The sequence below is a fragment of the Lygodium microphyllum genome, chromosome 11 (genome assembly GCF_053477565.2).
Source record: "Lygodium microphyllum isolate KBCC chromosome 11, Lygodium_microphyllum_v1.1.10, whole genome shotgun sequence".
In the NCBI taxonomy this organism is placed as follows: domain Eukaryota; kingdom Viridiplantae; phylum Streptophyta; class Polypodiopsida; order Schizaeales; family Lygodiaceae; genus Lygodium; species Lygodium microphyllum.
Window position 1 is genome coordinate 82,991,416 of NC_141145.1, and position 72,089 is coordinate 83,063,504.

The 72,089-nt window shown below is 39.3% G+C and overlaps 1 protein-coding gene and 2 pseudogenes across 1 annotated transcript; 2 read left to right on the forward strand and 1 right to left on the reverse strand.

Annotated features, from left to right (window-relative positions):
• Positions 1 to 6,163: 6,163 nt before the first annotated feature.
• LOC148029026 (heme oxygenase 3, chloroplastic pseudogene) lies at positions 6,164 to 48,007 on the reverse strand (annotated as a pseudogene).
• Positions 48,008 to 52,830: 4,823 nt separating this feature from the next.
• LOC148029027 (phospho-2-dehydro-3-deoxyheptonate aldolase 1, chloroplastic pseudogene) lies at positions 52,831 to 53,573 on the forward strand (annotated as a pseudogene).
• Positions 53,574 to 60,806: 7,233 nt separating this feature from the next.
• On the forward strand, positions 60,807 to 61,304 carry LOC148029028 (pentatricopeptide repeat-containing protein CRR2, chloroplastic-like). Its single transcript, XM_087688521.1, has one exon. The coding sequence runs from the start codon at positions 60,807 to 60,809 to the stop codon at positions 61,302 to 61,304; it is 498 nt and encodes a 165-aa protein (XP_087544647.1).
• The last annotated feature ends 10,785 nt before the right edge of the window (positions 61,305 to 72,089 follow it).

Below are 72,089 nucleotides of genomic sequence, written 5' to 3' on the forward strand. Positions count from 1 at the left end.
CCAAGAGACTAGTAGTAGGCAATGTAGAATCTTGCCAAGTTCCTAAGGTGCCATGCCTTGAGGTATCAACCACTTTGGTATTGTTGGTAGTGCACAACACCAAACAGAGGAGTATGATGAGCTAGTTAAAGAGCTCTAGAGTCAGTGTGAAAGAATGAACGATGAGAGAAAGGCTATGCTTGCTAAGCTAGAAGAAAAAAAGGATGCTTTTGTAGCCTTCTGACTAGAAAAGACAAGGAAAATGATGATTTCACAAGGGAAGTGATGGCACTGAGAGAGGCCTTGAAGGCAAGACAGAGTGATGAGAATTTGTGGGACCTATATGAGGAAGAAAGGGAAAGCCACATGGCTTTAGAGCAATTGTGTGACTTTAACTCTAAATAAAACAAATTCTTGGAGTTAGAAAAATAAGGAGTTGAAATGGCAGTAGAGGGATGATTTGAGACAAGAGCTGCAAGCCACAAAGACGCAATGAGATGAAGAGGCTGTGAAAAAGATGGCTAAGTTGTAGAACCAACTCCAGGAAGCACTCCATGAGCATGTCATTCTAAAGGAGTAGGTGGAATGCCAAGGCCAAGACAAAGGGAAGGTGCTTGTGATACGGAAAGAGCAAGAGCAAAGCTGGTAGCCATCCTCTCATGAGAGCAAAACCAAAGTCTTGAATAGATGAAAGAGAAAGATGAAGGATGGGCGAAAAGGAATGATGTTTGAATCAAGGATTTAGCAGAGCACTTGGCGTGATGTCAATGGCATTTATCAACACGATAAAAAATGAAGAACTATATAAGGCTTTGGCTAACAAATCAAGTTTGCAATGAGATGTTTTGGTTAATGTTTTTCATGAAGCCATTAGGGTGGACGATGTGCTAAAGGAAAGAAGTAGCAAAACTATACAATCGACAGGAATTATCTCTATCCATAGTGAAAGGTCCACCATTTGTAGCAAGGAAGCAACATCTGAAGCACAGGAAAAGGCAAGAGTGTGGATTTCTCTCAGGAGATACCTAACCTCAAGATAGAGATCATCAAGCTTTACGATGCTTTGCAAGGACCTATTAGAACAAACATTTAGTTTGTGCACTACAGTGGCAATCATTTGCTAGCAAAGTGTCCTGAACCAAGACCTAGGATTCGTACTAATTGTGGTAGGTATGGGCATAAATCTATCCATTGCAGGTTGCCTCGATGCTTGCCATACTAGCAACCTTATCATCCACAATATCCAACAAATCGCCCATTCCAATTCGGTCAAGGAGCTTCATTACTCTCTTAGCACCCAATGAGCAAAGTCCAATTTCACCAAGGACAAAACATTAATCCAACCAAAATACTTGTAGAAAATGTCAGATCCAAAGCATGGCTATGGAGGTTGAAAGAGGAAGAGTGAGCTCATGAGGTAATAGACATCAAGACCAAATGTCACACAAGTGAATCAGATTCCAAGATGGAAGCTTGGAATCATAAACACAATCTTGTGTTGTGGACTGACAATGGCATAGACACTTTGCTAGAAGTACAAAAGTACTATGACATTGCATTCCAAAAGAGAGAAAGTACAATGCTTTATAGGAATAGACTAGGCTGCACTTTCCACCACTGTGCATATGGGATTTTGCATCCTGAGCCCACACTACTCCATTCAAAGAGGCTAAGATAGGTGTGATTGCCAATATCTCAACACTCCTCCTCAGAGAAGTACAAAGTGTGTAGAGGCTTTAGTGAGCAACCACCTGCAAAGTTTGGGCACACCACAAACATGGTAAACACCAGATACTGTCGTAGAAAAAGCTAAGTGTGGGTACCAAAGACATGGTGGACATCCACAAGCTATAACAGGGACCTCACAAAGTAAGAAAGGCTGTAGTACAAGGTTACATGAGGAGTTTACAAGCTTATGTCAGAAGCATTAGGGCTAGGCAATACAATAAAAAAGTCTAGTAACAATTCGGGTCAAGGACCAACAAGCCCTTGTGGTTTTTAGCATTTTTAGATATGTCATTAAAAATCTTCTTGTCCTTCTTCATGTAGTCCACTTTGCTCTTTTTGATATTGTACTTGTCCTTCACTCTGCTTGCAGCTTTAGGGTCCTCATAGTTGATCTTGATCTTCTTCTTCTCCGCTTTGCTTAGAGCTTTTTAAAAGCCTCACAAATTGAGGTCTCTTCATCATTAAATTCAAGAGCTAATCCAATGTAGAGGAAAACGGAGAAGATTAAAGAAATCAAGTAAAAGTTTCCTCTCCTCGACATGTGCCTAAGATACGCTTCTATGAGACTAGAGTTCCTATAACCACAAAATGGGAAATATAGATATTGGACTTGGAGACATGGCAAAAATGCAGCCTATGTTCTTCATGTTCAACGTTCTAGAGAAGCCTTGAATAGTGCTTTCACTAGATGTTATTCAACAAATCATAAAAGCAGACACAATATTAGGGAAGAAGTGGCTTGATTATCAAGAGATACTAGTAAAAGCTTAATGTTGTTTGCTTGAGCTTTGAGTTCTCAAGATCTTCGAATTTTCATGAATCATCTCAACTTCAAAATGTCTTTACTTGCTTGAGGTTGATTAGTAAACCAAGTTGACTTGCAATGTGCTGAAAAACACAAGCATTGGTAGCATAAAATTTCGCTATGCGTGATGCTTGTCCTTCAGTGAAAGCTTCAAATCTTCAAAGACTTTCCAAGGCTTGCTTATTGGATACTGAAATATTGCTGGAGTTTTAGTAACTCAGTGGATCTAAAGGTCAGAACCTTTCTTGAGTTCAGTTTGTTGAAGAAAAAAAGCAAAAATATGAGCTAGATGAAACTTGGCTATGGCTGCTAGTTACGATTTCAAGACATCAGCCTGATATTTTGGTTGTAGCAACTCACCAAGTGGACTACTTGAGTTGAAATTTTTTCAAGAGGTAGCCCGTATGATAAAATTAAAAAACCGCTATGGCCTTGACATTGTGAGGTGTGATGATGGTGCCATCAGTTGAACAGTAGCAGGCTCTAGCTATGGCTTTCTACAGTACCACCTCTGAGTAATTTTCTAATATCTCTCTGTTGGAGTGGAATTTTCTCAAGACCTCTTAGCTAAAGTAAGTAACCTACATGACTAACAAATTACCTATGATAACTCGTGGAATAATGCTCATAGTAGTAGAGGGAGAGAGAACATGTCCAATTTACAAAAGCAAAATTTGTGCATATTTGTGTTTTTTAGTAATGTCGATATTTATGTTGCACAATGTTAGGAAATTTTGAGCTGGAAAGATGCATCTTGACCTAAGGAACAACTCTTGAGGAGAAATCTTGAAGAGATATGGCCTGGTTGAAGAGATATGATTGCTCCAACAGAGGTAGGTAGGTGCTATCCATGGCAGCCAAGAGAGATAGAGTGAAGATGGAGGTGGTAGATGAAGGGTTTATGTCAAGTTGAGCTAAACAAAGGAGTGATTTTTAGAGCTAAGCCATGCCCGATTGGGCTATTATACCATGTAGAAAATGTTGGATGATCTAGAGCATGGCTATGGAGGTTGAAAGAGGAAGAGTGAGCTCATGAGGTAATAGACATCAAGACCAAATGTCACACAAGTGAATTAGGTTCCAACATGGAAGCTTGGAATCATAAACACAATCTTGTGTAGTGGATTGACAATGACATAGATACTTTGCTAGAAGTACAAAAGTACTATGACATTGCATTTCAAAAGAGAGCAAGTACAATGCTTTATAGGAATAGACTAGGCTACACTTTCTACCACTGTGCATATGCATCCTGAGCCCACACTACTCCATACAAAGAGGCTAAGCTAGGTGTGATTGCCAATATCTCAACAATACCTAGATCCCTAGCATGAATCATCACTTTGCCACATAGCGATGCTTTGGTGCATTATATAATAGAAGAACTACTCAAGGAGGAGTCTTATGTGAGCCCCAACATCTCATACAATGAGGTACTACATGCCCATCCTAGTGATAACATTGGGTAGAGAAAGAAGACTAGGGGATGTAGGAATGTAGTCACAAAAACGTGTGACATGCTAGAATTGTAGTCATCCTATACACATTTCCTTCAAATGGTCTATGACAAACAAAGACAAGCCAAGTTTTGATGCCCTAAGTGTGGCATAACACACTTGTATATATTTTATCCTAGAAGAAAAGCATGAAAAAGTGATTCAAACATGCCATTAGTTCCCTTAATACTATTTGGAATAGAGACTCTTGATGAGGATGAAACATCCATATCACTTAATGTGATGACTAGGGCACAAGCTAAGCATGCATAGGTGTTAGCACTTGGGCCTAGCAATATGGATATTTTGTCTATTGGAAAAAAGAATAAAAAGAAAAAGAAGAAGAGATAAGAAGGGAATATTAATTTGAAGAGCGATAGCACTACAATGTTAACATTAGGGAGGCAAGTACATGATGCAATACTCGATACATCTGCACGAAAAACAGAAAAGAAATGGAGTATCCCAATGCGAGACATCAAATGGAGATCATGGAGAAGGTGAGGGGATGGGTCGAAGAGGCTTATTTGACAATCTTTACCAAATCATCAAGACCATGAGATATCTAATACAGAGCCACCCTTCTCACCAACCTACATACAATTGGTGATTAGCTAAGGGCAAGAACCTCATTTCCAATTAGATGAAACCACCTTGCCACCATAGCCCCGACCTAGGGATGAAAACCCAACCACCTAGATGATATGTGACCAACGAGGTTGATGCGAGATTACTAGTGGCTCTTGTGTCAGCATAACTATCATTGCCGTTAGGGAAATTGATGAGGTAGAATCATAGGTTGTGGAAAAATTTAAAGGCATGGGTTGAGTTGAAAAAGTGAACTGAGCCACCAAAAAAAGTAGATAATGATACTCACATATTGAGTGTGATGCCATCTCCAATGGAAAGGGATCAAGATGCATGCCATCCTACTTGTGATAGCATTTGGAGACACGACACGAAAGGGCATTGTAGACACTCGGGCAGGAGTGAGTGTCCATACAGTGCTACAAGTATGGGGAAGTCCACTTGTTGAAACTGCTAGTGTGACCTTGGCCAACAGTATGAAGGTTTTCCCATTTGGAGTACTAAAGAATTGGCCAATCAAGATATCTCGAGTACAGTTTTCAATAAATTTCATTGTGATGATAGGAGTGGACTATAACATCTTATTAGAAAGACCATGGGTGTGAAGTGCTCGTGTATTAGAGTAGGGTAATGGAATAATATTATTTGGAAATAGAAAAAAAGTAATTAGATGGACACTTGAAAGACCTCACAGGTCAACCTAGATGCCGTCTTAGACATGCTCAAGGAAGAATCATAGAGTAGTCCCAACTATGGTCCATTAACCAAATATATTCCCTATCTAGAGGATGAGCGAGATTGGATGCATATGGTTGCAATTGTTGACTTGCTATTCTTGGTCAATGAGGATGATTACAAGAGGGTTGTGGAAAAGGCAAGCACCTTCAATGAGGGGGCTAAAGTCCATGCACCAAGGGATTGTTGAGAAACACAAATCTAGAGCTATGCTAGCTATGGACAGAGGTTATAAATATAAAATATGATTGATATAAAGAATTTTAACTCAAGTGAATTAGGTTCCAGGATAGATTAACTTGGAATCATAAACACAATCTTGAGTGACACAAAATGATAGTACTATATCATTGAAATGAGTGTCAAGTACATGTATATATAGCTTTTGGATAGTACCACTCTTCCTCTCTGTGCTTATGGGATTTTGGACATCTCTTCCTAGAGCTTCTAGAGCATACATCTTTGTCATATCTCCCATACAAATCCACTTATGGGCAAGCATCATTTGCTATTCTCAACACCCCCCTCAAATGATGAGTCTCTACCCTTGCTGGCTTTTGCCCCCCCTACATGATGACATGGCCTTGGAGACTAGCTCTTTGGCACCTTAGTCAAGTTAAGGCTTGAAACTTTAAATTTTAGTAAATGTTTTTTTTAAAAACATCCACTATGGGAAACAAGAACCAGTATGGGAAATTGGGACCCACAATGGGAAAAACATGATCCACTAAGGAAAATTCTTTGTTGTTAGCAACAGAAATTTCTTTATCTTCTTCATTTTTCTTTTGCTTCTTTGGCATCCTTTGGTGATGTCCTTGATCTTCTTGGTCTTTTATTCATGCTCTTCATCTTTGACTTTTTTTTCATTATCTTGTGCTCTAGTATTCTTTGTGAGGTTCTTTTTCTCAGTGAGTTTGAGATGGTTACAAATAGGTACATTGTTGCTGTGACTTGACATGACTTGTTGAACCATTACATAGATCTTGGGATACATAGATTTTGGAGTTCCATTTGGCCTTATGAGGTCCTTACATTTCTTTGGGCATACAAGATGGATACATTTTTCTTCTGATGGCTTTGGGACTTGCTGGAATACATGGCTTGATATCACATTCTTTAATCGTAGGAGTTTGCTTGAATTCTTGAAAGACTTTTCTGTCTCTTCAAGATAATGGTTTTTCTGTTCTCTTCTTCAGCCCCCCTCAGCTACTTTGTTTAGTTTCTCCTTTACAGTAGCCAAGATTTCCTTGAGATCACCATCATACTTATAGAGTTTCAGTTCATCACCTCCAAGTATCTTATCAGAAACCTACCTTCCTATCTTCCGTCCCCCTGATCTGCTGAATGTGCAAAGTACACATTGTAGAAGTGACAAATAAAAGCAAGAGGATCCTTTTTAGTAAGTTCATCCAGATAAGTTGAATAAGATAGTCTAGCTTCACCAGGTTTAGGAATATCATAGCCTTGACTTTTAAACCATTCCAGGTCTTTCGAGCAGACCTTTCCAAACCAAAGTTTCTGAATTCTACATAGATTTTATACGGAGCTTTATTCACGACACTTTCCATCGTATCATATATAGCCTTACTATTAACAAGAAATTTGATGTAGCCTTCAACAAATGGTTCCCATTTGGCCAGGGGCTTGTCGTCCTTTTTTGCTTCTTTCTCTAATTTTCTCTTATGGCCTTGTGCCTGCTGGTGAACCATAGCCATAGCCACTATGATGAGAAACTGGCCCACTAGCCTTGAGGATTTTTTCAATGCAATAGAACACACTTTCAGATCATAAATTATATCTTTGAGGTCTTCCTTGACTATCTACGAATCACCATTGGGCATTTCGCAGGTTTCATAATTTGCAGGATGATGGCATACCCCATTATGACCTACATGAGAGGATAAAAAGATTAAAGTGAGACACAACCCCATTATTGCAATGGGGTTCAACCATGCACAAGTCGAATTAGTGATGTTGATTTTGGTTGCATACGCGCACAATAGCTCCAAAAATTCGGCTTGTGAATGCTCACTAGTGTTTTCCATGAGATCTTGGATATCCCTTTCTTCGGAAGCCCAACTAGCAATGCTTTTAAGGACTTGATGCTGAACAGAGCCGTTATTCTATTGATTTTCTGATGCTTTGTTCAAATCAGAAATGAGCTTTGAAATGGAAGTGGACTTATACAAGGAGAAAATGAAAAAGGGACAAATTGTAGAGCTTGCAAAGACGAAGAAATCACACCAGTAGCTACCTAGCTCAGCCATGGCTCTAATACAATGTTGAGAAACATGGATCTAGAGCTATGCTAGCTATGGCAGGTAGAGGTTATAAATATTAAACATGATTTATATAAAGAATTGTAACTCAAATGAATTAGGTTCCAAGATAGATTAACTTGGACTCATAAACACAATCTTGAGTGACACAGAATGATAGTACTAAATCTTTGAAATGAGTGTCAAGTACATGTATATATAGCATTTGGATAGTACAAGTCTTCCTCTCTATGCTTATGGGATTGTGGGCATCTCTTCCCAGAAAGTCTAGAGCATATATATTTGTCATATCTCTCATACAAAGCCACTTATGGGCAAGCATCATTTGCTATTCTCAAACAATAGGGATGCCTTGCCTATAGTACATTTGTGCATAATGACACAAAACTCAAACACAAAACTATTCCAATAAATAAATTAGAGCTACAAAGGGTCCTTGAGAATCTAATGAGAAAACTAGCCTACAATGATGCAACCAACCTAAAACCTCTCAAAGATCGCATGGAAGAGACGAGGTGGAAATGGACTAGAGTGTACGATCTGAACCTACTATATAACTGGGATCTACTAAGAGACAATGGGAACTTGTAGGACAATGAAGTAGTAGAAGATGAGTCTTCTAAATGAGAGAATTCTGATGATGAATACATGGATTGTGAGGGAATGAGAATAGTTTGAGGAAAAATGGAAACCATAGACTATGACATTGATGGGTAGACAATCAAGCAAATAATGGACTCCAAGCCCAAAGGCACTAATGATTTCAAGATAAAAAAGGGGGTTATGAAAGTCGATTGTGATTGCACTTGTCTAGAGCATCTAGATGTGGTGATTATGAGCAAGTAGGGTTAACTCCATTGCAACCATATATGAAATAGGATCACCATCTAAGATTTGACCACTTTTGGTGAGACTCCTTCTAGCGAAGTCTATGAAAGGTGCACAGATCGGATGCTGTAAGCGCGTGTAGTGAATGTTGGAAGGTCCCCAAGAACAAAAGAACTCTACTTTTTGCACAAAACTCAAGGTAGAAAGCATGCACGACATGAACAAGAGACCAATTGGGTGCAATCTCCCCCCATGCCTTGTGTGAGCGCTCCACGAAGCATGTATTTTATGTATTAATCATCTTCAAGCTCAAATAATAGCCCAATTTACAAAATAGCACGCTTTTGGCTTTTGAGTTTGCTTTAGTGTTAAATAGAAATAAAGCTAATGGGCGGGCGCCCAAGGAGCCAGGCATACAAAATACAATGTCCAAATACAAATATCATAATCGTGCGTCCATGCGCATACAGAATAATAAATAAATATCCAACGCCTTAATAAATAGACACGAAAAAATATAGGCGCCATGCCTAAGGTATACGCCCATCAAAATATAGGTGATAACTCGAATACACGCTATCCTCCAATGCTTTCCTCCACCACTGCTGCTATCTCTACACATCAACTGAAGCATTCACAATCATTAGTAAAATAATACAATTAAATCGACAAAAGTGAATACCTAGCAGTCTTCAGCTACATAAATAATCAACTGGTTAGAAATCAATCCTAACATTAATTTATCACGAGTGCGCACTCTAAACTCATAAACGTTTATTGATTTAATATGTATTTTGCGGAATCACCTGCTATGGAATCACCCACGTACACACTAAATTAACGAAACGCCCGAAAAGGATAGGCGTCCCCATCGACTTCTTGCACAAAGAATCCACTTTGTGTATGAGCCCCGATAAACAAAGTTTACGGAATCCACGGTAAAACCTCACCGAATCCACCATGGCACAGAATCCACCGTGAAATATGCCTCCTGGCATCATACCTCCGGGGTGGGATAGCAATTGTTCTCAATTTCTATTAGCTCAATGTGGAGCTAACAGAGTGGGAAAAGCATTTAAGTCTCTAGCGTGCATCCATTGGGCCTCTTCAATAGGATGGTTCTTAAACTTGACCAAATATCTAGAATATCTACGGCCAATTCTAGTGGTCATAAAGTTAGTATCTATAATAGCTTCAAGCTCAAGGATTTCAGTCTCTTCATCTAACAAAGGTGGGTTTTCATAGACAGGGTGTACATGTAATTGGCCTCTAAAGGGTCGTAATAAACTAATATGAAAGGTGTTGTGAAATTTCCAATGTGGTGGTAGTTCTAACTTAAATGCGTTATCATTGATTTTGTAAATGATCTTAAATGGTCCATAGAATCTAGGTGCTAATTTCACAACTGAGTGTTTATCTACACTTTGTAATCTACATTTCTCTATTCTTAACCAAACATAGTCATCAACTTTGAAATTCATGGCCTGTCTTTTCTTATTTTCTTGCTTCGTATATGACTGCTAGGCTTTGGCAATCATATCTTTAACTTCATAAAAAATAGTAGCGTGCATGTTAGCAATATCATCAGCACTTTGAATCTTATTTGATAAAGATGCAACAGCTGTAGACAATCTATAACCATAAATCACTTCAAAGGGTGCTTTCTTTGTAGCTGTGTGTGGAGTATTATTATATGCAAACTGAAGTAAATGTAGTTGTGTATCCGATGTATATGGTTTAGAAATAGTGTAAGCACGTAAAATATCTAAAATAGTATTGTTAACAGCTTGTGTTTGTCCATTTGTTTCAGGATGAAATGCAGATGAAAAATCAATCTTTGTTCCTAAGTTAGCAAACAAAGTAATCCAAAAATTATTACAAAATCTAGAATCACGATAAGAAATAATAACTTTTGGTAAACCATGATTAGTAAAAAAAGTTTTCAGAAACACCTGAGCTGCTTGAGATGCTATTAAAGTTTTCTTGCATGGAATGAAATATGCTTGTTGGCTAAATCTGTCTACAACAATCCAAATCATATCATGGTTAGCTTTAGTGTTAGGTAAACCAGCAATAAAATCCATAGAAATCTGTTCCCATGGTCGTGATGGAATAGATAAAGGCATTAGTAAACCATACTGTTTACCATGATGTCTCTTAACTCTTTGACAAACTAAACATTCAGAAACAAAGTTAGATACTTCAGTGTCCATATGTGGCCAATAAAGATCTTCAGTCAGTGTACGTAAAGTAGATATAATAGCTCTATGACCTTGATATGGAGGACAATGAATCTCATTCAAAACAAAATATCTAAATGGAACTGTAACACATAATCTCTTTTCATAAAACATGAATCCATCATTGTAAGACAGTGAATCAATAGGAATCCAGTTATTTCCAACTAATTTATTCCAATCAGCTTGAAAAGTAATGTCTTGATGATAAGTATCTTTCATAGGGATAAGGGAATCAAATGATATGACAGAGATATTATGAATGGTCAGTCTTCTACTTAAAGCATCAGCTACTACATTCTCTTTTCCTGGTTGATATTGGATAAGGGGATGAAAACTTTGAATGAAAGCTGCCCATTTGATATGTCGGTCCGATATTTGGGGTTGAATAAGGAGATGTCTAATACTTTGTTGGTTAGTCTTAATCATAAACTCAGAACCCATTAAGTAATGTTTCCATTGTTGTAAAGCTTGTACTACAACTAACAATTCCTTATCATAAGTAGAATATTTAAATTCAGACGGTTTCAATTTTCAACTAGAATAGGCTATGGGATGATTATCTTGCATAAGTACGGCTCCTATTCCAGATCCGGCTAGCATCAGTAACTACTAAAAAGAATGGTCTATCAGGTAGTTGTAATACAGGAGCATGGGTTAATGCATGTTTCAATAAATCAAAAGATTTTTGTTGATTTTCAGACCAATGATAAACAATACATTTCTTTAAAAGTTTAGTCAAAGGCAAAGCAAGTAATGAAAAATTTCGCACAAACTTCCTGTAAAAACTAGCAAGAGCTAGAAAAGAACGTAACTCATGCACATTTTTAGGTATGAGCCAGTGCTTCTATCTTCTTAGGGTCAACCTTAATACCTTCTGATGACACAATATGACCTAAATATTCAATTTCTGTTTGAAAGAACTCACTCTTTTCTGGATTAGCATACAATTGATTATCTTTCAACAACTTGAAAACCAAAGATAGATGTTCATAATGCTCTTTGTGCATATTTTTTTCCTTAGCTTGAAGTTCATTCACCCAAATTAGATAAGATTTACTACTTTTACGTAATGCATGTTTAGCTTGAGTATGAGTAAGCAGTGGAAATTATTGGATGCATGCATACCATGCAATGTAATTTGTTTTCCTTGAAAATAAATTTTAAGTGAATGCGTGGAATAATCTATGTTAGGATTATGCTGATGACGCCAAGGCATACCTAGGATAATATCACTGGACTGTAAAGGTACAGCTAGGAAATTTCTTCTTTCAGTATATTCACCAATTTTAATTTCTAAGTCATGCACCTCTTGTGTTCCATTATACCTTGTGCCTAAGAATGTTGCTTTAATGCAATAATGCATAGGAACAGTTTGTAATTTCAATTCTTTCACTAACTTTGCAGAAATAAAATCATGTGTACTACCATCATTATGCAAAATAATCTTTTCTTTTCCATGCACTAAACATTTCATTGTCAACAAAGAATGTGGAGTTGGCATACCTGGTGAAATATTTGAAGGAGTAGCAATGTCGTCCTCATCTTCCGTAAAGTCAGGCATTTCTTCATGGTCTTCATCTTCCATTGCTCCAAGATAATTGATATGGACAGGTGGCTTCTTCGATTGGAAATTGGCTGCTAGATGTCCAAGTTGATGGCATTTGTAACACACTATAGGTTTGGCTTTAGATAAATTGTTGGCAATGGCAAGAAGTCTAGGAATACTAGGATTTGGCTGTGAGGATGGCTTAGGGTTTTGATTGGTATTTGATGGCAAAGCAGGTGGTTTTGTCCAAGACTTACGGAAAGATGATGAAGGAAAACGACTTTGATTGAATCTTCTAAAATTTGAATTGAATTGCTTAGAACCATAGTTACCATTTGCTTAGAATTGTTGTGGACGCTTGTCTCTTCCTCGAATCTTGTCTTCAGTGTCATGAGCCAAAGAAATTGCATCTTCAAGGGTTGTTGGCTTGAACATATTGACTTCAGCGTAGTAATGTCCAAGTAATCTAGAGATAAACTTGCGCTTGTGAGTCGCTTCAGGTACGTCTTCAAGCATTCTAAGTTGCAGTAAGGCATTCCAAAAACGTTCAGTGTATTGAGAAATAGGCTCACGATCTCTTTGTTGAAGAAGGTCCCATTGCTTTATGGCTTTTTCATGGAATTGTGGAGGAAGGAAATACTGCAGAAACTTCTTTTTGAAACTCTCCCAGTTAGTGGGACAATCAATGCTCTTACGAACCACAGTCCACCAAAGAGATGCTCGATCGACTAAATGATTAGTGATACATTTAATTTTGTCTTTTTCAGCATATGTCTCTTCATGAAAGTAATCATCAAACTGACTAATGAATGCAAGTACAGTCTTTCCATCTCGAGTTCCATTGAAAGTACGGAATTTGAAATTTCTTTTACTTATCTTTGTTTCTTTGCGGATGGATTGAGCTTCGAGCGTTGCATCGATGGTACATCAGATAAGATCTTCGGGTTGTGGTCCTTCTTTATCGGTGGTTGATTGTTGCAAATTGGCCAATTGAACTTGCAAAGCTTGTCGGGCTCTTCGTTCTTCATCAAGCTACATCATAATTAAATCCAATTTTTGTTCCATTGTAGGTTCGAGAAGATCGCCTTCAGACATTAAATCATCCATATTTTGTTTCGTCATCCTGTAAAAATCCAAAAGACCTCACACTCTCAAAATCCAATTAGCGGGATGAGCGTAGCTCAAAGTCAGGTATACAAGGCTTATAGATTTTTGTTTGGCTTTCACGGTCTTTGAATTTTGTGGTTGCGGGATTTATAGTCTTCTTTGAAACTGCGTATGACCTTCTGCGTGTGCTGAAACTGGTTCAGCAAGTCTGCGTGTGGGAACATAGTCTTCCAGGGAACAATTTTGCAGTTTTGTGCTTCTGGGCAGGAGGAGTCCTTATGGGAGTTATTGGAATAAGTCAGTTTTGACTTCTGAGAACTTGATTGACCTTCGTGACTTGCAGTAATCACAATTGGAAAACTTGAATGATTAGGAGGATTTATGACTTATAGCTTAGATGACTAAGCTTGAAGTTGATCGGCGACGATTTTGAGGGGGGGTGCCATTTTTCTGCGCCGAAAATCACGTTGATGTGCCGCCCATTCAAAAGTTGTCGATTTTGGTGCGCAGATCGGACGCAGGTAGCTCACATAGTGAATTCCCAAAGGTCCCCAAGAACAAAGCACTCTACTTTTTAGCACAAAAACCAATGTAAAAACAAGCACGACATGAGACAAGAGACAAATTGGGTTGAATCTCCCCCATGCCTTGTGTGAGCGCTTCACAAAGCATGTATTTAATATATATTTCCAATCTTTTTGCTCAAAAATAGCCCAATTACAATAATATGACAAGCTTTTAGCTTTTGAGTTTGCTTTCTACCAAAAATAGGAAAATAAAGCTAATGGACGGTGCCCAAAGAGTCTGGCACGCCCAATCTCAATGTCCAAATAAAAATAACATATCCAGGCGCATAAGCGCATACAAAATAATAATAAATAATCGATGTCTCTATAGACATAATCAAAATATAGGCGTGACGCCTATCAAAATATAGTCCAAAGGTCGGAAACCCGCTAGACTCCAATGCTTTCCTCCGCCACTGCTGCTATCTCTACACATCAACTGAAGCATTCACAATCGTTAGTAAAATAACACAATTAAACCGACAAAAGTGAATACCTAGCAGTCTTCAGCTACATAAATAAATCAACTGGTTAGAAATAAATCCTAACCTTAATTTATTACGAGTGCGCACTCTAAACTCATAAACGTTTATTAATTTAATATGCATTTTGCGGAATCACCCGCTATGGAATCACCCATGTACACACTAAATTAATGAAACGCCCGAAAAGGACAGGCGTCCCCATCAACTTCTCGCACAAAGAATCCTCTTTGCGTATGAGCCCCGGTTATCTAAGTTTACGGAATCCACCGTAAAACCTCACGGAATCCACCGTGGAATATGCCTCCTGGCATCATACCCCCGGGGTGGGATAGCAATTGACCTCAATTGCTATTAGCTCAATGTGGAGCTAACAGAGTGGGGAAAGCATTTAAGTCTCTAGCGTGCATCCATTGTGCTTCCTCTACAGGATGATTCTTAAATTTCACGAGATATCTAGAGTACCTTCGGCCAGTTCTAGTGGTCATGTAATCAGTGTCTATAATGGCTTCTGGTTCAAGGATTTCAGTCTCTTCTTCTAGTAAAGGTGGGTTTTCATAGACAGGGTGGATAGGTAATTGTCCTCTAAATGGTCTCAATAAACTAATATGAAAGGTATTATGAATTTTCCAATGAGATGGCAATTCTAACTTGAATGCATTGTCATTAATTTTATGAATGATTCTAAATGGTCCGTAGAATCTAGGGGCTAATTTGACAACTGGATGTCTATCCACACTTTGCAGTCTACGCTTTTCTATTCTAAGCCAAACATAATCATCAACTTTGAAATTCATGGCTTGTCTTTTCTTGTTGGCTTGTTTGGTATATGATTGTTGGGCTTTAGCAATCATATCCTTGACCTCATCAAAAATAGTGTTATGCATAACAGCAATATCATCGGCACTTTGTATTCTATTAGACAAAGATGCAACAGGTGTAGATAATCTATGTCCATAAATAACTTCAAAAGGTGCTTTCTTTGTAGATGTGTGCGGTGTATTGTTGTATGCAAACTGTAATAAATGTAAGTGAGTATCCCATGTCTGAGGTTTAGAGATAGTGTATGCACGTAAAAGATCTAGAATAGTGCTATTTGTGGCTTCTGTTTGTCCATTTGTTTCTGGATGAAATGCAGATGAGAAATCAATCTTTGTGCCTAGATTTGCAAACAGTGTAATCCAGAAATTATTACAAAATCTAGAATCTCTATCTGAAATAATCACTTTCGGCAATCCATGGTTAGTAAAAACAGTTTTTAAAAATAATTGTGCTGTTTGTGACGCTGTTAAAGTTTTCTTACATGCAATGAAATATGCTTGCTTACTAAATCTATCTACAATTGTCCAAATCATGTCATGGTTAGATTTAGTATTTGGTAATCCAGTAATGAAATCCATAGATATATGTTCCCAAGGTTTAGATGGAATAGATAAAGGCATTAATAACCCATACTGTTTACCATGATGTCTTTTTATTCTTTGACAAATCAGACATTCGGAAACAAAATTAGACACATCTGCATCCATATGCGGCCAATAAAAATCTTCAGTTAACATGCGTAATGTAGAAATGATACCTCTATGACCTTGATATGGGGGACAATGAATTTCATTTAAAACAAAAGATCGGAATGGAATAGTAACACACAGTCTCTTTTCAAAGAACATGAATCCATCATTATATGACAATGAATCAACAGGAATGAAATTATTTTGAACTAATTTTTGCCAATCAGAATGAAAAGTAATATCCTGGTGATATGTGTCTTTCATAGCAATCAAAGAATCAAAAGATATGATAGAAATGTTATGAATTGCAGGTCTTCTACTCAATGCATCGGCAACTACATTTTCTTTTCCAGGTTGGTATTGAATGATAGGATGGAAACTTTGAATGAATGAAGCCCATTTGATATGGCGGTCAGAAATTTGGGGTTGGCTAAGTAGATGTCTAATGCTTTGCTGGTCGGTCTTTATCATGAATTCTGAACCCATTAAATAATGCTTCCATTGTTTTAATGCTTGAACAACTGCTAAGAGTTCCTTGTCATAAGTGGAATATTTGAGCTCAGAGGGTTTCAGCTTAGAACTAGAATATGCTATTGGATGGTTATCTTGCATTAGCACGGCTCCTATTCCTGATCCGCTAGCATCAGTCACAACTAAAAAGAATGGTCTATTAAAGTCAGGCAATTGTAGGACAGGGGCATTGGTCAATGCACGTTTAAGTAAATCAAAGGATTTCTGCTGGTTTTCAGTCCATTGATAAACAATGCCTTTCTTAAGAAGTTTGGTCAGTGGTAAAGCAAGTAATGAGAAATTACGTACAAACTTCCTATAGAAACTAGCAAGACCAAGGAATGAACGTAATTCATGTACATTTTTAGGAATAGGCCAATGCAATATTGCGTCAATTTTCTTAGGATCAACTTTTATTCCTTCTTCTGATACAATATGACCTAGATATTCTATTTCTGTCTTAAAGAATTCACTCTTGTCAGGATTTGCAAACAATTGATTTTCTTTCAGTAATTGAAAAACTAATGATAAATGCTCATAATGCTCTTTTTCACTTTGACTGAATACTAAAATATCATCAAAGAAAACAATCACACAATATTGATATTTTAGAAAAATACGGTTCATCATTCTACTGAAAGTGGCAGGTGCATTAGTTAATCCGAATGGCATAACTAAGAATTCGTAATGGCCAAACTGTGTCCTGAATGCAGTCTTAAATATGTCGGATCTATCTAGCCTCACCTGATGATATCCAGATTTAAGGTCAATTTTACTAAATATAGAAGATCCTTGCAGTTTGTCCATAAGGTCATCAACTCTAGGTATAGGATACCTATTCTTTACAGTGATCTTGTTTAATGCTCGGTAGTCAATACACATCCGATAAGTATTATTCTTTTTCTTGACTAAGAGCACAGGTGCACCGAATGGAGAACTGCTAGGTCGAATTAAGCCTCTATTTAGTAATTCTTCTACTTGACTCTGGATTTCTTTTTGCTCTATTTGATTGTGCCTATATGGGGCTTTGCAAGGTGGTTGTGTGCCAGGTATTAGATCAATCTTATGGTCTTCTGGACGTGATGGAGGTAAACCTGGTGGTAGGTCTTCTGCAAAACAGTCCTTTAAGTATGCAAGAAATTCCTTATGCCTAGGGTGCATATGAGTTTCTTTTGCATGCAATTCATTCACCCAAATGAGATATGATTTAGTATTCTTGCATAGTGCACGTTTTGCTTGAGTATGCGAAAGCAGTGGAAACATATGAGATGCATGCATACCAAATAAGGTAATAGATTTTCCCTGAAAATTTATATTCATTGTGTGCGTGGAATAATCTATATTAGGATTATGTTGGTGTCTCCATGGCATTCCTAGAATAATGTCGCTAGACTGTAATGGGACAACTAAGAAATTTCTTCTTTCAATATATGGACCAATTTGAATTTCTAAATTTTGAACTTCTTGTGTGCCATTGTACCTAGTACCTAAAAATGCAGCTTTTATGCGATAGTGCGTAGGTACTGTATGCAATTTCAATTCCTTTACCAATTTTGCTGAAATAAAGTCATGCGTACTACCGTCATCATGCAATATAATTCTTTCTTTTCCATGCACCATACATTTCATAGTCAACAATGAATGTAAAGTAGGCATACCTGGTAAAGTGTCGGAAGTAGTAGTAGGATCATCTTCTTCTTCAGTGAAGTCCGGCATATCCTCATGCTCGTCTTCGTCCATAGCTCCAAGGTAGTTGATATGTGCTGATGGCTTCTTTGAATGACAATTTGCTGCGAGATGGCCTGGCTGGTGACACTTGTAGCATACGATGGGCTTGGCTTTGGTCACATTATTTGCAATGGCTGGGAGTTTGGGTATATTTGGATTTGCTTGTTGGATAGGCTTAGGATTTGGATTGACAGTGAATGGTAATGCAGGTGGTTTAGGCCAATTCTTGCGGAAAGATGGTGATGAAAAACAACCTGGATTAAACCTTCTAAAATTTGAATTGAATTGTTTAGATCCATAATTACCGTTTGCTTGAAATGGCTGTGGTCGTCGATCTCTTCCACGTAACTTATCTTCAGTGTCGTGAGCTAAGGAGATGGCATCTTCAAGGGTAGCAGGCTTGAACATATTCACCTCAGCGTAATAATGTCCAAGAAGTCCAGACATGTACTTCCGCTTATGTGTCGTCTCTGGTACGTCTTCAAGCATGCGTAGCTGTAGGAGTGCATTCCAAAAACGCTCTGTATACTGTGGAATAGGCTCACGGTCGCGTTGTTGAAGTAAATCCCATTGCTTGATAGCCTTCTCATGAAATTGCGGTGGAAGGAAATTTTGCATGAACTTCTTCTTGAAATCTTCCCATGTAGCAGGACATTCTATGCTCTTGCGGACGACAGTCCACCAAAGTGATGCTCTATCTATCAGATGATTAGTAACACACTTGATTTTATCTTTCTCAGGATAAGTTTCCTCATGGAAATAGTCATCAAATTGGCTAATGAATGATAAAACTGTCTTTCCTTCTCTTATGCCATTGAAAGTGCGAAACTTGAAACTTCGTTTACTTATCTTGGATTCCTTGCGAATGGTTTGTGCTTCAAGAGTAGCGTCGATGGTACGGCGAATCAGATCTTTAGCTTGAGGTTCTTCTTTATCAGTGGACGCTCCTTGTAGCTTTGTCAATTGCGCTTGCAAGGCTTGCCTAGCTCTTCGCTCTTCGTCCAATTGTAACATGATAAGATCCAGCTTTTGTTCCATGGTAGGCTCGGGTAGATCGTCTTCAGCCATAGGATCATCCATATGTGGGGTAGTCATCCTGTAAAACTCAACAAACCTTTCTCACTCAAAATCAATTAGCGAGATGAGCGTAGCTCAAATTTGGGGTTACAAGGCTATGTATTTTTGGGTATTTTCTTCTTCAATTTTCAGAAATTCTGAAATATTTCTGTCTCCGTTTGCTGAAAGTACTTCAACGAACTTGTAGATAGGTAAAACAGCTTGCTGCGAACAACTTTCCAGTTCTGAGTTTTTGCAAACGAACAAGTCTTCTAGGAGTTTCGAGCGTTAGTCAGTTCTGATTTAGTCTGACTTGCAGAGTTGCAGACTTAACAGACTTGCAGGGTTGTTGACTTGCTGGACTTAGCCGATTTGCAAAACTTGCAGGACTTGATTAGTGTCGACTTGCGAAACTTTACTTCTGGAGTGCGTGACCGAGAGTTTGCAGATTTGTCTGTCCAGTAGAACTTGCAGAGTATAGTATGGCTTAAGCTTAATTAGATAAGCTTAAGCTAATAAGCTTAAGAAAGAGGACAGCACGTCGTGATTTCGTGGAGGGGGGGGGCCGTTTTCACTGCGCGCAATTTTCGGACCTCCCAGGATGCATCGATTTGTTGATTTGAAGCTTTTTAAGCTTCTCAAGCTTTGTATTAAGCTTTTACACTAAGCTTTTTTTTGAAGAAATAGATATGGCTCTTACTGGTCATCACGACTTGATGAACAGAATTAATGAGTGGTCCTCCGCCGACAGAGAGTGGTCCTTCGCGATCTGACAGTAGAAATAGGGGTTCTTGATCGCCAGAAGTCTGCCTGTATCGACGGTTCGCGACGAGATTGACTGTAGAGACCGTTTGTTCCTGGAGCTCCGCCTTCGCCCGAGATTGGTAGCGATTGGAAGCCCTTGATCTCTGCTCCGCTCTGATACCACTGGTGCGCAGATCGGACGCAGGTAGCTCACGTAGTGAATTCCCAAAGGTCCCCAAGAACAAAGCACTCTACTTTTTAGCACAAAAACCAATGTAAAAACAAGCACGACATGAGACAAGAGACAAATTGGGTTGAATCTCCCCCATGCCTTGTGTGAGCGCTTCACAAAGCATGTATTTAATATATATTTCCAATCTTTTTGCTCAAAAATAGCCCAATTACAAAAATATGACAAGCTTTTAGCTTTTGAGTTTGCTTTCTACCAAAAATAGGAAAATAAAGCTAATGGACGGTGCCCAAAGAGTCTGGCACGCCCAATCTCAATGTCCAAATAAAAATAACATATCCAGGCACATAAGCGCATACAAAATAATAATAAATAATCGATGTCTCTATAGACATAATCAAAATATAGGCGTGACGCCTATCAAAATATAGTCCAAAGGTCGGAAACCCGCTAGACTCCAATGCTTTCCTCCGCCACTGCTGCTATCTCTACACATCAACTGAAGCATTCACAATCGTTAGTAAAATAACACAATTAAACCGACAAAAGTGAATACCTAGCAGTCTTCAGCTACATAAATAAATCAACTGGTTAGAAATAAATCCTAACCTTAATTTATTACGAGTGCGCACTCTAAACTCATAAACGTTTATTAATTTAATATGCATTTTGCGGAATCACCTGCTATGGAATCACCCATGTACACACTAAATTAATGAAACGCCCGAAAAGGACAGGCGTCCCCATCAACTTCTCGCACAAAGAATCCTCTTTGCGTATGAGCCCCGGTTATCTAAGTTTACGGAATCCACCGTAAAACCTCACGGAATCCACCGTGGAATATGCCTCCTGGCATCAGATTTTTAGGAGCTTAAGCTTTATAATAAGATTTTCATGTTACACACCTCAGCAAAACGGTGTGGTAGAAAGAAAAAATTGGGTGCTTATGGAAGCTGCAAGGGCAATGCTTAATGAAAAGAATTCGCCAAATGCTTATTGGGCTGAAGTAATGGTTACTGTAGTTTATGTGCTAAACCGAACACCTACAGCTGGGGTTCATGATTTGACTCCATATGAGAATCTATATGGGCACAAGCCCAATATTAGTCGCTTAAAAGTATTTGGCTGCATTGCCTACGTACATGTGCCTAATGAAAAGAGGAAGAAGTTAGACCCGAAGGCTATCAAAAGTGTTTTTCTTGTCTATGAATAGGAGAGAAAGGCTTACAAATTCTATGATCCATCCACTCGGGAAACCCTGATCAGCAGGGATGTAGTTTTTGATGATTTGGCCTCATGGTATGGTAATCCAAATGCAATGGTCTTTGATGGAACTGCTAGCCTTACTTATGCTGAAAATTATCCTTTAGCTAGTACGTCTATGAGTGGCCCAACAAGTGATGGTTCATCTATTGTTAGTCCTTGGACAGGATGATTCCGCAGTCGTACTACTACATCCACTAACACAGATATGCCAATGAGCATGAGATTGGATAAAGGCAAAGAAAAGATGTTTGATGATGTGACTGGCCCACTTGCATCTAGATATGAGTCACCTGGCAGTGACAGTCTTGACAGTGAATTGGGCATACCATTAGTTATGATGCCTAGTTTAAGGCAAAGCATGTATGTGCCGCCTCATGAGAGGGAAGCCCAGAGTGCACCGTAGTTGAGGAGGTTTGAAAGGGTCAGAAAACTAGTTGATGGGATGGCATACAGTGGGTATTCAGCTAGACATTATGCATATATGACTAAAGTGTCAGGCTGTAGAGAACCTACAAAGTTTAGTGAGGTAGAATTGGTGTGCTACCATGGATGAGGAATACACAGCATTGGCTGAAAATGAGACATGGGAATTGGTATCTTTTCTTGAAGGCAAAGTACCCATTTGTTGAAAAAGGTTTATAAAGTAAAATGCAAGTTAGATGGTTCATTGAAAAGGTATAAATCATGGCTGCTTGCAAAGGGATATGCACATCAGTACTGCCTAGATTATCAGGAGACTTTCAACCCGATTGCCAAGATGGCAACGGTGAGAACAGTCATTGCATTAGCAACTTGTTAGGGATGGAAATTATGGCAAATGGATGTCAAAGATGTATTCTTGAATGGTGACTTGCTTGAAGAGGTGTATATGGAGTAGCGTGAAGGTTATGTACACCCTAACAATCTGACATATGTGTGTAAGCTGAAAAATGCCTTGTATGGACTGAAACAGGCATCGAGAGCATGGGATACTCGCATAAGTACTTATTTACACCAACTTGGTTTTTAGATAGGTCATGCAGATCATAGCTTGTTTACAAAGAAGAAGAAGAAGCTTGGTTATGTTTTTTTGGTGGTTTATGTTGATGATTTGACCATCACTGGAGATGATAATCATGGGATTGTTGAAATTAAAGCAACGCTACATGTTGAATTCAAAGTCAAGGATCTTGGTGAGCTGAAGTACTTTCTCGGGATTGAGGTTGTGTCTACACCTCAAGTTATATGGTTGTTGCAAAAACAGTATGCTCATGATATGTTGCTGAAATATGGCATGATTGAGTGTAAAGCCATGGAAACACCATTGGTCTATCACAATCTCAAACTTGCAGTTGATGTTGTGAGGATGTCACTATGTACATACAGATGGTGGGTAGCTTGATTTACCTTGCTATTACCCACTTGAGTTATGCAATGGGGCTGATTAGCCAGTTTATGCAAAGATCTCGTAAGCCACACTTAGATGTAGTTAGGAGGATTATGCGGTATGTGAAGGGTACTATTGATTATGGACTGTTTTATGAGCATGGGAAATCATTCAACTTGATAGGTTATACAGATGTTGATTGGGCTAGTTGTCTCTATGACAAGAGGTCAACCAGTGGTTATGCTTTCACTTTGGGAAATAGTATGATCAATTGGAGTAGTAAGAAGCAGCCAATTGTTGATTTATCTAGTACAGAGGCAAAATACAAGGGTGTAGTTTTAGCAGCATGCGAAGTAGTTTGGCTTGTGAAACTGCTACATGACTTGGGTATACAGTTAGACAGGAAAGTCACATTTCATTGTGACAATCTCAATAGTGTGAGGCTAGCTAGCAACCCAGTTTATCATGCTAGATCTAAATACATAGAAGTTAATTACCATTTTATCAGGGAGATGGTACTTGCTGGAAAGATTGATCTACTCCATGTGAAGACAGAAGACTAAGTAGCAGATATCTTTACCAAATCACTTGGTAAAGAGAAGTTTGTGCATTTCAAGGAGCTACTTGGAGTACAATAGTTAGCTTGAGCTTGAGGGGGAGTGTTGAGAATCAAGCTCGTGATCAGTATCACTGACATGACCGACCTTATCTAGACATCTCTCATCTTAGTTGTCACTCTACATGTGTGTTGTAATAATTGAGTTGATCAGACACAACTACAATTAGTGGTATGGTCAATTAGTGACCTAGTGTGTTTATCAATTATGTGCAATTAGACTTCAGTAAGCATTATGGAATAATGAGAAGAAGAGAACAATGAGAGCTCACTACTCTCTATTACAGCTCCATGTCTTTGTCTCTCTCTCCCTTTGAATCTTGAACACTTCCATTGCTTGGCATACCCCCATCCCTTGGTAGAGGGCCCCCCATCGCTTGGTGGTGACTCTCATAAGAACTTTTTCAAAGGATCCCCCATCAATTGGGGGAGGACCTCCCATTGCTTGGTACTTTTATATCATTTTTGGTGTTGTTTGATACTTTTATTTTTGAATATAAAATATTGTTTGGTACTCTCCATTGCTTGGCATGCCCCCATCCCTTGCCAGGGGGCTCCCATCGGTTGTTAGTGGTGACCCTCATGTCTATCAGAGGGCCCCCATCACTTGGTAGTTTTTGGTATTTTTGGTACTATTTGTTCCTTTTTATTTTTGAATTTCAAATCTTATTTTATACTCCGTGGTACTATTTAGTACTTTTGCACACTTTATTGCACACATTATAGTGCATTTTACACCCAACTCTTTGTGTATTTTTGATACCTCATGAAACATTTTGGTACTTTTTTTGTGTATTTTGGTACATTGTGATTTACCTTTTGGTGCTTTTTAATAACATTGGTACTATTTGGTACTCTACTGACAACATTTTCATGTTTATCTTGTGGATGGAATGTCATTCGCTCATGGTCAAGAGTCAAGACGCTCACACCTAGAGTGATTTTCTTAAAATGCTGATATTGCAAAACTAGACGAAGACAGAAGGTTTGCATTGTTTCCCAAACCCCAAGTTGTGAATGGAGGCAATACAATCCGTGTTTTGGGGACTTGTGCTTGTGGGGAGTCTTTAGACTCCAGCTATGTGGTGGGTTCTTTCATGCTAACCTATAGGCACTAGTACCACCCACTATGTTTCACTGCCACTGTCATAAGAAATGACACTTGTGTGAAAGTTGGATGCAATCATCAAATCCTGAAAGTGGCCAAGAGTTAGGCACACAAAGGATATATCCAAGAGAATAAGTAACTATTTGCTTCTTTCTCATATTGTCTACCTTTTTCTTTTCCTCTTTTTCTATGGGTCATCTTGCTGAACTTTGTAGATTGCGAGGCTAATATGGTGTGTGCAAAAAACCATGCTGTAGAGAAAGACCTAAAGGGCTTGGACACAACTTTGGTAATATCAAGAAAGAGGTGCTTGGGGACCCTAAAGCAAGCAATGATCTGGGTGACACTAAAATGCATGCAAAAATACCCATTGAGCCTGCTCTCTCTATGAAAAGGAGAAGGGGAAGCTGGAATGAGAGGAGGAGCCAATATGGTTCCTGTCTCTACAAAGCTAAAGGGGGAGCTAGAAGAGAGGAGGATCTCGCTACATTTCCTATCTTTGAAGAGCAAAAGGAGGAGCTGGAGGGAGAAGGCGAGTTCATTATGGTTTCTAAAAATGAGCAGAGACTAGGTGAAGATATTATGTAACTTAGTCACTTTTGAGTTTGGTTATTTCTTTAGTCTCCTGCACATACCTAATTTGTTAACTTATTTTGTAGCCCTAATAACCTAGTGGCTTGAAGAGGAGTTTCCCATGGAAAGTAAGCTTCTAGGTGATGTTCTTGCAACCAATGGTAGATTGATAATCATTGATTTTAATGCGATGCTCTTGAAGGAATCAAAAGGACCTTTTCAATAGGACTAGTTGTTGGATAGGTCCAAACTAGTCCAAGTCAGTGAGGATTATTACTATTTGGTGAGGCGTAGAGCCCAACCATTGCTGTTGTGATTGAGGACCAAAGCAAATGTCATGGTTTTGGTCCCTAATGATATTTGCTATATTTGCTTAAGTGTTATGTTGGATGCAAAATCCAAATATTTGCTATGGTCCCCAATGATATTTGTAGACTTCGTATTGATTAAATCTTATGTTCCTATTTTTGTATGAGCAGATATATTCTCTTAGGAAGATTGTGAAGTGTGACAAAAGAGTTTTTTCCAGATTCCCTCATGTTGAAGAGAAACATTGGGAGAAGCCTATGTTATCAAGAGCTTGCAGAAAGTGTGGGAAAAATACTCTTGATTTTATGCCAACAATACCATACTCTTGGAGGACTATCACTACAAGTCTCTAAAGAATGAATATAAAAACTATTTAGATGTCCATTCCTACCTACTAGAGGTTGAGCCCCATAGCAGCTCATTATATTTGATGGGTACTATTGAGCCCTGGCTTCAAGAATGGATCAAAAATGCTTTCCCACTAGCCTACAGTAGGAAACGTCCCATGTATGGCATCGAAGATAACTTGTCTCTAGCAATGACAAATTACTTCATTTAGAAAAAGAGTTATTCGTATCAGCCCCTAAAAGGCCAAATATATGAGTTTCTCTAGTTGGTTTAAGATCATTAGTGTGAGATCTCTTCTTTGGTTGAAATCAGCCAAGGTATTAGTTGCAAATCCCAACTAGCTCTTTAGTTCCTATACACATATGATTATTCTCTCTCTTCATAGTACAAAAAATACTCCTCAAAGGCTAACTATAGCATGAGCTTTTCAGAAACATGTCTTCTTAACTTTTCAAAAATTTGAGTTGAAACTTCTTTGCAATTTGTAATAGAGTTCCATGTTATTCAAAGTGATTGCATCTCAGGGTCATATTTAGTTGTGGAAATGTTTATAGTGAAAAACTCTAGACAATGTGCTTAAGGCCATGATGGAAAGATGCAACATATCTCCATCATTAAAAGGGATGGACTATATATTCTTGTTGAATTTCCATGGGGCTATTGACAACTTGTCTTAGTATAGGCTTGTATATCTATTCAAGTTGCCATGCACTTTAGTGAGCATATCATGCATCTCATTTTCACAGACATACCCTATTAATAGACCACCCTGCCCTAATTGATAAAGCTATCCCACAATCATCTAGTAAGGTTAAAGCTTCAATATATGATATGCTAGTCTAGCTTTTTTGATCGGGTGATCGGGGATCCCATTTTCTAAGATCTGCACCATATCATCATCCCAATAAGATATAAGGTCTACTTTGTAAGTTCCTTTTCACTGGATATTGTGAAAAGGTGAGCATTAGACAAATCATCCATGATGCCTTTCCTAGAAGGTTCTCCAGTGGTTACGTAGGACATGTGATCTACCATATAATGTTGCTTTTCCTTTTGCATTACCAATGAGAAATCAAATCCAAACAAAAGTAGCAACCATTTGGCAATGCATCTTGTTGTGCAAGGTTTGTTAACTAGATAAAGCAATGCCTAATGATCAATACAGAAGATGAACAATGTGGCCAAAAGATAACATCTTAAATTTTTAACTACAAACACCATTGCCAACCCTTCTTGCTGTGGAATATTTCATCTCTGCATTAGTGAGCTGCCTGCTACAAAGCTCACTGAGAAATCCATGTTATGTTCACTAGGTTGGCACAACATTGCCTCCATCGCAAATTTTGAAGCCTCAATGTGCACATGGAAAGTGATGGACTAGTCTAGGGCTCTTAAGATAGGAGTTAATGTTAGAGCCTCTTTGAGCTATTCATAGGCTTGTTGGCACTCCTCTTTCCATTTGAACACAGCAACTTGTATAGGGATCTAGCAATCAATGCATTGTTCAACACAAATTTTCAATAGTATCCAGTATGACCTAGGAAGCACCGAACTCCCTTGTAGTTTTTCAAAGGTGGAAGATCAATAATCACCTTCACTTTTGAGATGTCCATATCAATTCCATTCCTCCACACCATGTTCCCTAACATATAGTCCTGTCTTACCTAGAATTGGCACTTCAAGGGGCTCAATGAGAGAACGTACTGTCTACACTGTTCTTCAGAGACTATAATCATTTAGGTAGGTTCTATGGTTTCCTTTTCTTTTTAGCATCCAAATCCTTCGTTTGCTTTCTCGCTTCCTCCTTCAGCCATCTACACTTAGGTGGATTGGGAGTTCTCCCTTGGTGCATCGAGTCCTAGGGGGTTTTAGAATCTTAGGATCACTCTATCAGAGCTTATTTTAGAATCATAGTTGAATTCATTGATGCCAGGAGGCATATTTCATGGTGGATTCTGTAAACTTTGTTTACCGGGGCTCATACACAAAGTGGATTCTTTGTGTGAGAAGTCAATGTGGATGCCTATCCTTTTCGAGCATTTCGTTAATTTAGTGTATACGGGGGTGATTCCATAGCAGGTGATTCCACAAAATACATATTACATTAATAAACATTTATGAGTTTAGAGTGCGCACTTGTGATAAATTAAGGTTAGGATTGATTTCTAACCAGTTAATTTATTTATGTAGCTGAAGATTGCTAGGTATTTACTTTTGTCGGTTTAATTGTATTATTTTACTAACGATTGTGAATGCTTCAGTTGATGTGTAGAGATAGCAGCAGTGGCGGAGGAAAGCATTGGAGGATAGCGTGTATTCGAGTTATCACCTATATTTTGATGGGCCCATACCTTAGGCATGGTGCTGCCTGACTCCTTGGATGCCCACCCATTAGCTTTATTTCTATTTAGCACTAAACCAAACTCAAAAGCCAAAAGCATACTATTTTGTAATTTGGGCTATTATTTGAGCTTCAAGATGATTAATACATAAAATACATGCTTTGTGGAGTGCTCACACAAGGCATGAGGGGAGATTGCACCCAATTGGTCTCTTGTTCATGTCGTGCATGCTTTCTACCTTGAGTTTTGTGCAAAAAGTAGAGTTCTTTTGTTCTTGGGGACCTTCCGACGCTCACTACGCGTGCTTACGGCGTCCGATCTGTGCAGTAGTGGTATCAGAGCGAAGCTGAGATCGAGAGCTTCCAATCTCTACCCATCTTGCGCGAAGGCAGAGCTCCTGGAACGATCGAGCTCTACAGTCAGTTTCATCGTGAACGGTCGATACAGGTGGATTCCTGGCGGTCAAGAACCTCTATCTACAGCCTTTGATCGCGAAGGACCGGCCTGAGGAAGCGGAGGACCACGTCAATATCTCCTTCATCAAGTCGTTTTTCCAGAATACAGTAAGCTTTATCTCCATAGCCAAGAGTTAGCAAGGTACCTGTCAAACTATGTTAATACATATTCTCCACCTCCATCGAATCTCAAACATGAGATATAACAACCAAGTTCATTTTCAGCATGCTTCTTAAAGTCCTTAAAGACATCAAGCACCTCATCCTTGTGCTTCAAAATGTATAGCCATGTGTATCAGCTGAAATCATCAATGAAGGATATATAATATGTGGCACCACCAAAAGACACATTATGGGCAGGACCCCATACGTCCAAATGTATCAACTGCAAAGGCCGAGAACTATTTCTAACATGTCTCATGAATGGGAATCTCGCTTGTTTCCAAACTAACAAGTAGAGCATACATGTCCAAGATCAGTGTACTTGAACTTCGACAAGCCAAGTACAACCTCTTTCTGCTCATTTCAATTTTTTTACATTAACATGACCAATGAGTTTGTGCCAGATTTCTACATATCCCAAACTACTCCATTATCATTGGCAAACATGACTGCCTTCAATTTTGGGATAGATGCATCCAAGGTAAACATTCTGCCATCTTTGTTAACTTTGGCAATCAATTTACATCCATTGCCATATTCTTCAATAAAACAACCATCCCTATTGAATCTCACTTGCAGATTTGTTAGACTTTAAGCTCATCTATCTATCTTTAGTTATGACTGTACCCGACACTTAGGATGTCCAGCTGTACCACACTATGCGGACATTGAATAAGTCGGTGTTAGGACTTAGCTGTCTTTGGTGTGAATGGTCCTTTAGACCTTAGGTTGTACTATTCACCTTAGTTATGTGTGAGAATGGATAATGGAAGTGAGAGAGAGTACATTGCTCTACACTATTACTCCAACTCTCTATCTCTGTCTTTGACTTTGAACATGGTATCAGAGCACCCATGATTGGGCTCTGTGGAGTGAAGCATTCGGGAGTGAAGACACATGTTCTTGAAGTGAAGAGGACTGACTGCCATTGATTGTCATTGTCTATGCAACAAGGTATGCATTTTGGTCAGATGGAGTCTATGCTTCATGTTAGTGTTTGAGGCTTATGTGGGAGCTTTGGGGAGCACCCTTGAGCACATCCAAGTGCTCATCTTTATCATCATCATCAACATCAAACTGTCACTCACACCATTCACAGACTGATATAGAGCTTGCCTATGCTCTTTAAGAGGTTATTGAAAGCTTGGACATGTCAGTATTGGGTGAGGGACTCATGCTGAAAGGATTATTTGTAGGTCTGGAAATATTCACTGTCTATATACAGAGTACATACAGCATGTATGCATTTCAAACATGACATTGGAGCCTTCAAACATGTCCAAAACAATCACCTGAGCTTCTGTACATGCAAAGAAGACATATGTATTGAATGCCATGCTTATAAGCTGAAGTTTGGTGTGAAAAGAATTCAGATTTTTGAGTTCTTGACAGGATGAAAACTATCATTCACAGTCTTTAGCAAGTAGTCATCTATACTAGAAGATTACATGTTTTTTTTGTTGGTCTTGATGACATGTATGGCATTGGATATGTCAGCAAATTTTTTGAGGATTGACATGAGCATTGGATGCTCTTGGAAACTAAAATTTGGATTAGAAAAAAAATGCTTTGACACTCTATTGGATGGTCATGAAGTGTGAATGCATTGTCTGATATTGCTCTTGAAGATGGGACAACTTGGAAGCGGTCAGGCTGTGGAACCCCATATGCAAAGATATAACTCTGAACTAGTGTAAGTGATCTTGGGGCACATACCCTCTGTGTTGAGCTCAAAAAGAGCTACTGGTTACTATTATTTTTTAGCCTATAGACTGCTTGTCTATACATGAATAGGTTGCCCAAATACATGCTGGTTTTGCATTGAATGCAGTCTGTACATGCAGGCTACAATACCTAGGTGATTGCCAAGTGTCAAAAGGTATATGTACCGCTATTTTCAGGCTGGAATAACTGAATGTTTGAGCACATAGAGTGCTGAAAACTATCATAAAGTTGTAGGCTAAAACTGAATTGTTAAGAAGAATTGGTTTGCAGGTAGCCAGACAGGGTCTACAACATGGCAAATGCAGAAATGACAAACAATATTACCCAGATTGTGGGGGAGAAGTTGGACAGCCATAACTATGCCATCTGGAAGTTCAGAATGAAAAGCTTCATGATTTGTAAAGGATACTGGGAGTTGGTGACCGGAGTCGATCGACCTACAGCTGATCAGAGATGACTACATCAAGCTTGGATAGAAAGAGCTTGCAGGGTCTTGCACTGGTTGTCTCTATGTATATAAGATTCCATGGTAATGCAGATAATGAACTGCAACTCTCCTAAGGATGCTTGGGACATCCTGGTCAAATACTATAGCACAACCACAAGTGCCAGAAAGATACAGTTGAAGCAGAAGTTCAACAACATGGAGAGAAAGAGCAGATCCATACATGATTATGTCATGGAGATCAAGACCATTGCAGATCAACTAGCATCTATTGGTTCACAGGTTGAAGATGAAGACATGGTTGCTATGACTTTGAATGGTTTGGGGCCTAAGTATAAGTCTTTTGACGCTTTTGTGTCTGTGCCGGCTGAAATGCCTGATTTCAATGAGCTAGTTGCATTGCTTATCCATGAGGAGGTTAAACTTGGCTTGGCTACAAGGTCAAGCAGTTCTAAAAACAAGGATGCAATTTTTTATTCCAATCAAAGGGCCGTGGCAGCCATGGTAGAGGCTATGGGTCTAGCAAAGGATGTCAAGAATCGCGTGGTGGGGGGACTTGCTCAAGATGCTGCGCCGAACACACACAGAATGCACAAGGAGAAGCTCACTCAAGAGACAAGAGGAGAGATGGAGGCCAAAACGTTTTCTTGCTGATTTTTTCTTTTTCTTCCACACACTTTACAATGTACACAAAGTATAGATAAGATACAACATAAAAGAAAGTGGCCTACTAAGTCAAACAATGCATAACCAACTACACTAGTCGACTGGCGCTATAACTATGCCAGCTGTAAATAGGTGTAATAACCTAAATATAATAAGTAATGAGTCAGTGGCCATGTGAGAGTCATAATGACCACTGACGTGCTAAATATAGACGTGTGGACTCATCTAACTAGGCGGTCCATCATCAATGTCCACATGTGTTGAGCTTGTCATCTCAACACTCCCCCTCAAGCTCCACTGCATCTCTGCAACTCCAAGTAAGCTTCGAAACTTTTGAAGCTTCTCTGTACCCAATGCCTTCATGAAGATGTCAACTATCTGATCCTGTGTGCTGACATACACCAAGTCAATCTCACCTGCTAGTACCTTCTCTCTAACAAAGTGGTAGTGTACCTCAATATGTTTTGTCCTGGCATGGAACACAGGGTTCCTAGTCAACTGTATACTGCTCATGTTGTCACAATAAATGACAATTGGACCTTCCACCTGCACATCCAAATCAACCAATAACTTTTGCAGCCATACTACCTCACATGCTGCAACAACAGCACCTCTATACTCAGCCTCTGTACTCGACAAAGCAACTGTAGATTGCTTTTTGCTGCTCCAAGCAACTACTGCACTACCAAGAGAGAACATGTATCTGTTGGTAGATCTTCTATCAGACATACTACCAGCCCAATCTGCATCTGTGTATCCACACACCTGTACATCTGTACGTGCCTCATAGAAAAGTCCATAATGTAATGTGGACTTCACATATCTCAATATGCATCTGACTGCATCCAAATGTGGCTTTCTAGGTACTTGCATAAACTGACTCACAAGACCAACAACGTAGCTCAAGTCTGGCCTTGTAATGGTCATGCAGATCAAACTCCCCACTATCCTCCTGAACATAGTAGGATCTTCTATCTCATCCCCAATATCAGCACTCAACTTTACATTCTGCTCCAACGGGACTGAAAGTGGTTTGCATGCTGTCATACCATACTTAAACAACATATCCAAGCCATACTGTCTTTGGCACAGCCATATACCATCATCACATCTGATCACCTCAATGCCAAGGAAGTACCTTAGCTCACCTAAATCCTTCATCTCAAACTTATTCTTCAAAAATGCCTTGACTTCAGCAATCCCACTATCACTATCACCTGTAATAATCAAGTCATCCACATAGATGACTATGATGACCAAACCTGCATCTCCCTTTCTCACATAAAGTGAGTGATCAACATCAAAAACATAAAAGCCAATATTGACAAGATACTCTCTGATCTTGTCAGACCATGCTCTAGGTGCTTGCTTGAGCCCATAGAGTGCCTTCTTCAACCTGCACACATACGTGGGATGCTTTAAATCCTCATAACCTGCTGGCTGATCCATATACACTTCTTCCTACAAATCACCATGCAAGAAGGCATTCTTCACATCCATTTGTTGCAATCTCCAACCTTTGGTTGTTGCCAAAGCAATCACACATCTGACAGTTGCCATCCTATCAACTGGACTGAAGGTTTCATCATAATCTATGCCATATGTCTGGGCATAGCCTTTTGCAACCAGCCTAGCTTTGTATCTGCTAATAGAACCATCTGCATTGTGCTCAATCTTATAAACCCACTTACATCCAATAGCTTTCTTGCCCTTCGGCAATGATACTAGATCCCAAGTCTTATTGGCCTCGAATGCAGCCATCTCCTCATCCATTGTTGCATCCCAATGAGCATGACCAACAACCTCCTCAAAACATGTGGGCTCAACATCCTAAACTAGTTTCACCATATAAGCATAATGGTGAGCTGCATAACCTTCAAAACCAAATCTTTTAACATGGTATCTCACCCTGCTAGACCTGCGTACCACTGGATCACTCAATGGAGTCTTTGCATTAACGCGTGCTCTCTGCACACCTGGAGTCCTCACTGAAGGAATTTTGATTGAATCTTCTAAAATTTGAATTGAATTGCTTAGAACTATAGTTACCATTTTCTTGAAATTATTGTGGACGCTTGTCTCTTCCTCGAAACTTGTCTTCAATGTCATGAGCTAGAGAAATTGCATCTTCAAGAGTTGCAGGCTTGAACATATTGACTTCAGTGTAGTAATGCCCAAGTAATCCAGACATATATTTGCGCTTGTGAGTCGCTTCAGGTACGTCTTCAAGCATGCGTAATTGGAGTAAGGCATTCCAAAAGCGTTCGATGTACTGAGAAATAGGCTCATGATCTCTTTGCTGAAGAAGGTCCCATTGCTTTATGGCTTTTTCATGGAATTGTGGAGGAAGGAAATTCTGCATAAACTTGTTCTTGAAACTCTCCTAGGTAGTGGAACAATCTATGCTCTTACGAACCACGGTCCACCAAAGAGATGCTCTATCCACTAAATGATTAGTGACACACTTGATTTTATCTTTTTCAGCGTATATCTCTTCACGAAATTAATCATCAAACTGACTGATGAATGCAAGAACAGTTTTTCCATCTCGAGTGCCATTGAAAGTATGGAATTTGAAATTTCTCTTACTTATCTTTGTTTCTTTGCGGATGGATTGAGCTTCGAGAGTCGCATCGATGGTACGTCGGATAAGATCTTCGGATTGTGGTTCCTCTTTGTCGATAGTCGATCTTTGTAAATTGGCCAATTGAACTTGCAATGCTTGCCGGGCTCTTCGTTCTTCGTCCAACTGCATCATAATTAAATCCAACTTTTGTTCCACCGTAGGTTCAGGAAGATTGCCTTCAGCCATTAAATCATCCATATTTTGTTCCATCATCTTGCAAAATGTCAAAAGACCTCACACTCTCAAAATCCAATTAGCAGGATGATCGTAGCTCAAAATCGGGTGTACAAGGCTTATAGATTTTTTTTCGTTTGGCTTTCACGGTCTTCGTCTTTGGCAATTGCGGGATTTGAAATCTTTGTAAAATCTTTGTTTGTCCTTCTGTATGTGCTGAAACTGGTTCAACAAGTCTGCGTATGCGAATAGAGTCTTCCCGGGAACAACTTTGCAGTTCGGTGCTTTTGCGTAGAAACAGTCCTTATGGGAGTTTTGGGCACAAGTCAGTTCTGACTTCTGGTGACTTGACTAACTTGCAGAGTTGCAAACTTACGAAACTTGATCAAATTGGAAGATTTGTGTGACTGAAGACTTGGGTAACTTAGCTTATGGTTAGTCTGGCAGCAGCAAATGACGATTTTTAGGGGGGGCATTTTCTGACATCGAAAATCACGGATACATGCCGCCCTACCGCCGAATTAAAAAATTGATGGGCTAAGCTTTTAAAAAGCTTAGCCTTGAAGCTTTTAAGCTTTATAGAAGTTATGAAACTCATCTCTAAACTTCTGAGAAGATGACTTGGATAAGAGGATGCTGGAGTGGTCCTCTGCCGTTCAGGCCGGTCCTTCGCAATCAGAGGCTGTAAATAGAGGTTCTTGACCGCCAGGAATCCACCCGTATCGACCGTTCGCGATGAGACTGACCGTAGAGCTCGATCATTCCAGGAGCTCCACCTTTGCAGAAGATGGATAGAGATTGGAAGCTCTCGATCTCAGCTTCGCTCTGATACCACTAGTGCATAGATCGGATGTTGTATGCTCGCGTAGTGAATGCCAGAAGGTTCCCAAGGACAAAAGAACTCTACTTTTTGCACAAAACTCAAGGTAGAAAGCATGCACGACATAAACAAGAGACCAATTGGGTGCAATCTCCCCCCATGCCTTGTGTGAGCGCTCCACAAAGCATGTATTTTATATGTTAATCATCTTCAAGCTCAAATAATAGCCTAATTTACAAAATAGCACGCTTTTGGCTTTTGAGTTTGCTTTAGCACAAAATAGAAATCAAGCTAATGGGCGGGCGCCCAAAGAGTCAGGCATACCCAATACAATATCCAAATACAAATATCATAATCATGCGCCCATGCGCATACAAAATAATAAATAAATATCCAAGGCGCGACAAAATATAGGCACCATGCCTAAGGTATGCGCCCATCAAAATATAAGTGATAACTCGAATACATGCTATCCTCCAATGCTTTCCTCCGCCAGTGCTGCTATCTCTACACATTAATTGAAGCATTCACAATCGTTAGTAAAATAATACAATTAAACCAACAAAAGTGAATACCTAGCAGTCTTCAGCTACATAAATAAATCAACTGGTTAGAAATCAATCCTAACCTTAATTTATCACAAGTGCGCACTCTAAACTCAGAAACGTTTATTAATTTAATATGTATTTTGCGGAATCACCTGCTATGGAATCACCCATGTACACACTAAATTAATGAAACGCCCAAAAAGGATAGGCGTCCCCATCAACTTCTCGCACAAAGGATCCACTTTGTGTATGAGCCCTGGTCAACACAGTTTACGGAATCCACCGGAAAGCCTCACAGAATCCATTGTGGCACGGAATTCACTGTGAAATATGCCTCCTAGCATCACATCTAAATGTAATGCCCAGTAGGTTCAAAATTCTCAAATACATCTGAAGATGAAGCTCCAAATAATTGTCAAGCATGGGCAAACCAAGTGGCATCCACATCCGACCAAAGCATAAATACAAGAAGCCTAAATGTCAAGCAATGACAATAGGCATAAACCGGTCCAAAGCATGCCAACTGAAGCCAAATGACAATGAATGACAATCAAATTGGAGCCTAATCCAAGCTCAAAAGCATTCCAGAACCAAAAAGAAGCATTTTACAATCTCCAAATACATCAGTATGATCATTCAAATCTCCGGTAAGCACCCGGTATCCAAGAACCAATGCATACACCAAGTAAATAAGCTTCATCCCACTATATTACAGCAGCATATTTACTGTCAAATGAAGCTCAATTGGTATCCAAATATGCTCCAAATCAGTCCCAAAGCATAGACATAGCATCCCATAACATCTGGGCATCATCGAGCATCAATAGGCATCAAACGAGCAATGCCAAGAAGCATCAAACAGTAAATGTCAAGTACTACCCTATTTTGACAGTCCTAGGACTGTGTATACAGCAATGGTTGAAGAGAAAAGCACTCCAATCGATCACCAAGACCAAGAACTAATGCTGGGAGTCCAAAGATGATCGAGAAGGTTGCCAATAGTGCCCAGAAATCGGGGAAGGAGCTGGAAATGCCAGGAAGAGATCAACCTAGCCCCCTAAAAATGCACCACATTTTACACTGACTACTCCTAGGGACTGAGGGGTCTTTAGAAGTGTTCTGGAGCACTTGGCAACATTGAGGGGGCTTCAATGCAGCCCTACAAGGTGCCAATATAGAAGCTTGAGGAGGAGGCGGGAGATCAAAACATACCTTCAAATGAAGGTGCCATGGCTGCCATTGAAGCTCAGGTTGAAGCTCTTCAAATTTGAGCTGAAGATAATGTTGAGCAAGCTCCAATGCCTTTGCTATGATACCAGTTGTTGAAAGGGAAGTGGAACCCAGGAGGAAAAAGCTTGGCGGTGAGAGCTATTGCGGATGGAGGACAAGAGCAACAGAGAGAATGAAACTCAAAGTAGGAACTCCAACAACCACAATGTGTGTGGCAAGGCCTTCATTTATTCAAATTGTTAGTAAAAGAATAAAGAATAAGTGACTGTGATGGGTGCCCGACACCTGAAGTGTACAGTGGCAGGTACTGTCATTGTAGTAAAGTGTAGTAATACATGGGAAGTTGGGCGGAGGCACCTTTACCCCCAACAGAATTCATTTATCTTGTGCATAATAGTGAATGGGTTTCGCCTAAACATTCCAACAAGTAATGATGATTGCCTTCCAGAACCATCAACATGATTTCATTGAAGTGTATCTCGATGACTTTTGTGTCTATAGCCTTATCCGTGAGCATTGGTGACACCTAGAGCAATGTTTGGATAGATGCTGAGAGTATGGGATTTCTCTCAACCTCCACAAATGTGTCTTTGGCATATCATCAGGAAATCTTCTGGGCCACATTGTCTCTCCACAAGGGATAGCCATAGACCCAATGAACATTGAGAAGATTGCCACCTTAATAGCACCAACAAACCTGAAGCAATTGAGAGGATTTTTTGGCCATGTGGGCTATTACATAAGATTTATTGCACATTTTGCAACCAAGGAAGCCTTTTTGCATAAGCTCCTAAGGAAAGATGCGGATTTCCTTTGGATTGATGACTGCAAAGAAGCTTTCAATATCCTAAAACGCTGCCTCATCAGAGCACCCATCCTACAGCCTCCTGACTAGACAAAGGAGTTTCATGTGCACACAGATGCATTGGTTGAAGTGCTAGGTGTTGTCTTGTGCCAAAAGGGTTCTTCCAAGTTGCATCAACCAATATATTATGCAAGCCAAAAGGTCACTGATAGAGAACGGAACTATACAGTTACAGGGCTTGAGTGCTTAGCACTGGTGTTTGCATTGGAAAAGTTTCAACACTATCTTTTGTTGACACATTTCAAATTCTATGTGGACCATGAAGCCTTGTCCTTCCTGATGAACAAAGCAGATGTGAAAGCACGAATGATGCGATGGTTGCTCCTGTTCCAGGAGTTCGATTTTGAAGTGGTCAGTAAGCCTAGATGTTCCCATGTCCTAGTATATCATATGTCAGGGATCCCTCAAACTACAGAAGAGGAACACAATGATCTGGACCTCCTTGATGCTTCCTTATTTTTGGTTGAAACCATAACTCCCTGGTATGTAGACATAGCCAACCTCCTGGAAACTCAACAATATCCCCCTAGCATCTCGAGCCGTGAGAAGAAGAAGCTTCTGTTGGAATTAGCCCCCTACATCTTGCTAGTCGGTACTTTGTACAAGAAAGGCAAAGATGAAGTGTTACAAAGATGTGTTGCAAGAGACGAAATTGGCACAGTATTGAAAGCATGCCATGACGAGCCATATGTGGACACTTCACAGAAGAAGCAACAACCAGAAAGGCTCTGCTCGCAAGATACTGGTGGCCGACCCTCCATTAGGATGCCTATGACTATTACAAGCGATGTGATGCTTGTCAGCAAATGGGAAAGCCTACCAAATCTAGTGCCATGCCCTTGCAACCCGTTCTTCCCCTAAAGCTGTTCAAGAAGTGGGGTCGATGGGGTTTTGTGGGTCCCATTGATCCGCCCACTAGACGGAAGTAGAACATATACATCATGGTATGTATAGATTATGTCACCAAGTGGTGTAAAGCTAAAGCTTTGAAGCGGAACAATGGAATTAGCATGGTATGGTTCATATATGAGAATATCATCACCTATTTTGGCAGTCCTCTAGAGTTGGTAAGTGATAGAGGTACTCATTTCCTTAATAAAATCATGGAACAATTGACAGAACTATATAAGATCCACCATCGCAAGTCCACCCCCTATTACCCCAGAGCCAATGGCCAAGTTGAAGTCACCAATCGCATCCTCTGCTTGATCTTGAAAAGGACAATTGCCGCACATCATCGTGATTGGGATGATTGATTTACAGAGGCCCTCTGAGCATACATAACCCTATTACAAGGGTGCTATAGGATAGACCCCTTTCCAGTTGGTGGTATGTCATAGAAGTCCTCTTCCCTGTTGAGTTGGAGTTTTCCTCTTTGCGAGTGGCAGTCAAAGAAAACCTTAGAGATTATGAGTCTCTCCAGTGCCGCCTATTGCATTTGGAATGTTTGGATGAGATTTGGCCAATCTCCCTACAGTGCATGGAAACCACTCAAGCGCAAGGCAAGGCCTATCATGATAGTTTCATCAAGCACAAGTAGTTCAAAGAAGGTGATATTGTCCTGGTCTATGATTCCCAATTTGGCAAGTTTACTAGCAAGCTTCAATAATGCTCGATGGGTCCCTACAAGGTACTTACTATCAATCCTAATGGTTGTGTCCAAGTGAAAGCTGTCAATGCTTTTGAGGATCTCTTTCTGATCAATGGCTATCACCTGAAGAAGTACTTCCCTCTCTGGGGATCTTGACAATCACAATCGACCCACCCTTTCCCTTTGGCATTGCACTGTCCTTCTTTTCGTGCTTCTGATAGCCCTTATGATCTTCCTCATACAGTAGTCCCATTCTGCTAACTCCTCCCAGACACCTCCCATTCTTACTCTATTCTCCTCTCATATAATCCAACAGTGGTGATGTGGATGGTCCTGACAAATGGTATTTCCACCATTCTCTTTATTCATGGAAAAAAAAAAACATAAACACAAACAAAAAGGTATATCAATTATGGGAGCAAAGGACTTATGTCCCTGTCATGCCGATCTATTCTTCGAGAAAAGGTGGAAACACTCGGGGGAGTAGAAAAGAAGAAAAGAAAAGAAAAAAAAACAAACAAACAAACTGCTATGGGAGAAAAGGAAGCAATTCCCTGTCATAGCAGGCCTTGTTCCAAGAAAAGGTGGTAACCACCCTTGGGTGGGAAACTGGCTGTGGAAAATGTGGTAACACCCCATAGTTTAGGATAGCTGACTCACCAGTAGAACTTCTTTAGATACCATTTCAAGCCACCTCCCTTGATGCGCTATCCCTGCAACTTCATCAATCCGTTTGATCCTCTTTAAGAGACGATCTTTCATACAACCCAATCAAAGTACTAGACATGTTGGGTGCCTCCCTGGGTACACCTTATCTTCAACACCATGATGACAATAATAGTCAAAGAGATCTTCATGGATAACCCCTTGAGCGATACGAGCTTTCATTCTAATCGGATAGGGATGTGAGTATGGTTTGCCCTTTATATCTATCAAATGAGTGCGCAATAGGGGGTGGGTCGAGTGACCAATCATTTCCCTTCAATTCAACTAAGAGGTGTGAGTGGGAATGGAGTGTTGCACGCATGGGTTGGGCCTCTCAATGCAAAATCATGATTTGTTCCTGTGCACTGCACTATAAGGCTCCCTAGCCTTTCTTCTTGCACCGTATGCCAGCAGAGGGCGAGATGCACAGTTGCACCATCAAATGTGCACAAGGCATACAACCTTTGCACAAGTGATTGTGAGGTTTACATCAATGGATGTAAGGAACGAGTTGCCCTCCTGTATTCTCAAATAGAGTGTGCGATAGAGGGGCGACAGAGTGTGACTGGTGTTTCTTAATACAATCATTGAGAGGTGAGGTTTGAGGGACGTTATGACATTGGAGTCATGTACATTCTCATTTCCCTATGCACCCACGGGATGGGTCTCTGCCACCATCACAAGCCACATCACCTTGTTCTGTATACTACATGATAAGGCTCCATGGCCTTCCTTCTTGCACCGTATGCTGACATCAAGTGGAATGCACAAATGCACCATCAATTGTGCACACTAGCATACTCCCTCCAAAGCATTTTCCCCTTTTTCAATTCTAAACCGGTTGTGAGTTATGGGATTTCATGCTTATTTGTTGAATGATGTGCGTCATGGGGTGAGCAACTGTTCTATCATCCTCGTGCGTGCCCATGAGCTAAGAGTTCTATTCTTTGTCATCAACACTTGAATTGAGGGACTCTACCGACAAAGCTATCTCCTTGGGTGTTGTTGTATAGTCTCGACCATGTTGAGCATGTTCTATGGCAAGCCCTAGTACCTCCTATCGATGTCTCCAATCTTCCTACATTAACAACGATGGTTCCCTTCCACCATCTATGAAATGGGCCAAGTGTTCCTAACCCTACCTTTATGTTTGCAAGTGCATGATCGGAAAGAGTGTCTTTGCCAGAGGCTAGCTTTGTGGTTGCCTTATTCATCTGGTCTTTGGATTGCATCAATTCTTCATAGAAAGAAGAATATAACTGTTGAGCACAAGCTGTCACTGAGAGTTCAATAGAACTTTGGATGTCTTTGCAAAGGAAAGGAATGGCATCCCCTATCACTAAGCGATTCAGCGAAGGAATTGATATATCCAAAGAACCCTCAAGATGTGCCCTGAATAAGTTGTTACATGTGAGGTAGGCAGGGAGTTCACTTCCAAAGGTAGCAGGAACTGACATTGTAGGAATGACTGGTGGAATTGTCTCTGCTACACGCTTCAAGCGCTTTCACTGAATGACCAATGGAGGGGAGGAGTCAGTATCCTCTATGTCAATGGGTTCTAAATCTTCTGAAGGTGGAGGGGGAGGGACTGGATCAAATGGAGGAGGATGAAAAACATCCTTCTTAAGGCATGAATATGTCAGAAAAGCATATAAATATGAACCAAAGGCTACATTAGTAACATTCCCTCTAGTCACCTTTTTAAGGAGGGTCTTCTTCTGATATATCTTCATCTTCATCCTCTAAGTCTTTTTCTTCCTGCTTGTCTTCAAGTAGAGGGTTCATATCTAAGTCATCAAGCTCATAAGTTGAAGATTCTCTTCATTTGAAGAGCTTGATTCTTTTCTCGGCTATGGGTATTTTATCATGGTCCCATCCATTTCAACCAAAGAGTAAGTAGCATTATTATGTACTACTTTTACAACATATGGTCCAAACCATCGCTTGGCTAACATTTATGAGCACTATATTGATTGTCCAGGCTACTATCATAGACAAGTACCCAATCATTCTCTTGAATACTCTTGGACGGAGTCGATGATGCTTGTCAAACCTCTTTTTATTCTTTAATCTTGTTGTTTTCAACCTTTCAATGGCTGTCTTGACATCTTCTGGTCTTTTTTCAAGTTGCCTTATGTGTAGAGTCAACAATTCTTCTCTATTCATACCTTCATCCCAAGGTAAGATACTCCATGTGACAATGGATTCCTCAATAGGCATGATAGGTGGCTGTCCATATATTAGTTCAGCTGGCATATAACCTATTACTACACTATGGGTAGTTCTATCAGCCCATAATGCAAATGGTAGCATTCTAGGCCATTCCCTCATCTTTTCTTTGCAAAATTTTGCTAAAGCTTTAAGAATTGGTTGATGACCTCTTTCACTCTTACCATTGCCTTTAGGGTTGTAGGCTGAAGTAAGAGATAATTTAATTCCCAATTGAGCAAAGAAATGGCGAGCCTCATCAGCATCCAATTCTCCTCTATCAGCAGTTACTTTGGCAACACATCCATACCTGCAAAATACTTCTTCAAGTAAAAATCTACAAACAGCTTGAGTAGACTTTGTTGTCAAGGCTTTTCCTTCCACTTGATTTGTGAGATCTTCTCTAGCAAGTACTAGATATCTTATGTTCCAAATTCCTGTAGGCATGGTTACTAAATCAATAACCCATCTATAGTGAATGGATAAAGGATAGGTAGGCTGAAGCCCATCTCTATGCTGAACCATAGAGTACATTTGACAAACATGACAAGACTCAACAAAATGCTCAATGTCTTTATACATGTTTTGCCACCAAAATTTCTCTTTTATTTTGGCAAAAGTGCCCCATATGCCTCTATGACCAGCCATTAGGCTTTCATGAAATTCTTGCATGACCTGTCTTTGAGTCTTTTTGTCTCCTAAGGCACGAACAGGCGCCCTTCCTTTCTTTTTCGCATGCCTCCAAAGGTAACCATCTTTAAGGAAAAAGCTATAAGCTTTTCTCTTAATTCTCTTGAACTCTTCATTGGACCAATCTTCCTTCTTTGTCATAGTGCTCAAAAATTGGCCAATTTTTAGCCAATCATCTGCATAATATTCCTCTTTAAAGTGTGAACAAACCATAATAAAACATTGAGCATGCTGTCTACTAGCTGCCCACTGTCCTTCTTTGGTTGTTTCATCCTTCCTTGTTGATGTAAAATTTGTTCTAGCAGCTAAACCTGTTGTACTTGCTATAATTATTGTTGTACCTGCATTTTTGACTGTTGAATCGTCATTAGATTCAGCTATGCTTGCTGTTTTCAGATTTGTACCTGCATTTACAGCATCATTTATAGACTCTGATTCTTCTTCATCCATCATTCCTTCTTCATCCTTATATCTGGCACGCGAAAGCATGTAAATTGGTCATAGCCTGAATATAAATCTCCCATGGAATAGATTGCTCTACATGCAAAAGCTTCAGCAAATTCATCAACAATTGGCCCTGATCCAACATTTCTAATAGTGACTTTATTGACAGGTTGTAAATCTTGAATGAATCGCAAAGATCCATTCTTCTTAGGCATAATAAATCATCGGTTGGAATATGGAGCTGAGGATGGCTCCAATATTCGCATTTTTATCTTTTCATTTATAAGTTCCAATAACTTAGGCAAATGAGCCCTTGGTACCGGAATTGGTTTAAGATTCCAAGGAACATGTGGGACCGTAAAAAGCACCATTGGTGCCACAATGCTTGGATCCACACAGCCAATTTCATGTGGCTGAAATGAAAAAGCTTTGCCATGATGCTTTAACATCTGCATGAAGATTTGCTTTTCAGCTGGCAAGAGGAAAGATTCTTCACCAATTTTCAGCTTTTGTAGACTTTCTGCTATAAATTGGTGACCAATATCTTTAGGATCTTGAAGACTTGGCTGTTTGGATACCCTTTCTGCCAGTCCTTCGCCTTCAGGTGGTAGAGGAGTAGCCACCGGCTTGACCTTTTTATCAACTCTTTTATACTTTGTTTCTACTCTTACTTCATCCTTGTTTGGCTGTCCAAAAGCTTCATAATCTGCAAATTCTTGAATTATATCATACATATCCAATGTACATACCTGTATGGACTGATTTTCAGCTTGATTTTTTGCATGAACGGCTATATAAATTTCAGCCATTGTATCATTATAATTCAGCCCATAAAATAGCCCTAAATTTTCTTCATCTTTAGGTAAAACATCAATTTGCTTCAGCTCTTGTTCCATATGACACAAATACTTTCTTTCAGCCTTATTCATGGCTAAAAACTGTTTATAACAGCCCACACTATTGGCTATAAAAATCTGCAAGTCAGCTTTTGGTCTTGCCTCCTTTTTATGTGGAGGCAATTTTTTATGACATGATGCATTGCCATAGCCTCCACTTATATCAGCGCTACCCGAAAACCCTTAAATTCTCGGGCATTAGGAGGAATAGGATGATCTCTCAATCGATCCCTATTCCGATGGTGATTTACACAGACGGGGTCAGGAATTGGACAACTTTGTCATTATCCTTACTTCTTATCCGAGCATATGATGAACCATCATCAAGGGCCTTTATCTCTAAATGAGTCTTGGAAATAAATGGTTGTCCAAGAATGATAGGATAGCTGCAGGAATCTTGAACAAAGAAATGAAATTCATCTTTTACATTACCAATAATAACTTGTACATAAGGACATGCTGCATAAAGATCGCCAGAAGAGTTATTGGCTGCCTTCATGCGCCATCCTGGGTCCACATCAATGGGCCATCCGCCATTCTCATAGAGACTTCTTGACATAATATTAATCTCTGAACCATGGTCTATAAGGGCAATGCATGGAGTCTCTTTTTCACAGATTTTAACAATGATTTCAATAGTCGCCCTTGCCAAATGGGTACGGGAGTAGTGACTACTAGGAATAAAGTGAGCATCACTTTCTTCTTGCATGTTGTGAAGATGGGCTTCTTTCTTAAGCATGGGCTGCACTTTAGATTGAGAAGACCCCACCATAATGGCTTCTTTAGTTTCTGCTTCATAAATGTATTCATCTTTGTCTTCTATGGTTGCAATCAATTCTTTGATTGCCTCCAATCCAATCCCTTGAGTTTTCAGCTTCTCTTCATCCTGCAAATACACATGAAGTGCTTGCAAAAAAGCATGCACAGATTCTTCAGTTTTCTCACCAACATATTGTCTTTTTTGTTTAATTACATCAATTATTACATCATGAAATCCTTGTTTTGCAATTTCGAGAATTTCACCTAATGTAAATTCAATTCTACTTCCAAGAATCCTTTCTTCTAGGATCCGTTTAAGATCCGTTGTGGTCTCTATGTCTGACTGCAACTTGTAACTGGGATGTTTGCTTTTTCTTTTTCCTTTTATCTTCTTTGCTTGAGGGGCATCTCCCATATCAAGCTCTGGCGGTGGAGGATTTTCAGCAGCCTTCTGTTGGTCTGGTTTACTTCTTGTTATGCGTTTAGTTGGCCCTGAAGAAGAAGGACCGGCAACATCTTCATCTCTTCTTCTCTTTTCTTCTATCATGGCTTCATGATTATTAATTTCAGCTAATTGGGCAAAAGCTGAAAATGAATCAACAGGCTCGGTCCAACCGGTTCTTCCTTGGATACATTGATTGGCAGTGGTTAAATCATCTTTAGTTGCATTGCCTTGCTCCATGCGGTCCAAGGCCTGCATCCACACTTTAGATTTCGCATTAGTTTTACATGCTTTAACAATTTCATTAGTTGGCTCAATTTGCAGCCCATAGGTTGCTGCATCAACATCTGCATAGGCTTTTCTTGTTGCCAAATCCTCCAATCTTTTCTTCATGCCACCATTGCTAAAGTTTGGCTCAAGAGGAAGCCTTGTTTCGGTTGCATGAATTTTACCATCCTTCCAAAAGACTAATTTTTGTGCTTCAGCTTCACGGAATGCACCGCACTCCCTCTTGTCATGCTGTAGGCTATCATACCAGATACAACGTCTTTTGAAGCCTTCTCGTACAAGTCTTTGGGCAGTTCATCGTCCCCTTTCTTCCACTTTAATATCAAGCCTTTCCACTTTAGAATTAATCTCTGTTAGATTAAGATGGAGATCCTGCATGCTTTTAATTAGCTAGTCCATGACATCCTTCTTTGGAGATGAAACAACATAATTTCTTGGTTGCTCGGCCATAGAGACAGGAGGTCGAGGAACTGGAACAGGCTCCTTCATGGATTCAATTGATGCAGGGGTTGATCCCCATCTTAGGCGCAACCGCTCTCTTCGAGCAATCATATTAACTGCTTCAGTGACATCACTGCAAGCAGTCTTCAATCCCGTCTTAGAGCTAGGGTCTTCAAGTTGATCAGTTAGCTTCTCTTGAAGAGAAGAATCTGCAGCTTTTAGAAATAATTCAATCTTTTGGCTTTCCATACCTTTTGATCGTCAGGATCTAGTTGAGCAAATTCGCTTTCAAATTCTCGATGAAGAGCAGTGTCGGTTAGACCCTTATTGGGCCTTTCGACCCATTCAGTGAAAACTTTCTTTGTCATAAGGCCAGAATCTTCAAGAAAAAATTCTTCTCGAAGAGCCTTCTTGAACACGGACCATCCCGTGTCTTTTTGGAAAAGACCATGAATTCGGTCCTGGAGACCATGCACAGCCAGATGGGCAAAATAACGGCTCCAGGCATGTTGAGGAACTCCAAAGAAGACCACCTTGTCAGTATAGAGGTGGATAAACGAGGACACATTTTGCCCATTAAATTGCTTGATGAGCTCTTACCCAACTGCTTCCAAAGCTTTAATGGCAACAGCATCAATCCGCTCTTCTTCTTGTCTCCGTTGTTGTTGCAATTGTAACTGTTGCTGAAATTGCAATTGTTGTTGTTGGCTTTCTTCATCAGATGAACCAACTATTGCAAAGAATCTCCTCCCGAACTTGATGACTCTCCCATTGGACTTCTTCTTCCCGCAGCGGACCTTCACGTTGGGTTCACCATTGTCGTCGTGTTAAGGGTTGAAGGTCTACCACCGAGGCTTAGTGCAGAAGAGGAGAATGGGATTCAAAGTTCAGGAAAGGGAAAAATATTGGATTTTAACAAGATCTGGGTTTTAGAAATGATTTAGATGTGGAAGAAGAATTCAAGCTTTTTCTCTATGTATTTAGCATACATGAATGGAATAAATAACTCTATCTCGATTTCATCAAATGCCTTTGGATACATACTCCATAACATCAAGGATATACTCAGATTCTTAATCCAAATATGAATATCAAATGCAAGCACTAATTGCTTTTACCTCAAGTTCATAGATGGATTTCAACTCTAGGAAACAAGTATTATGTTGGTAGACTTCAAATACATTCAAGATTTGGGCCAAACATGAAATGCATTGAAGGAACATAATTTTAACTTCAGCCCTGTTTTAAAACAAAAAATTCCAGCCCATAATCAAGCTCAAAAAGAGTGCATAAACTCATGAATAAGCTCCTCTAATCATTAATGAGTAAGATCTTGATGAAAAGAGGTCATTTTCTTGTACTACAACCACATAAATCTCTTGTTTGCTCATAAAAATGGACAAGAACAGTGGGCTACCCTGTTTATGACTGGTTATTTTAGCCCATAACAGCCCATACATCTTCAAAATCCTCACCCTTTTCTTGCCCCAAAGTCACTCAAGTACTTGGGTACAAGTCGGGCTTCATTGGACCATGAATAAGGTAGACAAAATGAGAGAAGACGTACATAAGAGTAGGTTGAATACTTTTCTCTCAGATTTTCCCCTTTTATAGACTGTCATACCATGCATTTTTGTCAGACCAAATGGATAGATAAGTGGAGCTCTCACCATGTTTGCATCTTCATCTCCAGGTCCTGTTGATCTCCAGTTTGCATGCTCCAAAGCATGCACCATAGCTCCAGCACTTCTCCAGTTGCAGTCAGGCTGTGCAGCCCGCATTTTGCGCCGAAAAATGCAGGCTTCTCCCTGCTTAGGCCCAAGTCACTTTTTGACATACTTAGGTCACTTGCTAGTCACATTAGTCTATTATTTCAGGTCCCCCGTGAACCTAGTGGACTTTTGGCAATTTTCTTGAGTTCTAACCATATTTTTGCACTTGAATCAATGTGATTTATCATGCACACTATTAATTACTTCCAGCTGACCAAGTTGTAGGTTCCCATAGACTTATTTTTCATCAATTTTCATGGTACAACTAAGAATTATATGCTAAATACAAAAGAACTTATGTAACTAAGTTGGTTATTGAGTAACAATGAGTGAATTTTGAATGCAAATTCCTCATATAACTCCCAGTGAAGTTCTTCTGTGTTCATAAGAATCCCATGATTTATATTATGAACAATAAACTCTTTGACAGCGGGTGGCTAGCCGACGAGGAGGCGGGGGGTGGAAACGAAGGCCAGGGGGCGGTGGACAAAGGCTAGGGGGTGGCAGATGACTAGGGGCAGGGCGGCGAAGGGGTGGAGGGCTGCACGTAGGGAGGAGGGAGGCGAAAGGGAGAAGGATCGGTGGAGAAGAATGGAGGGAAAACGAAGGAGAAGGGGAAGAGGAAGGGAGGAGGAGGAGGAGAGGAGGAGGAGATGGGGAGTGGGAAAGAGAAGGTGACAGGAAGGAGGAGGAGGAATGGAGATGGCGAGGGAAGGGAAGGAGGGAAGAACAGGAGCAAGGAGAGAGGGGAGAGAGAGGGAAGGGTCGAGGAGAGAGAAAGAGAGGGAGAGAGAAGAAAGAGGAAGGAGAGGAGGAAAATCATTGGGTGGGAGGGGTTTGGTTTTTTTAAAAAAATTGGCCTTTAGAAAAATAAAAAAAAACATTGAAGATAAATAAGGAGAAAAACAAGGAAGCCCCCCCTCGTCCCACGCAGAAGCGCGGGGAATGTGAAAAAATTTGCAGTGGTGGGAAGCAATGGGGGTTGAAACAATGGCACAGGTGTGGGATGACGTGACGCACGCGATGTTAGGATTAAAATTGAAAAAAAACAAGTGGTCACACGTGATGTGAGGCACGACAAGCACAAATTGAATGGAAAAATTCATAAAACCCAAATCGTGTGATGGAACAAAATGCTATAAAAAGGAAAACTGTGTTGAAAGTTGAGGAAAGACAATGGAAAAGTGCAATGGGGTGTTCGAGAACAATTCAGGGCATTCACATGGGAAAAACGCAAAAATCGGGCCCAAAAACACATACAAAAATTAATATCAAAAAAATCCATTGGCCGAAACAAAATGCAAGAAAAGGGAAAAATGAGTGAAAAGTCATGTCAAACAGGTCTATCATGTCACAACACAATTTCGATGAAGATAAGACCCCTTCACATGGAAAAAACCAAAAAATTACCCTCGAAACGGGATGCGAAAATTAGTATAAGAATATCCGAGCACCAGAACGAAGGGCACTAAAAAGGAAGAATTTTCAGACAACAGTGTTTCACAGGATTGTCCATTGCATTTTAGATAAAAAGGACAACCATTTATCCTCCATTAAGCTTGTTGCATCCCGATGTTGATGGCTACTCCTACTTATCCTTAGGTGTCAGCTCTAGGAATTGAGCCTAGTGAGTTGTGGTTTGCTTGTCTTTGGGGGCATTATAATGAAGGAGACCTATCTAATCTAACTAAAAGAGAGAGAGAGAATGAAGAAGACTGTAGAAGAGAGAGAAGAAGAGATTAGAGGAGAGAGAAATCCTAAGAGAAGAGAGAGAAAGACATGAAAAGAGAGAGAAAGAGGAGGGAAGCCATGAAAGCTGAAAGGAAGGAGAAAAGAGACTTGATTATTGATAAAACTAATGCCCTAATTGGGTCTCTCAATACCTTATATACCCTATCAGTATAACTAGGTATTCCCATTCTAACCCATGTCCTACTCGTCTATCCCCAATCTTTTACATTCCATCCCAACCTCGAAGGTTTTTGCCCTCAAAAACAAAAGAGGCCTTATGGCTCACAGTGAAAAGGGGGGGGAGTGGTTTGCAGAGTACTACTTTGCTCAGCATTACAAAGGAGAATATAGGTATGGGAAAGTACAATCTCATGTGGAATTGGGGCATAGAATTGTGTATATGATGTATATAACATGTGCAAGTTGATAGCATATGAGTTTGGCCTCCAATTATTGACAATTAGGGGTTGACAAACAGTGGACAGCATGTTGTCCAAAACAGGCCTGCTGGAGAAAACTGGTCATAACTTCCTATAGGCAGCTCCGATTGAGGCGTGTGACATGTCAAACGAAGCTCATGAAGCGTACTTTCAATACATATAGGTGACACTTGACTGTCATTAATGCAGGGTAAAAACTGTTCTAAAATAGTATAATGTCTATAAGTTGTATGCATTTCAGACTGGGGCAAATTTAGCTACTGCTCAATCAGAATTGCATCCTTGAAGTAGGGAAAGAACTGCATTGGTGAAATGCTGATCAGGATAGGGCTTTTCCAAGACCATTTTGTTCCTCGGGATCAAACGGATAACCTGCATAATAAGCATCAAGAGCACAAGGGTCATCCATACAAGCATGGATCACCATACTACCACCAGGATCTAAAGGATAATTGTGATCCAATGCATCAGCTATATCATAGAAGTAATTCATGGTGTCACCGTCAAGCACTGATGGTGGCACAAGATCCTTACCGACCCATATGGTAGCATGCATTGACTTGTCCATAAACTCATTGGGAACCACTAGGTCAAATACAGCATTCACTGCATCAATCCCTAGGCATTTCATGTCCATGAGCTTCACTTGCGTGGCTACTACTGGGCATTCAAAGTTAAGGGCCTTAGGCTAATGGGGCATCTACTCATGAGCCTACAGTAGTGAGATGCTCTCATCATGGCATCATTCTTGAGAAGTATCATGTGGCTCATAAGGATGCGCATGTTGCTTATAGTAATGATCAAGTGGCTAATGATATCGAGCACTCCATTGCTGATAATGATGTTGCTCCCCATGTACATACTCACATAATTTTGCATGATGTTGTCCATGTACATAATGCTATCTAGATGGTTGTCCATGTATGTGACCAAAATGTAGTTCATAAGAACATATATAGTCATTAGATGCATACTGCTCAAAATATTCACACTCATCATATGCATGTTGACCATAAGTAGGCACATGCACTTGCCTTTGCACATTGAACCCATGCCAATGGTCATGGTACTCATAATGTCCATGAGAATGCCCATCCATGCCTTTGCTGACCAAAATGTGCATGGATGCCATGCTGCCCATGTATTACATGTGGGGAAAACTAATTATTAGGGCCTTGCTGCCCAAAATTTCCATGCTGCCCATGCAATACATGCAAACCAAACTGAACATTGTGTCCTTGCTGCCCAAAACTGCCATGAGCATGCTGCCCATGTGCACCCTGCATACTGTGCTACCCAAAATTGGCATTTTGCCCTTGCATATAGCTTCCATTATGGGGGAGCTGTTGTCCCAAGGATGGGCTAGAAGGGTTCGTCACGGGTGATGGGGGAATGGGTTCATCATGTCGCATAGAGGGCTCACCTAGCTCATAGGTGCTATGGGGAAAGCCATGGGTACCACCAAAACCTTGTCGGCTACGCCCGGTCTCCAAGGTAGGAGGGGGGTTGGCCTCACGGGGAGGGACATGCTCCTTGGGCTAAGCTGAGGAGGGTGCAATTTGGCGGGGATGATGGTGCCCATGTGCTTGATGAGTAAGTCCATCTTGGCCATCATCTCGGAATGATACTGATCTTGGCAGGTTTCGATCTCCCTATGGCGTTGTTCCAACTCTTGATACCGGTCATTTCTTTCACGTTGTCGACCAAACTATCCTATCTTTGCCTTCACCTTGTCCTCAGAAAGCCTGGATGAGAGATTAAACTTAGTGATGAGTTTGTGGCAGCAGAATTGTGCATGGTTAGCGAGCAATTACAAGAACTCTGAAATGGTTACTGATGAATTCTAAAATGGTCACCACAAAATGGCAGGTCAAACCGATTAATGTGCTGCTAGATCAAAAGTTTTTGTTGTCCCATCTAGGGCCTTAGTATAAACATGAGTGTTTACATTCAGCACCTACAGAATAAAGCTCTGCTTGTAAGGCACGAGAAGAAAGAGACTATGCATCTGCAGGAGCAGAATTGGATTTGAGGCTCCATCTGTAGCATTGAGTTTCATACAATTTGTACCACTGTAACTGTTTGTGAAAGGTGACTACATGGTTTGCTTACCATTGCAGGTTGCAGAGATCGTTGCTGGGTGCTGATGTTAATGGCACAGTGGTGCTTGTGCCTATTTTTACTTTGGCACCTCTAGATCTTGTACCAGATCTTCCCACTTTGTGTTAGTGGTCAAAGGTGTAGAATGCAAATCCAAAGGAGAGGGTAAAAAAACACCCAAACGCTGCTAAGCAGGATTTGCAAGTATTCCAACGATGTAAACCAAATTCCTTTGGATCATGTGAACTGTGCTCAAATTCTTTCTTCCTTCCACTACCTTTGACTTTGCTTTACTACCAAAGACTGTTGCTAGGAAGCCATGGATAGTAATGAAGGTGTGTGTGTCCTAATTGTGTTTAAGGGGGTTGTAGAGACTGAGGCATCAAAGCTGCTAGAGGGGATTTTCATCCAAAAGAACAGGCTCAGCGACCTTTTGTTGACAGGCCCTTTGATGTGCAACTTGCAGAGTTTGCCAAGATCTTCATGCGAAGGGGAGAACACAGACATAGAGAGAGAGAGAGAGAGAGGGAGGGAGAGATCCTTCACATCCAAGAATCCTTCATGTCCAAGAAGGTGAATGCAGCAACTAGATCGGTGCCATGTGTAGGAGAGGCGTGCTCTCTTGAAGAGCGCCTCGAGGATGCCGCACTTGGACATGAATTTCTCTTGTGTAGGGAGGAGATTGTGCTAAAAGCTTCAAGGAGTTCAATGCCAACAACATTAGGGATACATTTCGAGTGCTTCTTCAGATGGGTGTCGTCCTCATGTTTGGTGGGCAAATGCCGGTTGTTAAGGTTGGACACATGGCTGGGCAATTTGCCAAGCCTAAATCTGATAACATGGAGGTGAAAAATGGGGTCTCTTTACCCAACTACAGAGGAAATAATGTGAATGGAGTTGCTTTCACAGATACTGCTAGAGTACTTGACCATGATAGAATGGTGAGAGCATATAGCCAAGTTGCGGCCACTCTCAATCTACTTAAGGCATTTGCAACATGAGGTTATGCAGCCATGCAAAGGGTTACACAATGGAACCTGGATTTCACAAGTAGCAGTGAGCAAGGAAGTAGATACTTGGAGCTTGCCCATCGTGTTGATGAAGCATTGGGCTTCATGTCAGCATGTGGGCTCACCATTGATCATCCAATTATGACCACAATAGAGTTCTGGACTTCAGATGAGTGTCTGCTTCTCCCTTATGAGCAAGCCCTAACTCGACTTGATTCAACATCAGGCCTTTGGTATGATTGTTCTGCTCACATGCTGTGGGTAGGCGAAAGGACAAGGCAACTAGATTTGTGACAAGTTTTGGGAGTTCATGTGTTGGAACTCCAGAACCAGACACTCCCTCAAGTTCATGTGATGCGACTCTAGAACCATCATGCTGAAAAGAGGCAGTTCATGGGAAAGAAGTAAAACAACCTACTACAAATAGTGTAACTTGGCTGCGAGCGCCACATGGTACTCCATCACTGCTTCATACAGCTCTTGTCCTTGCTGTACCTCAAAGTTGAAAACAAGCTGCCATTTTGTCTCCTTGCCTCCAGATTTGGCCAAACCTCCTACCATAGCTCCTGTGTGTCTTCCAAAAAAGCTGCCATCTCTGCCTGTGTACCTGAAAAGTAGGGTTTATTGTTGGGAAATGAGACTAGATTTGAGGGAAAGGAGAGAGAAAGGAAGGATCTAAAAACTAAGCTCTGATACTAACTATAATGAAGGAGACCTATCTAATCTAACTAAAAGAGAGAGAGAGAGAGAAGGAAGTAGAATGCAGAAGAGAGAGAAGAAGAGAGTAGAGGAGAGAGAAAGACAAGAAAAGAGAGAGAAAGAGGAGGGAAGCCATGAAAGCTGGAAGGAAGGAGAAAAGAGACTTGATTATTGATAAAACTGATGCCCTAATTGGGTCTCTCAACACCTTATATACCCTGTCAGTATAACTCGGTATTCCCATGCTAACCCATGTCCTACCCGTCTATCCCCACTCTTTTACAAGCATTGGGCAAAGTAATTTTTCTACATTGGCCCTTTTCAAGCCACTTTTTGTGTTTAGGTTTATTCCTCCTTCATTGAGAAGTCATTTGTGTGTGATGTGACAAAGGTGCTCCTACACTTGGTTTAGTAATCCGTAACCAATGATTTCTTGCATAGTATCCTTAAGGTAGCATGAAGGATTTTGAAACCCATCACTATGTGTTAGCTCTCTATACTGATGTCTTCATCTATAAGGCTTGAGCCTTTTTCATAGTTTTCAAATAGTTTTGTAGGTCTAGCCCATATCCTTAACACCATTCACTAGATTTTTCATTTGAAGATTGGTCGGACTAAACTAGTTATCTTCCTTCATTGTGTGCTTGTTACAATTCCTTGATTTCCTCACCAAGCTTTTCTTTCTTGTCAAGGATTTGTTCCTTGCCTTTCCCTTCAGGACTATTTAGGTTCCCTTTCATGATTTTTATGATTATTTGCACATTTGGGAGGGTTAAGTGTATTCTTTGTGCTACAAAGTTAATTTCATATTTCCTTGCCTTTATAAAGGTCCTTCTCAGGATTTCATTCCCACCATCCTTATAATTTGGAGGAATGTAGAATATGATAGGCAAGATTTATGTCTCAATGGCTATGATAGTTTTGCATTTTGATAGTTTTATAATGGTAGAAAGCCACATTATTCAGATAAGGAGTAGAAGGAAAATATCAATATTACAAATGTTAGAGGGGATAATTCCTCACAACTAAACTAGAAGAATGGATAAGCAAGATGGAAATGTAATTTACTCTTTGCCCATTGATGGATGAGGCCAAAATATATTATGTGGCCCTACATCTAGAGGGTTATGCACATATGTGGTGGAGTTATAAAGATAACATTGGCCGTAGATTCCCAAATTGGTACTTTAGCTAGCATATTGATGGATATAAGTATGATAGAAGTCCAACTTCTTTATTAGCAAAGTACTTACTTATCCTATAGTATGCGCATCTAGATAGGGCATTACTTTCAAATCCAATATTGAAGTTAAAAGGGCCAATGACATAGGTAATGATATGGAAAAACTTTCACCTAGTGCTACTCAAAGAAAATACCTCTCTACTAACAAGCTATGAGATATGCATTCCAAGGGTTTATGTTTCAAGTGTGGTGAAAAGTGGGCATCAGCCTATAGAGGAAATTGCAAAGACAAAAGCACCAAAATGAACGCAATTATTATGGAGAGTTGAGTAAGGAAACCAATGAAGAAGGTCATTGGCTTCAAGATGTTTTAGTTTCAACTAATGAAGGCATGCATCAGTCTATGGAAGAACATAATGAGAGGTATTATGGTGCTATGGATATGTCTACTTTTGACCTAGATGGTTGGATATATATGCATGATGAAAACCTTGATGCATATTATGACCCTAATGGTGGATTCCCATTTGATTTGGAAGGTGGCCGAAGTTTTTCCACAATAACACTCACCATATGTGTATTGGCATGTCTCCAATCAAATATTTTTATTGTTCGATTCAAGAAAAATTATCCCATTTTCATGAAGATAGAATGTTATGTGCAAGGAGAAAAAGGCCCATAAATTTTGAAAAGAAAATTTTTGTTGTAAAAGTCACTCAATGTTTATCAAGAGTCGAGCTGCCTCCCATACAAATTGTATTGATCAAGTGGCACTCTGAGGTTACAATTTTTCTTATCTAATTTTAAGATCAAGACAAAGATCTAGGTGCATGAAATAGAAAGTATGTCTACTAGTAAGGTCATAAAATGGGCTAGATTTCCAAGTGGGATGCTAAAACCCTAACCCTAGAAATTATGTATAAAAGAGATCAAAAGTAATGGAACAAGCTATTCATGCATGTGAAAACTTTTCCATCTTTCCTTCTTGCTACTCTATTTCTTTAAGAATAAGAATGCACGAGAGAGAGTGTGTGTGAAGTAAGGGACATGGTTATGAGAATCTCCTTGCATCCTTTCCCGTGCTTCTCCATCCCATCTAGTAGAGAGCAAGAGTGTGTGAGTTGAGAGTGTATGAGAGTGAGGGAGATGGATCAAAAATCCTTCTTCTTCTCTTCATCTCCTTGAGCTAATCTTTGATATCTTGTCTGATTCATGGCAAAAACAATAGCAAGATCAAGGTGAGGGAGTGTACTTATGGTTCTAGGATATGACTCACCAATACAAAGACTATAACATGGTAAATATAGATAAGCATGTTCTCTCATCATTTTTAGTTGAACTTTCAACATGTAAACAAGCTAGGTGATAGATAGTTGTACACTTTGTAGGTTGAGATCCTTGAATCCATAAGGATGTGTTTGATGGTCCCAATGTCAAGCTCATAGAGCATGACATTTTGGTTTTGTTGTTGATACAAGGATACATTGTCCAAGTCACTCGTATGCAACTTCACACTATGGAATAGGAGTGTGTGCCAAATCCAAAATTCTTGTGAGTAGTTAGGTAGTAAATTTTGGTTAGTTGATAGAATAATGCCATTTGTGAATCACATCAAGTAAGTAAGTTTGTAGATGGAACAGACTAATTATTTTATTAGTACATGAGGAAAGAAGAATGGAACGAGCCATGTGGAAATCAAGGAGAGCTAAAGATGAGATCATTTGTATTAGAGAATGATTTTCTACAACTATTAGAAGCTTATGTAGCCCTATGATTCATGAGAGAGAGAGAGAGAGAGAGAGAGAGAGAGAGAGAGAGAGAGAGAGAGAGAGAGAGAGAGAGAGAGAGAGAGAGAGAGAGAGAGAGAGAGAGAGAGAGAGAGAGAGAGAGAGATTACTCATGATCAATTGGAACAGGGGAGACTGCATTAATGTTTGTTGGCAGAAAAAAGCAAGTAGAAAAACAAAACACGAAAAATCATTTCATCATCTTTGTTATCATAATCATCACCATCATCTTCAACATCTGCTCCTTTGACTTTGATGTTATCTACCTTGCTCTATAGTTGCCTACTATACCCATGTCATGATCACATCATCATCATCAAGTGTAGCCGATCTTCACATTATTACAGCCCATCTCCACCAACATCATGTTGCTATAGGCCATCATCATATCATCATCACCTTCTTCATCATTTTCTTTAGCATCTCTGTTCATCACCCACTATTCACCTACTAGCTTGCCATCCATTGCCATCATTGCTTGCTATTGACTATCATGGATAGTATCATGTTTAGCTCTAGTGATACTTGATCCTACAATAATATTATTTGCAACATGGCTAGCATCACAATCATTACCATCTTCATTAGCTCATTAGCATCATCATCATCTTCAAGGGAAATCACCTTTAGTATAATTGGGATCCATTGTTGAAAATGTTGTGGTCAGACATATATTATTACGATCCAAAAGCATAAGAACTTGTATTAAGTGCTAGGCATGGAAAAGAACATGAGAAATAGCTATGATGTGGTGGAAAAGGGAGCTTTATTAGGTGGAATATTAGGTAGAGGGTTTTGTGGGGAGTGGCATCTACCTCACTTGTGATGCAAGCATAGCTTCGCTCTCACTTGATGTATTTGGCCTACATAATGAATAAACAAGCCTTTTGATCTTCATCATTGTGCCACTCTCTCTTTCTCACATTATCTAGCTTCTTTTCTCTCTATTATTGTCAATCACATGCTTGCACAATGAGCACACAAATATTCAATCCGTGTTAAGTGCAACTTCCTCTTGACTCCCATGATCGAATCTCCAACATGGTCTCAGAGTAGGTTAGCATTCTTGACAAGTAATAACATGCATTATCATTAGTATTATCTTGGCATTAGGTCTTCACCTTTCCTCTTTGTTTAGATTTGAAGTCCTAGAATCTCTTAGAGACAAATGAAAAAGCCTTGCAAGGAATTAAGCATAATTTCATGCTCTGTTTTTTTAAAATTTCTCTCTTTTCTTCTCCAAGCCTTTGTGCCATCACCTGATTTGGAGAGCTTCCCCTTCACTTGAGGCAACTAAAACCAATTAGGCTCAATGAAGATTCTACCATTGTTTGCTCAACACCTTCTAGGTAGCCCTTGAAAGGGAGAGGTTTCACTCTTTGTCATAACCGAATGTTAGTGATTGAATGTGGTATCAACGCTTGTGCAAGTTTAGATCACATATAGTCTCAATGTCTTCGACTCTTAGATTGACACATTAATGTTCCCACATCTAAACATTTTGGTTAAGCTTGTGTCAAAGAATTATAAATTTAACCATTAGAAACCCTCATTGAGTGAAGGAGTAGGATTAAATTTTCAGGTAAATTTCTTGATCTTTTTGCAAATCTTAAGTTTGGTGAAATACCAAAAGAGTTTTTTGAATTTATAAAACAAGTGGTGTTTTTTAAAGCATACCAAGAGCCCTTCATGCATAGTTAATAACCAAAACCACATGGCAAAGAAAGAAAAAGACTATTTATTTTCTTTTAGAGTGTCCATACTAAAAAAGAGAAATACATACACACAAAACCATAGCTGTAGTAAAATTACTATGACAAGAGAAATGTCTACAATATAGTGAAAGGCCTCAAACTACATGTCCAAAGATAATAGTATTATTCTAAAACTAGAGCATCTCTATGTAAGGAACTAGTCCACATGTAATGTTTGAGAGGCATTGTTGGTGTAGCAAGTCATCAATCTTCGTGCAAAGGCAATGGTGACCATCCTTGGCACTGGCCGCCCAAGGCCACCACATCTTGCAAACACATCCAAGACATAATTGCAACAATGTGTGAAGGTGGCGAATAACCACCTAATGAAAACACAACTTGTTAAAATACATTCAATAAACTATTTCCTAACATTCCAAGTATATGAGACGTCACCTATAAAACAATAATGATCTCTTCCCATCACCCCCAGCAAGAATCCCATGAATCTTCATAGCTGGATAAACAAAGTCATCTATCACATAGCTTTGATGAGCTAGAAAGTGAATTGCATCAATGGCCTTACCAACCTCTTGATTGTATGATGGCAGTACTCGCTTACCCGCTCGATGCCACAAGAAAATGGTAAGGTCCCCAGGACGTGTTTTAGCATTACAAAAATGAACATGTGTATATGTAGCAACATAAAGAAACTCACAAAACCAAAGAATAAAACTAAAGAAGATTCTATGTTCTTACTATCTCTCGAGTAATAGGTTATCTATATGCTTTTGTAATGCAAAAAGGAATCCATGTGTGATACAAGACAAGGCTACCCTTACGGCATTTGCAATGAACTCTCCAATGTGCTCTACTAAGCACATAGTAACCATCAAGAATCCCTCGTCTACAAATCACTCATATGCTAGGTCCATGGTGTCGATCACCAAGTTCTTTGTAAAGACATTCCACTTTGGTATACATATACTCTCTATACATATCAAAACATGACGACTTGTAAACTTCAAAAGTGGCATTCAACAAATAATATATGCCTAGCATATGACACATGACATAACTCACCCACAGACTCTACACCCAATGCATCCACTAGTAGGCTCGTGGTGGTCAAGTCTAAAAATATCAATCATGCAACCTTGTGGCGTGGTGCCCCATCCATGTTCAATCAGTACTCACCAACACTATGTGTAATGGGCCATCTTTCCTAATTAAGATGCCCAGTTGCCAACTCAACCATGAGGGATGAGGTTCGAGCACTACATTTTGTTAATGACTTAATCGGATGTGTTTGCATGGGCTCAAGAGTTTCACTAGGTGGATCCATCAACTTCTTGCCTTTGCAAATAACCATAAAAATATCGTTCAACTAACTCAAAAAATCTATAATCAAAGACAACATCAAATGCACATGCTGCACCTATTGGAGCCCAAATCAGATGCCATATGCGTACGTAATGAGCACCGAAAGGTCCCCAAGAACAAAGAACTCTACTTTAAGCTCAAAATCCAAGAGAATAGACTTGCACGACATGAAGCAAAAATACCAATTGGGTACAACCTCCCCCATGCCTTGTGTGAGCACTCCCCACAAAGCATGTATTTAATATTTTATTCATCTCCAAGCTCAAAAATAGCCCAAATTTACAATTAGCATGCTTTAGCTTTTGTGTTTTCTTTTGTCCAAATAAAGAATAAAGCGGTTGGGCACCCCAAGAGTTGGGATGTGCCCAAATACAATGACCAATAATGAATATTAAAATCGTGCGTCCATGCGCATACAAAATAATAAATATATGTCAAGCTCTTCAATAAATAAGCACGTCAATATAAATATTGGCACCACGCCTAAGACGCGCGCCCATCAAAAATGATAATTTCTTCTAAATAACTTGAATACACGCTGTCGTATTGCTGCACATTCGAGGTGTGAAAACCACCCAAAAGTTGTGTGTGGGATTTGATACTTTGTACATATTTAGTTGTTGTGTTTATACTTTTGTTCTACGTGGAAGAGGGTTTGGAGCAAGAGGAATTAATCAATAATGCTTTGGTCGACATATATGCAAAATCTGGTATGCTTGGAAAAGCCCAAGAAGTATTTGACAATATGTCAGATCAAGAAGTCGTATCCTAGACGACACTTATGACAGGATATGCTGAACATGGCTGTGATAGAGAAGCATTGGAATTCCTTGATGAGATGACACTCAAAAGCATTGGTCAGGATGCTATTACTTATGTGTGTGGCTTGAAAGCTTGTGGCAATGTGGAAGCTATAGAAAGAGGTCAAGAGATGCACTTGGAGGTTACAAAGAAGGGATTTGATAGAGATCTTATTATTGTGATCGAAATGTATGGCAAGTGTAGCTCACTTACAAATGCACAGGCTGTTTTTGACAGGTTGCCAAGTCGAGATGTTATGTGCTGGAATGCTTTAACTGCTGGCTATGCACAACATGGGCAGGGTGAGAAAGCAATCAATAGTTTCGAGAGAATGCAACATGAGGGCCTCTCTCCTGATGCACAGACCTTTGCTTGCATTTTGAAGGCCTGCGCCAGCATAGGAGCAGCTGAAAAAGGCAAAATAATACATGCTGAAATTGTAACATGGGAATTTACTGTGGAGGGAGTGCTCAATTAGGAGTGGCTAGGCCACTTTTTTGGTGGGGAGAAAAGCCAATTTGCGGCCGCTTTACTTTTCTGGTGGGGAGAAAAGCCAATTTGGGCCGCTTTACTAGTCTGAAGGGGAGAAAAAGCAAGAGAAAAAAAAAAGGCAAGCGAAAAGGAGAAAAGAAGAGAGGGCTACAGAACAGGGGAGTGGTGGACGAGAGAGAGGGAACCGAGAATGAGAAAAAGAAAAGAATAGGATGGGAGACAGATTAGGCAAACGCTGAAACAATTAAGCTTTGTCATTGGCGTTGGCGCTGTGGTTTGGGGAATGCCATATTGGATGAGGAAAAAGCTCCATTGGCTGAACGGTTCAGACGCCACATAATTCAAGAGATCGAGAGGACGTTCAATAATGTCGAAATTAATGAGAAAATACTTATGAAGGTTATTCTGTTACGGATTTAGAGCTCTACGTCAACTTCTGGTCCTTCGTATGACATCGCTTTGTCTGCAAATCACCTTTTGAATGCCACTCTGAACTTGTCGATGCCGTCGGCCTCTCAAAATCTTTCTGACATCACTCTTTGTATAACTGATCATTATGTCGAAGATAGAGGGGTGGTGAGAAAGGTGGATGCTGCCGCATAAGACGAGGATCAAATTATTGGTGGATGTGGCTACAGAGGAGTGCCGAGATCAATGTGCAAAGAAAAAGCTGTTGTAGATGGCGGAGAAGAAGACCGACAGCTGAAGAAGACTGCTACCTATTAGCCTCACGCCATATGCTTGTTCATCGAGAATTAAAATTCGTGAGTTTAGAAGCACAGTCTCTGACTGTGGATTCCAGGGAGACGGCGCAACCATTAAAAATACCATCTTCAACAAGATACGAAGGAATTGCATGAAGGAGGAGGATTGTTTCCAGAAATTCTCTGTTAGCAAGACAGAATGAGACGGGATTCGACTGGCATTTCTGTGCTGATCAGTGAAATGTTGTGGAAGATCATATGTGTGATAGCTACTCTAGATCTACTGCAAATCCAGACCAATGAGTTGCTATAGTGCTGATGCTTCTCTATCCTTTGTATGCATCAGTCCAGGCCATCGAAAGCGAGTCTAAAGAGGATGATCAATAGTGGCTCACATACTGGATCCTGTACTCTTCCTTGACCTTTGTCGAGATTGTGGCAGCCCCTGTTTTTGCATGGATACCTTTCTGGAACTTATTGAAACTGTAATTCACATACTGGATCCTTACTTTCCCCTTTTCCAATAAATAAATAGATTGGAACTCTGTCATAACCTTAATTTAATACGAGTTTGCACTCTAAACGCATAAACGTCCATTAATTTTACGGAATCCACTGCAAAACCTCACAAAATCCACCGTGGAATATGCCTCCTAGCATCATACCCCTGGGGTGGGATAGCAATTGTCCTCAATTGCTATTAGCTCAATCTGGAGCGAGCAGTGAGGGGTAAGCACTTAGGTCACGGGCGTGCATCCATTGGGCCTCTTCATCAACAGGATGACTTTTAAATTTCACCAAATATCGAGAATATCTACGACCAGTTCTAGTGGTCATATGATCAGTGTCTAAAATTGTTTCGGGTTCAAGTATTTCAGTTTCTTCTTCTAACAAAGGAGGATTTTCATAGATAGGGTGAATAGGTAATTGGCCTTTGAAAGGTCATAACAAACTGATATGAAAAGTATTGTGGATTTTCCAATGTTGGGGTAGTTCTAATTTAAAGGCATTGTCATTGATTTTGTGAATGATTTTGAAAGGTCCATAAAATCTAGGAGCTAACTTTACAACAGGGTGTTTCTCAACACTTTGTAGTCTTCACTTTTCAATTCATAACCAAACATAATCATCAACTGTGAAATTCATAGCTTTTCTTTTCTTGTTAGCTTGTTTAGTATATGATTGCTCGGCTTTCGCAATCATATCTTTAACTTCATAAAAAATATTAGCATGCACATTGGAATTATCATCAGGAGCTTTAACTTTGTTTGATAATGAAGTAGTAGGTGTAGGCAATCTATATCCATAAATGATTTCAAAAGGTGCTTTCTGTGTAGCTATATGTGGAGTGTTATTGTATGCAAATTGAAGTAAATGCAAGTGTGTAACCCATGTTTGTGGTTTTGAAATTGTGTATGCACGCAAAAGATCCAAGATTGTACTGTTTGTAGCTTCTGTTTGTCCATTTGTTTCATGATGAAATGCAGATGAGAAATCAATCTTTGTTCCTAGATTAGCAAACAAAGTAGTCCAAAAATTATTGCAGAATCTAGAATCACGATCAGAAATAATAACTTTTGGTAAACCATGGTTAGTGAAAACAATCTTTAGAAACAATTGAGTAGCTTGAGCTGCAGTTAACGTTTTCTTGCATTGAATGAAATATGTTTGTAAACCAATCTACAATTGTCCAATTCATATAGTGATTAAGTTGATTTTTAGGCAAACCAATAATAAAATCCATTGAAATATGTTCCCATGGTCTTTCAGTAATTGGTAAAGGCATTAACAAATCATATTGATTACCATGGTGTCGCTTAACTCTTTGACAAATTAAACATTCAGATACAAAGTTAGAAACATCAAATTTCATCTGTGACCAGTAAAAATCTTCAATCAATGTACGTAAGGTGGAAATAATACCTCTATGGCCTTGATATGGGGGACAATGAATTTCGTGCAACACAAATGATCTAAATGGAGCAGTTACACATAACCTTTTCTCATAAAACACATATCCACCAGAATAAGACAATGAATCTATTGGAATCTAGTTATTAGCAACTAATTTATTCCAATCAACTTGAAAACTGGGGTCTTGGTCATAGGTATCTTTCATAGGGATAAGGGAATCAAAATATATCACAGAATAGTTGGTCTTCTACTCAAGGCATCAGCAACAACATTCTCTTTTCTAGGTTGATATTGGATAAGTGGGTGGAAGCTTTGAATAAAAGCAGCCCATTTAATATGACGGTCAGAGATTTGTGGCTGACTAAGGAGATGTTTGATACTTTGTTTGTCAGTTTTGATCATGAATTCAGATCCCATTAAATAGTGTTTCCATTGACTTAAAGCATGTACTACAGCTAGCAATTCCTTATCATAGGTAGAATACTTAAGTTCAAAGGGTTTGAGTTTGCAGCTAGAGTAGGCTATGGGATGGGAATCTTGCATAAGGACAGCTCCTATTCCAAATCCACTAGTATCAGTGTGACTACTAGGAAAAATGGTCTATTAAAGTCAAGGAGTTGCAATATAGGAGCATGTGTTAAGGCATGTTTTAATAAATCAAAAGACTTTTGCTAATTTTCAGACCAATGATACACAATACCTTTCTTTAATAATTTTATCAAAGGTAATGCAAGCAATGAAAATTTTCTCATAAATTTTCTATAAAAGCTAGCAAGACCTAAGAAAGAACGTAATTCATGCTCATTTTTGGATATTGGCCAATTCAAAATTGCTTCTATATTTTTAGGGTCAACTTTAATACCTTTAGATGAAACAATATGTCCTAAGTATTCAATTTGGATTTGAAAAAATTCACTCTTTTCAGGATTAGCATATAATTGATTCTCTTTCAATAATTTGAAAACCAAGAATAAATATTCATAATGCTCATTTTCATTTTTACTGAAAACCAATATGTCATCAAAGAAAACAATGACACAATGATGATGCTTCAAAAATATGTGATTCATCATACGACTGGTGTGGATGGTGCATTAGCTAAACCAAAAGGCAAAACAAGGAATTCAAAGTGTCCAAATTGAGTTCTAAATGCAGTTTTAAAAATATCAGATGTGTCCAGCCGTACTTGATGGTATCCAGACTTAAGATCTATTTTGCTAAATATTACAGCCCCTTGTAGTTTATCCATGAGGTCGTCTACCCTAGGGATCGGATATCTATTCTTGACAGTGATCTTATTTAGGGCATGATAATCAATGCACATTCTATAGGTATTTTTTTTCTTTTTAACTAATAGAATAGGTGCACCAAATGGAGAACTACTGGGCCTAATGAGTCCTCGGGTTAACAATTCTTGTGAGTTTGAATTTCTTTCTGTTCAATTTGATTATGTTGATAAGGTGCTTTGCATGGTGGTTGGGAACCTGGAATTAAGTCTATTTTATGATCTTCAGGGCGTGTGGGTGGTAAACCAGGTGGTAAGTCAACAGCAAAACAATCTTTAAATTGTGAAAGAAATTGTGTGTGCCTAGGATGCATCTAATTTTCCTTAACTTCAATTTCATTTATCCATATTAAGTAGGATTTGCTACATTTTCTTAATGCACGTTTAGTCTATGTATGACTAAGCAATGGAAAATTATCATGGGTGTGCGTACCATGCAATGTGATTTGTTTCCCATTAGAATGAATCTTCATTGAATGCATGGAATAATCTATATCAGGATTCAGTCTATGACCTTAGACAATGTTGATTAGGAACCCGGACTTCAGGTTGATCCTAGTGGGAACGGCTGAATAAGTTCCGTTGCGGGGCAAACTTGAGAGACCCTAGTTGGTAAACCCCGTGTCCTTCCTTGGGAGTGCTAGGCGGCGTCTTCTAGATATATCTCTCAATGGACTGCTAAGACGTGTCCCGCGATTTGAGGAGCAGGCACGTTACAGCGGGGTGCGGTTTGTGTGATCATTTCGTGGTTGTTCACGCACGAGGACGCATGTATGGTCTTGTTCGTGTGATGGTGAGCTAGTTGATGTTCACATGCAGTCAATACGTAGTCCAACCCGAGTACATGCATTCTCGTAAAATTTAATGGTGAAAATAACTAAAAATATTAAGATATTTACACCAAAACCATAAAAATTTAAATTAAATAAAAAATTTACAAAAATAGTTAAATTTTTTTATTTTTTAAATTGTGATAATGTATATATCAATAAAAAATATAAAGAAAAAATATATTTTAAAAAAATATCATAAAGGCCTAATAATTTTATTTTAAATTTATAAAATAACAAAATATTATAAATTTTTTTAAAATTTTAATAAACTTCCATGATAAATTTCAACATTTGCCTTGTTGATTGGATATCACATATATATATATATATATATTAAAAAATCAAACATATCTAAATAGGTTTTAAAAAAATCAAAATAAATTGAACAAAATACACCCTTACACTAAAAAAATTTCAGCTAGCTGGAGTGTATTTTAAATTGCATCATGGCCGTGATCCTTTCTCTCCTATCAGTTGATTTTTGTATGCATTCAAATACATTTGTATTCACACCCTTTCTAATTACTCTATTCCTTTTCTCTCTTTTTTTTTCTACATCAAACATCATGACTAATTGCTAAAAAAACTAGTTGACCACATTTTTCACATGCATCCGCGCTCTACACACACATATAATTTAATTAAAATGAACCAAACATTCATATAGCATGCATTTCATGCGCTAAACATACATTTTTAATTTGTAATAAAATGAACTCACCATCACAAGTACACATGCTAAAAAGAAAGCACTTCACACACATTAAATTTCTAAAAATGAACTTGCATTTAGAGACCTTGAGTCAAGAACAACATCAAAAAAATATTAAAACACTGTCGTGAAACTTAAAAAGTTTTAATTAATGGGTAAAATGAACTGTCGTTTTCTTACTAAGGTTTATCACTTAATAAAACTCACCCATTGTTAATCAATTATTAAAATTTACACTCAATTAAAATTTCCCTTCCCCTCACATTGTACAATTTCCCTTTTAAATGAAGCGCTATGTGGAGTGGGTGATGTGGTTGCTAGTCTTAGTCTTTGTTGACCATCTTAGTTAGGTGTGGTTTAGTTATTAGTGTCTTGTGGTTTGGTTCAGTATAGTTTTCTTTGATCATGTTGATTTGAGTCAGGGTACATTGTGTATTATTATTATTATTGTATGATACGGGGATATTGGTACATATATATTTGTACTTCATTAAGCTTTCGGTCGCATAAGTAGAGAGGTCATGCTAAAAAAATTTCGGATATGGATTGCCTAGGGTGGTCAATTGGTCATGTCTATGTGAGTCATTTCTTTTGTCGATGTCTTATCATTGCAATTTATTATGTTGTTTTGTAGGCATTCCATTAGGAAAAAAATGAACTCACAAATGGGCCTTTTAGCCCCCTCTCTCTCCTCCTTAAAACAAGGAAAAAAGGAGAGAAGAATAATAAAATAATCCTCCCCTCTCTCCACTTTTGCAATCTCCTTTTGCCTTTTTCATATTATCTACAAAGATATACTCAGATTCCTTCTCTCTCCTCATTCAAGAAGTCTTTTTCAACCAAATTTTATATTAAAAAATAAGTTATTTACGAGAGTGTGGTGCTTCGTTTTCAATGCAAAATGATTAGTAGATACCAGGTAATTGATTTTTTAATCAAGAAAAAGGAAAATGAAATTTCAAAAGGTCCTTTTAAGATATTTTGGGGATTTTTTATATCCTAGCTTTTGGTCAAAAAACAAACCAACAGGTCAAATTTTGTGTTTTTTGGAGATGTTTTTGGAGGTAAAATAGAAACATCTAAAATACGAAAAGTCTTAAACATCCCTACCCTCTGAGCTATTTCCCCCCATATATATACTCTCTCATGGCTCTATTGTGACCTCTTCTCTGTGTTTATGCAACCTTCATTGACAGGGTGAATTACTTACACTCTCCTTTCACTTGGAACCTTTGTGTGCCTCTCTGTGCATCTTCACTCTACCTGTTGTTGTGACAACCAAGTAAGCTCCATGTTTCTATTAATAGTAAAATGAATACATGAAAGAAGGAGCTGCATATTGAGGTAGAGATTGAATATGCCCCATTATTCAAAAGAACCCAGTGTACCAGTGTCAACCCTCAGGTTTTGCAAAGTTACAGGCAAATGGGATTGAAACATGTGGATTTGTGGGTTGATGGGGAAATCTACCAAATTGACCCCTTAAACAATAGACCTCCAACTTTCTCAGGAATCACAAATTTGTGTGAGGGTGAAAATGGGTTACTTGGTTATACTAGGCAGCTTAATGTTCATGTGTTTAAAGTATTTACAACTTGCCAAGCAATCATAAAAAATTGCCATGATATGATCACTGCACATCAACTTTATATAGAATAGCTCATAGGACAAGTGGTACAGCTGAATGACACTATAGTTCAACAAAACAATCAAATTATTTCAATGCAATACACTATCCATGACATTGGTATCTCATATGAGGAGGCAAAGGCACAATTGGACGACTTGAGAAAGATCAATAGCAAGGTAACACAGGAGCGCAAATGAAAGAAGAAGCCAATCAATGAGTTAATTGTGAATAGTGGCCAGTGGAAGCGACATATCAAAGCATATAAGGTGGCTCAGAAAGAGAACCTAGGTGAGGGTGAGGTTGGATCGTGTATTAGTAGATTGCTGAAGGCAAGTACATTGGAAAATGATTTGAGCAATCCTAAGTTTAAGACTGTGAAGGAAAAGGTGACTGAGTGTACATTAAAAGATGTGTCAAATGAGTTCTCAGCTGTGGATGCACAAACTATTTGTGACAAGGCTGGCATTAGCACAATGACTTACTCAAATATATTCAAAGGTGTGAAGGCTAGGTTTGGTCATGTGCTAAAGAGAAATAGAATCGTGCCTCTTTCTCAACCTTCAAAGTTAATAGAGGTCCAGTTGCAACTTAATACAAAGGTTTTGGAGTTGATAGGAGATCCCATGCATGCTCAATGTGTGGAAACAGTAAAGGTTGGAACCAAAAATGCATGAGGTGAAGTTCATCGAACTCAACAATTACTATTTAGATTTGAACAAGGTGCAGTAGGCAATGGTAATGTACTACAATATGTCTATTGAAGAATGTAATGGTAAATTGCCATTTGTTATAAAATTAGATGAAAGTGAGGTCCTCAAAGGAGTTAACCTTAAAAGAGTTAGTGTAACTCTGATGAATAGAGCTTTACAATTCAACAAGAACAACCCAGGGAACTTTAGTGTTCAATCTGAGCGCAATGTGTGGTGGCTCAGTGCATTTGAAGTTCCTAAGGAAACATTTGAGGTGCTACAACTATTCTTTATGCACACAAGCATTTCAAGCATCATCGATCGTCAGGAACATGGTGAGATGCTTTCGGTTGAAGGTATGGTCAATACTTGGTTGAATGGCATCTTGCAGGAGACTTGAAAACTTTAAATGCATGTGTGGAATCTCCAATTGTGCAAATACAAAGAATCCATGCCTATATTTCTTGACAAAGAGGATGGAAGGAACAGACGGAAAGAAGAATTCGTGAAAGGTGACAAGTGCTGCATCGACGCGCAATAAAGAATATCCCACTTGGAAGCCCATCTTTAACATTCCCTTGGATCGTATTCACATTTGTTCATTGCATGCTTTTTTCAGAATCATGGAGAAACTTATATATGAATACATTTTCTTTGCTTATAGGATGCAACAAAAAAAGAAGCCATTGCAACATGCAGGAATGTGGAGCAAGTGCTATCAGAAATTGGGTTACACATGAAAAAGATGAGAAGAGATCACGAAAATCTGATAACTTGCCAAAAATCCTTGCTTTGGAGGAGCAAAGGCTAGGAAGTTTCTCTCGGTACCCATCAACGAGGAAGGGAATGTCACGGTTTGTAGGCCGCCACAAGACTACGATGGGTGGAAAAAGCTACATTTTGCAGTTCATGATCGAAGTAATGGAGGAAAAACAAGATTGGCCATAGCTAAGGTTTAGATAAGTCTTAACAAATTGGCTCCCTTACTTCTCAAGATGGTGTTTAACAATGAAGATAAGCAAGAATTTATCAATGTTGTGCATAGCTTCTACAAAAACATGGTGGAAGCATGGGACAAAAGCTCTATCACACATTACATGGTGCATACTAAGTTAATATTTTAAAATTGTATGAATTGTATAAACTATTGAGCATAGTTTTACTCATGTATGATATGTCTTTCTAGCATATCCTTGAGGTAGATGGGTCATACTTTGCAAAAAAGGGAAGCATTAGAATTTGGTCCACACAAGGGATGGAAAATTCACATTGGATAGCGCGTGGTGCATACCAAAGAAAAATTGATCATGGTGGAGGGGTGAATGGTAGCAATCCAATGATCCAATTGCTATCTTGGTGGTATAGGATTATAGTAGCGAATGAAGCTAAACTCTCGCAAAAGAGAGCAAATGAAAGTGCTGACTACAGACATGATGGAATCACGTCGTGTCACGAAAAGAGTGCGTTATGAAGCCTCAAGTGCCAAAGAAAACCATGCCAAGTGGCTAGAAACAAGGCTTTGACAAGGCACCAAATGGGTTCAAAGAGAGCTAAGATAGTAAGATTAACAATGTGAGTCAGTGTGAATGGAATTCATAGTTTAAGAGAGAAAGAGAGAGTGTGCATCTATCTGAATGAGTCTCACAGTTTTGGGTTATATAAAAGAGGGTTTCACTTTCTATCTTATTCATTGAGATTTCACATATCTTGTGTAGGAAAGATTGCTAGGTCTAATGTAGTTGCAAATAAGCTTCTGCTCAGAGCCCCATATTGTGTTTAGCCCCTTGGAGCATCTACTAGCTCATATGCACCCCCTTCTCAACCTAATCCACCTTCCTCAAGGTGCCCTCACAAGGGTCCTCCTCAGCATCCCCACAAGAAAAGCAAGTGGAAGCTAGGTTTAGTGGCCTTGAGAGAAATTAGAAGGTATCAATGCTCTTTTGATCTCATCATTCCGAAGGCGAGCTTCTAGAGACTTGTTCGCCAGATTGTGCAAGACCTCTACCGCAGAGAAAGCAGGAGGTGGTTTTTGGCAGGATGCACCTGATTGCTTCACAAAAGAATTTCTTCATGCTCTAAAGTGTGTTGCAGAGGCCTTTTTAGTTGACTTGATGGTGACTGATGCTCAACGTTGTGCAATACATGCAAAGTGCATCACTGTAACTCCCAAAAGCTTCCAACTTGTAAGAAATCTTCAAGTAGTGAAGGATGCATTCGTTCCAATGGAATGAACACAATTTGTAATGTTATCTTTTTTAGCACAGTGTTATCCTCGTGCATTGGACATATGACTATGTCCAAGTGCAAAACTATTGTATGTGCCCTTAAAACATGAATTAAAATTTTACACTTGTACTTCACTCTTAACTTTGACTGTGCATCTTCGCTGTATTTTCAATTCTTACTTACAGTTTTTATTAGCATTGCCAATTTCAATAGAAATAACATGTAAAAATTTGCCATTTCTTGTTGTAGACTTTACTCCTAATGCCTCTGTATAGTCTATGCAGTGTGAAGTTTCTAAGGGCTAGTAGTTGCGATGTTGATTTCTAAATTATCAATCCGTTCATAATTTTGGTGTGGGATAATTTTAAAAATACTAAACTATATCGGAGTGTGATGAAACTTCACACGCACACTCGTTAGGTGGCCAAGAGCCTAAATTGTTTTTTTCTTGAAAAAAAAGGGCATGCATACCCTTGGTCCGAAGTCTGGCGTCTGGAGCTGTAGGAAAGTGGCTCCAGATGCCAAACTTCGAACCAAGGGTCTAAATGCTTTTTTTTTCAAAAAAAAAATTGGACTTTTGGCCACGTAACGAGTGCGCATGTGGATTTTCGTCGCATTTTGATAAAAGGTTATGGAGTGCATATGAAGCTGCATTAACCCAATTTTGGGATTTAAATGGGTTAAAGGTTCATTCTTCTTCTCATTTTCACATCTTTATTTCTTTGCTTCCTTCATTTTCACATCCCTAACCTTTGTCTCTTCTCCAGCTTGCCCTCAT

Excerpts from the sequence above, each read along its gene's own strand:
- LOC148029028 (XM_087688521.1), top strand. The coding sequence starts at position 60,807 with ATGACAGGATATGCTGAACATGGCTGTGATAGAGAAGCATTGGAATTC.